Below are 65,738 nucleotides of genomic sequence, written 5' to 3'. Positions count from 1 at the left end.
CATGACCTGTCCACCTGATGACCCACTGCTGCTACTGATGTGTCCTCTGCACTTCGACAGTGACCGGGTAAGACGGGTGCCTTGTGGTTCGTTCACTAAGGCGTGGTATCATAGTCACTACTGCAAAGCAACAGGACCTTCGCATGCAGCCAGTGGAGGTGTTAGGTCTTGCTGGAAATGAACTGGTGGCATGTGTTTGCTTTGTTCAAAACAAACAAAGGTAGGGCCTTAGGAAAGCTTTAATGGCATGTTACGAGATCAGGTTAAAAGCTGCCCAGTCAACAAAGGCACGATTGGTGGGATCGTCACGCTTGTGTTTTTATCTTCAGACAGTTAGCATCATATTACCCACATCAATTAGTCCAGGCGTGAGGAGTGGGGTGCTACAAGCCTTTGGTCTTTCATTAAAGAGAACTAATATATTCATCAAGGAAGTGTGGGCAAGGCAACAGATAGACACAGTGGCCCCCCTTTTAAACAAGAAGAATTTACCTATTTGGTAATCATTATGACCCTGTTGATAACCAATATACAGATCTGTGTCAAATTACTCCATTCTTTGGAGTTAATATACTTTAGTTCTTGCCTCTCGGGTGTGGAAACAAAAAGTTCTGCACAGGCATTAACGTCAGCATTTCAGGTAAGCCCGAGAGCTGAGGCCTGACTTTGTGGTGTGTCTTTAAAGGGTTACCTTGGGCCATAATGAGTCTCAGCAAGCCAAGCGCCAGGCCTAATGAAAACACTGTGACATCTGAGGGCGAAAAGGCATTACGGGTCTAAACTACAGGGGTTGTTTTAACATGCAAATGACAGAAAATGATGGTTATCACAAACACCTTTCAGACACACTAAATGCAGGTCTGCTAGCCAGTGGGCCTCGAGTCGAGAGAAACAAGCAGAGCGTTAAACACTGATGGTGTGTTGGACATGCAACATATGAGAAAACATAAAAATACTTTTTCGTTTATTTTGCTCTGGACAAAGCAGAAGATAACACTTTAGCAGAAAAACACATGGTTCTATTTATACAGTAAGGTGCGGATTAAGAAGATGGCGCTATCATATCAGCTACGAAGGTGTTATCTTTCACAGCACATCACCTAGATCTTCTAGCATGGAACCCGCGCCGTATCGAGGAAAATTAAACCCGAGAGCAGCAAATGAGCTAAAAGCATACAAATTTTCATCATCTCGGTTGGAAATAAACAGTCACATGCGCGCTAATGAAAACTGTTGCACTCGAGGTTTTCATCTGTGCAGAAAACCTCTCCAGAGAATTGCATTTCCACTTTGATACAAAAATAATGAGAAATGAGAAGTTAAACATAGAAGACCGACAATAATTAAAGATGTAAAGGACGCTGTCGGAGTGAGTTAACATAAAAATAAATCTTGGCTACAACAGAAAGTTTGTTCTTAAAGAAAATATTTAAAGCCACCTGGCAGTTGTAAAATTGTTGAGTCATTACCCTCTTATCGTTTTGTTTTACTAAACTGATCATTACGTAAGTTTCATAACCAATTGCCAGTTATAACAACCTAATATTATATAAAAGGACTTAAACCATCTTTTATCATTTAAACAGGTAGTGGTTCACCAGAGTGACAGGTCTTTGCCTGTGGCAAGCTCAGTGATGTGTTTTACAGGAAGTTTTTGGCATGGTACACTTGGTCAACCTTTTTTTAATACCAACTCAATAACTGTGCTCGGGTGTGGTGAGTTGCAGCTGCGGTGTATTGTGAATGTATTTGTGATTGGAGTCTGCATGTATACACATGCAAGCACACGAAATGCAAGCTGGGTTTTGCTTGAAAGAGAGCCTGAATATGCACTAAATGTTGGTCTGTCTTTTCTGTTTAGAGGTTAATATGTGGAACTTTTTAAATACAATACTGTGCAAAAGTCTTGAGTCATCCCTCATTTTAACATTTTTCTATGTTTCCAAAGAGTCCAACGTTCTGGTCAATTTTTAAAAACTGGTCTTGAGTAATAGTTCTGCAAGCCACTTGTAAATCCTAATGAATTAAGCCTTAGCTTGACGTTCTTGACGGCTCCTCCTCAAATAAATCCGCACTTCCGAACAAACAGCCTCACCAGACTATTTGTTAAACTTCACAGAGGCTCTTTACTTTGACACCAAGCTATTTACGAACATCGTGGCAGTGCTATGTTTCACCCTGAATGCTTACAAAACGATTAATGATGCGAGGTGATGAGAGACAGACGGGTAAAAGGAAACTGTGAGGCTCTCTCAAATAAATGACATTTTATTATAATAATTATCCCACCTTGTTGAAAAATAACTAAGTTGTACATGAACACTAAATACTGCTCAGAATAATGAATTAGGAAATCAGTTTAACTCATTATGGTGTTCTTGTGAAATACAGAAAATGAAATTAACACAAACACACTATTAAATATGAAAAAATGCATTTAGGCTCCCATCAGTCATTTTAGCATAATTCAGCTGAAGGGATGAACCAGTGTTGCGTCTACTCAAAACAGACAAATTCACAAAGAACCAATTTTAAACTGCACCTTTTGGCACTTTGTTATCTGCAGCCTGTTAAAACACACACACACACACACACACAATTTGTTCCAATTCTTTAGCTGAATCTTTGAAAAGTGCTAAAGATAAAACAATTTGACAAGCGGAAAATAGTATTTTTGTACCAACAAGGTGATTCGCAAACAGCTAAGGACACATGCTGTGCAGTGTGTCCTCTAAAAAATTGAGGATACTGAACAAGTGGAGGATGAAAGAAGAAGTGTCAGGCCTAAAAATCTATCCACAGCAGATGAACAGCATTGGAAAGTGAGAGAAAAAACCCAGCAAAAGCCCGACACAGGACCTGAGAGATGAATCTGGCCTTTCATTTGATCAGTCTACTGTTCAATGAAGCCTTATCAAAAATGGTCTCAGTGAAAGGGTGACTGGGTGCAGGACAGAAAAACACAAAATGGAGCATTGTTAGTCATGGATTGGTTCCTCCAGAGAGCAAACCAAAAAGCAGCAAACATCCAGAGAAGAGCTTTGAATGTCTTTCAAGAAGCCTGGACTTCAAATCCTAAAGACGACTTAAAGAAATTACAAGAAAGCTGCCTAAGACAGCTCAGGCTGTGTTGAAGAATAAAGGTTTCAAATATTGCTTTCGCAAACTATGCAAAATATAAAGAAATGAAGGGTTGTAAACAGGATTGTATACCTCTAGAAATGGATAAAGCTGAACTGGAAATCATGGGTGAGGTGGTACTGCTGTACAACTGTACCTGTGTGATGCTGGTGTTTTAGGAGCAGATGTCACATTATAGGCCTGTAAACTGAAACATGAGGCCACTGTTACCCTCCCTCATTATATTTTCTTATTACTTGTGTGTGAAGGAGCAGTCCAGGTTCAAATGTGCAGTAGATGTTTAAAATGCAGGTTAGGAAAAGTTTCAGAGGGGCATGTGAAGTTTATGTGTGCAGCTTGTTATCAGCTTAGATATGAACAGGTCATAAATCAAAATTTTAACATTAACAGAGTGATCTGTTTTAGAGAATTTGAGCATTTTCCTACTCATTATTATGAGAGAGACTGCAGCTGTAACGCCACACTTGGATATTGTTGCAGGTGGGGCTGGTTCATCGTTTACACAAAGATTTATCCCAGCAGATCACTCACATACGCTCACCCACACAGACACAGAAGATTTTTGATATGAGACCAACACACGGAAACCAAGGCCTTGAGGCAGCCTTGGCATTTTATGGATCTGAAAGACAGATTGAGCTCAGATGGTTCAGGATTTATGATGCAAGGCGAGCAACCTGAGGGACAAGCCAACTCCTCCCTGTGCTGGCAGCCACTAGTGATAGAGAGATTTACAGTCGGGATATTACAGCTGATTGCTCATAAAGCATGGGAAAAGTAAAATGTACAGCGAGCAAACAAATTTCGTGTTCTTTTGCAGAGCCTGAAGCTGAGCTGAAGTGTTGGACGTTTGGAGTATATGTTTGACAAAACAGCTCAAAAACCTCGATCTAACAAAGATATTATAATAAAGATGTTTTTGGTGTTTGTCCACACTTCGTACTGTAGTATGTACAGTAAATCTGGAAGAGGTTGAATTTTCAACAGGCTGTCAAATCCCAATGAAATATACATACACTGCACAGATTTGTAGGGCACTGGTGTGTTTATTTAATGCTAATGAGCGCGGTTAGCCTCGCTGAGAGAGTTCATGATTGTTAATGCCGTATTTGTATTGGCCTCACACTACTCCTTCATGCTCTGTTAAGACGGGATCAGTATATTATTAAAATTAATGTTTTTGCAGACATATGGCTGAACAGAATCAAGGTTGCGTGTTTGTCTTTTTTCCCCGGGTTTGTTTTCAAAAGACTGAACCTAATGTAAAAACCAACCTCTTTGTCCTGCTGAGATTTCAGGAATGTAGAACGCATCATCCTTGGTGAAGAGCTTAGGTGACAGACCGACCTTATTTCTCTCAACCCTGAGCTGAACTCCATTAAGGGCTGCCTCAAGTCTGTAATTTTACCGACAGCCTCTTATCATGTTTGTCTTGTCTCTTCCTCAGGGGGTTGACTGCTTGCCCACAGACAAGCTTTACTTCATTTCAGCTGGCTCTCCACAGAGACATCCGTGACTGGATAAAAAGTTCAACTGGAAGATTCGATATTTACTTTGTACATCTCTAATCACAGCATTTCAGAGAAAAGTAGCATTTAATTCTTTCCCTGGGAATGTCTGTTACGTTTTCAATGGAGTGATTGCACGCACGCTAAACTTTACTTTATGAAACTAGACGGATCCAAGAGGGTATTTTAAAAAAATATATTTTAAGCAACATTTTTGACAGTGATTGATTTTCATTGATTGTGGGATATTATTTTACTTATGCACATTGCTTCAGTGGTTAAATCCGACATACTTGTATAATTTTCTTGCACAGCTATTATTTGAAATCCGATCAATTTTATGAGGGGAAGATGTTTTTGAATACCCCCAAAATGTATAGCTTAGTACTGCAAATGCTTAGCCCTGGAGCCACACAGCTTTGTCATCTTAGCCCAGATCAAAGCGAACCTGTCCAGTCTGACAGGAGCCAAGGCCCTCGATGAAGGCTCTGATGAGCTTGCAGTTGGAAACCAGAACTTAGTCAGCACCACGGGTGGCATGAGGCTGCAAGAGGAAATTTTGGATACAGTAGTTCTTAGAGATGCTCCACAAATGTGAAGTGAGATCCATATGAAGTCCTAATCGGAAAATGATGAGGGAGATAAAAGAAGATCTAAAGATGAAGTATGACTGGAATGTTGAAACAAAAGCACAGAGAAGGACATGTGGTGCTGAGCATAATGCGTCTTTAGAGAACCTCCACCCAGACGGAGCTTCAGTGAGAAATTTGTCTTGGCCCCAGCCTGAATTTCTTGTGACCTCAGAGCGCTGCTGACATGCCATGTTTCCTTATTGGAAAATAAACACTGGCTGAGAATAAAGATAAAAAAATGAAGTCACAGGAATAAAATAAACGACTTATGAAGCTGCGTGACAGTATGTTCAGTTTTATGGAATCTGTGCTTTGAAGTAAAATTTTAAAAAGTGCATATGATTTAGAGAGATTAATGAAAACTCAAGTATAACATATTATTTATCAATAAAATTTGGATGTTGAGTTAAAAAAGAATAAAATTGCACATTTTCCATTATCATATAAAGTTTATTCAGTACAGTAATAAACACAATTCTTCACAGAGCATAAATGGCAGAATCAACATAAGTTTTTGAGTATAACTCATAATGTCTGCATGCATAAACCTGAGATGTGCAGGTTAAGAAAACTCTCTGAACTTCCAGTTTAATTTACAGAAAGCCTCCCTTGTTTTTCCTCCTTTATTTATAACTGGCTTCACCACTTTGACTCACAACCCTGGCATCTGATCTGCTTTGCTTTCAAAAGGCCACATCGTAAATTCCTAGACCTTGATATTTTCCCTAATTTCCCACAGGACTGTAATGATGCAGGCTTCTTTGTTGAAAGCACCTGTTCTCTGCTCAGATAATGGGCTACATTTCCATCCAGGATATACTCCCTAAGGGACACTGCAAACCTTAGACTTGAGGGTATCTAGTTGCCACGATTGCCAATGAGCGTTCACTGCAACCTTTTGAACGCTACCAGTCAGTTGTGCTCTCTGGCTGGTAGGATCTGTTTATGGAAGTGGTCAAATAGCAAGGTCGTGTTATCTTTTGAAGTTTTTTTTATCTGTGTACATTATGATAAAGCAGTCATCAGGGTCAAATATACTCAGCATGAATGTCTCAGGGATTTACTTCAGAGCCATGTACATTCCACAGTCTCTCCTTGCCATGTGTCACTTTTTGTTTTCTTTAAAGTTATGCAAGTACAGTCACTCTGAAGCAGCAGGTGAAAATATGATAAGATTTCTGAAAGAAAGCATTCCTAAACAAGATAAATTACATTTTATTTAAACTCAGATATCAAAGGTAGTCAGCCGATAAGCCAGCTTGTTAACTAGTAAACATTCAGTTTATCATACGCCGTATCAGTCTCCTGCAAATAAGAGCTTTTGTTTAGAAGTCTAGTTTAGAAATCTTCTTCTAATGTTCGACATTAAAGCTCACACTTCTTACCCAAAATATTGTACCATGACATTAACTACGAAATGAAGACATGGATATATTTTTCTAAATATCTAAACATTTGATATATAACATTTCAATTCAATTCACCTGTATTTATATGGGGGTCATATGGTAAAAGCCTACAATAGTAGATTAAAAAAAATCCCCCAAGTTCAGACTTTTCTCCTTTAGCAATCACCTGGCAACAGTGCAAATGAAGAACTCCCTTTAAACAGGAAGAGGGAGGGGCAGCCATCTGCTGTTACGGTTGCGAGGTCGGAGACAACACACACAAACAAAAGAGAGAACATAGGAAAAGAGGATAAATCGCAAACTGTGAAAGAGAGGCAAAAATGACAAAAATGTAATGACATACTGGAGTGTTGCATAAACTCATGGGGAGTTAAAAGATGGGAGTGGGGAAGAAGTGCTTCATGGGAAGTCCCCCAGCATACCTAAGAGATGGCTCAGGGTCACCTGATTCAGTCCTCACTGGAACATCAATTACTGTCAAAAAATTTGTGTTTTTGTTTTTAATCAAACCTGTTTTGCTCACGAAGATGGAAAAATAATACAGGCAACTGAGCAGACTATAACATAACAGCTGAAAAGTTGTTTTCGCTGCTGTCCTAAGCCTTGACACTATGAAGCTGCAAATGTTAACCTCAGTTCCAGTCACTTTGGACATTAAATGATTGAGCATATTATGCTTACGTACATAAAGGTAAACGTGACAAACACTGTACCGCTGTGCTGTCCCTACACCTTGTTTAAAATAATCAAATGAGAACCTTACTGTCTGGAACTGTCTGGGGTTTTGTTTAAAATGTGTTAATAAAAACAAAAATTAAAACAAGAAAATAAAGGTTTTAAAAAAAGAACTAAAAAGAAAATGCCAACCAAGACTGGTAGAATTCAGTCTGATGGATGAATCATGGGTGATCACAGCTAATGTGGCTCAAGTAGAAAACTGACAGTAAGAGATCATAACCTACAGCAAGCCTTTCACTTACTCAGGTGCTGTGAGCCCTATTTTGAAATTTACCTCTTTAGTTCCACTTAAAAGGCCTGTCAATAACACACTTTATATACCATTAAGAGACTTTGGAACACACTATCTGATGGATAGTTTGTGTGGGCTTTTCCAGGCTATGACAGTCATTTTCTCAGTGGCTGTTAAAACCCGAGCTCAGCTTAGATTTCTAACTTTTATGAACATGAAGCAAAGATATGTCGAGCTGGTAGGCGAAAGCAAATGTATCTGATATTATTTAAAATAAATCTGAAAGTGAGGTTCCAAAACTGTATCATAACAGATACTGCAAACTTGATAGTGAACTTGTAACCGTCTGGATATTGCCGAAAAATAAAAATTAAAGAAAAAAAAAAATCAAACAACACAGATGATGCCAGGAATTCACAGCCTTTTTTGATACATGCGAAACAGCTGCCAGAGGAACTCAAATATTCTCAGTACCCTTTTCTTTGTGAGTTCATTGTTGATGACTTGTTTCTTACACTGAATAATCTACCTTTTGTGCCACTGGGAGAAAGCAGTGAAACAAAAGGCTGTGGTCTATGTGCAGCAAGATACAAGAAGCATCCTTACAGAGTGAAAGGTAGGTCAGAACAAATACACCATGTATGTTTTAGTTTTTTATTTGTCTAAGAGGAGAAATTAGACAGCGACTGCATCCAGATACACCGCTAACTCTGTATATACTCTCCAAAAATTGCAAAAAGCATAAATGCATCTGCATCTTTTTGCTGTTATTATAGCCACACTGACCAATATTAAAAAAGCTAAAATTATAATGGGAATTTTAGCTTGTGCAGGACTTGGCAAGGCCAGAACATCTAAGCCTGCCTGAGCTTTCCAACCTGTCACAAGGTTTTGTTTCCATGTCCAGGAGGACATCAGTATGGGATAAGACGTTTTCTACAGGATCAAGTGAGGAAATCCGCTCAGGCTACGGTGGCTTTTCCTTAAGAGAAGATAAGATGGTCTTTAGCACGGCTCCAGAGAATTTATAGACATTTTAAATGGCCTTAGCTAGAGTCAAAGACCTTGAAGGAAGACTAATGGAGTCAGAGAAGTGTCTTGATCGGCCTCTCAGCTTACCTAATAACCCTGTCATTAGATTGAAGGCTTTGCGTGTGTAGGATCTCGGTCATCCCCGCTGTTATTTGCTTTTTCTAGGACAGAGTGCCGGATGAGATCATCCATCAGTAGACTTTACCCTCTAATTGGCTCAGATCTCTGACATCTGCAGGTTGCTGAGACTCTTGTGCTATGCCATGTGTTTATGTTTATGTTTGTATTTGTCTATATGTACACATTAGATATGACCATAGACGGCACACAGGATGCACAAGTGAACACGCACGCAAGAGCACAGATGGTTTACATTTCCACCTGCTTCCCTCTTTCTTCACACAACTGCGAGGATGGTGAAAAGAGGTTTCTGAAAAGACGTTGACAGGACAAGGTGATAAGTGAGCACAGGATAAAGCAGTGCCATTGAAGTTCTATTGTGCAGGCAGATGTTTAATAAGACTCAGCTTTAGGGTTCTTTTTTTACCTGGCAGTAAAGTAACAGCACTCTTCACTAATGCGAACAGTCACGATGTTAAACGGTTCTATATTTGAACTTTCTGCATTTCTTAATTGCATTATAATTGCAGACTGGCAACCCAAATACACAAAAGGAAGATAAGGTTGTATTTGTTTATAACAAGAGTACACATTTTAGTGGTTAACACACACACTGAATCCCATGATTGGAGTAGGAGTGTGTGCTGAGACACAGGTCTTTATTTGACTGTCTGGTTTTCATGTATGAGCTGGGTGCTGTTTATGTCATCTGTTTAGGCTGCAGAATAGAAGTCTGTTAACACAGTCCAGGATGTGTAGAGCAAGTCAAGCGCTCCCTTTAGTGTGTCCACTTTGCTTTTCATCGGCCCTTGTGAAGTGACACAGAGTGCAGAGTGCGTGTGTGTGTGTCTGCTGGATATTGTTTATTGTAAAGGATGACAGATGGAACAAATTAACACACACTTTTATAGAAATCTGAAAAAAACAACAACAAAAAAACGTGCTTGGGCACCTTCTGTGCTCGTGTGCGTGTGTGTATTTGTGTGCATCTGTGTGTATCCTCCCTCAGGTGTCTTTTGTTCTAACTCTAGGTTTCATCCTCCCAAAACTGTGCACCACTTTGAAGTTTGTCAATCCCCCAGCACGGAGACAAAAAGGAGGCCTTAGAAAAAGCTAACAATAGGGCTTATGCCCTCTTTGATAACTGCTCTACAGTGTTTCTCAATCACAAGCAAATAAATGATCAATGTGATAATAGTTTATCTTTATAGCTCTTTCAGTCAAATTACCAGCGAGCTGACTACACATCTATACAGATGCTGTAGTATTGATCATATTAAAACATATGAGTGTTCTTGAGCAGCTAGTGCCTTGATACATTATATATTAATGCTGATCTTTCTTTCCTTTTTTCTTTGGCTCTTTGGCACAAGCTTCAGTCTTGGCTTTTCTCCCACGGGTCCTTCACACTTATAAATACACGTACAGCCTACATTCATTTATACATAAACATCATAAAACAAAGTGGCTAGAGTTTGTAAAAGAGGACATAAGAGATCCTCTCTTAAGATCACATTAATATCAAATAAAATACTAAACAGGATATATACTAAATCTGTGGGCGTTTTCATTATTAGTTGCTAAGTATTTTTCCCAGTGGCTTGAAATGTGGCTCAAGTCTGATTCTTCTACTGTGTGTGAACTTTAAGCGGCTGCATTACACAAGGCGAAATTCTATGACTTCTGAAATTTCTGTTAATTTTTGGACTAATTCAAACTTTTGTCACCTGCATAAATAACAATACTCGATCTGGTATGGACTGCAGTGCCCCTATGATCCTAGCTTATAGATTGGAGGCTAATATAAAAGGTTCATGAGCTAAAGTAGCACACCTGGGTCTCCCAGCCTATTAAAGTCAACCCTTTGATTCACCTGGTTTGCATTCAAAACATTATTATTATTTTGTTTAACCAGAGTGGTGTGATTTATGTAGGCATTGCTGTGTGATAGGACAACTCTTCTTGCACACCCACCAAATGAGAGCGCACATGCTTCCAAGCCCACCGGTGACTCCACACATCCTTTCAAGGAAGCATTTCATTCATCCCCAAAAAATGGAACAAAACAAAACACTGTGCATCGTGTTCAGGTTTGAACGTGCCCCTGGCCTCTCTCTGCCATCCACCTGGCATCGGCCTTCTTGTGTGTTTGTACCTCCAACAGCACATACGACACACATCCACTGACATTTGATGTTTTGAAGTTTTGGTAAAGTTTTAATAAATTCCACTTTTTTATAAGTACATTTCATCTGTGAACTCCTGCTTCTCACTCTCCTTGAGCCAATTTGTGACAGGGAACATTACATAAGAAAACTAATATTTCCCCTTTTTATTCTGTTTATCTGACGCTCCTCCATATGAGTGTTCCAGTGTGTTTACACTTGGCAAAAACAGACTGAATTTGTCAGTAGAACCTTGGCTTCAGCCAAGTTAGATAAACACATTGTATCTCTTTCAAAACAGCAGTGTAGTAGTTTGTTCATTGTGATACTTACTTAGATAGTTTTCCCATTTTGTGAGCTCTGAATGTGGAAAATGTCTCAGTGACACATCCACATGAAAACGGCATTACTCATTTGCACGTCAAATGAACAAGCTTTTTGGACTTTAACTTTACTGCTGATGCTTCGATACTTGAACTCAACAGTTCAACTTCCACTCAGAGGTACAAGTACACAGAGCAAAGATAAACATGATCTGTACACAAAGTGGAAAGGGCAAACCACAAGTGCATAGCTCCAACCAAACCCCTTGGTGCACACAGTTTCCCAAACAGGTTATCTTGTGCCTGTGTCCTGTGGAAGTGCAACTATTAGGATTAGAAAACACACACACACTTAGCCGCACACCACACGCATATCATATATAGCAGTGTCTGAGAGATGAGATAAGGGGCTTAGATGAAGGGGGCAGGGTGGTCTCTGGCAAAACTCTGACTGACATGGCAGCTCTGGGGTAATCTTGCTAATCCTCTGCTAGCTCAGGGGTGCAGTGGGACTGGAGGCCTTTGACCCTGCACCAGAAGGAGGTGCTAACACAAACACACTGAAACAAACTTTTGTGCTTCCAAATTCACAATCACGCATCTTCATCGTTGTCGTGATTGCCGTGGCCCCACCCCCACAGCCTTAAGGGGTAAATGATTAACTTTTATGGTTCGTGATACCGTTTGTTTGTGTGGAACTACACGTTCACATTTTTGTGGCGTTAGCAAGGCCGTTCGGAATCATTATGAGGCAATTAAAGGTGACTCACGTGAACCGGTTATAGCACAGAAATGTGGGAGGCTGTCAACAAACAGCTGATCTTTGACACATGTGTTAGTTGGATGTATGTTTGTGTCCGTAAGTTATAAAGTTATAAAATCTGTGATGGCTTGATCTCCCTTGACAGAAACACGTATGTAGTAACGTGCTTCCATTTGATCAGTAGGTATTTAAAAATCACACGGGTCAAATGTGCAAATGAGATAATAGCGTAATTAGTATTCCTTTGTTTTTAAATAAATAAATAAACACATTTTTGATCTATTTCTATTTAGTTAAAATAAAAATTACCTACTGCTTTCCTTGGTGGTTCCCTGTGCTATAGTAAGCCACCTGTAAATTAAATTGTGCCTTACACCAAAGAGAGACCTCCTCTGTTATTATAATCATAAATACTTCAACTTCATTCTTTCATAACTAATTATTTTTATTTATGTATTTATTTATTTTTAAAAAGGCATATTTTGATTTTATTAAAGTTCCGCTCCAGGCTGAAGTTCGTGTGTGTTTTGGTGAGGTTTTTTTTTTTTTTTGCTTAGTCTACATTCAGCGCTTCACCTGCATCAAAGTAGACCAAGGCTGAAAGAAAAATCCCTGAACTTTCAAAATAAAAGTCAAGTGATATGATAGAGAAAAGAGGTTTCTGGCCGACTTCTAATGTGCACGGAGGGGAAAAAACAGGAAAAGAAAAAGAAAATGTCAAAAATCTTCCAAAATTTGAAATGTGTGTTTTTAAAAAAATAATATTATTGTGTGTAATATTTTTTTAAGCACAACCTGAATCGATGTTGTTCTAGTAATAAAAATGAACAAATCACAGTAAGTACCAAAGGGTGGCACATATTATCATATGAATGTAAATTTCAGCCTAAATTATGATCAGTGTGTGCTGTAATGTGAGTACATAGGTTTTTCTTCTTCTTCTTCTACTTATTATCATCATCATTATTATTATTTGTCTATGGATAATATCCTGCCATAGATTTAAAGTTATAATCTGATCCACTGTCTATAGATTGCAGTTGTATTAAAGTAGCGTATGCAAAAAATCTATATAAGGAAAAATGTATTAAATAAAGACAAATCATGGATAAAATGTGAATATGCGAGTGTATGTATAGATTTCTTTTACCACTTGACAACGCTTACTTTGAAAAGCTTATCGGAAGTGATAATTTCTCTGTTTGACGCTCTCGCCTGAAAATAACTTGGTGCCTCAGAGTGATCGCTCAGACGCTCAGAGGCAGTGATGGGAGGCAAGCTGGTTCCTGACGCGCATATCGCTCAACTGGTGATCTGTTCGAATTGCTTTTTGCCGCTCAGTTTTTTTGTTTTTATTTTAAATTAAAGTATTTTTACAGGTATTAAAGTGGAACTAGATGAGCATATGCAGTTCAGTTTTACTTCCCATGTTGGTTAAACGCTAATTTATGTTTTGGGAAATTGCGCAGCGGTTGTCCAGGAGCAGAACTATGGCAGAGGAGTGAGGCAGCTTTGTCAAAATGCAAAGTAACTGGAATACAACTTTGTCACGGCGGTCCTATGGAATATAGTCCGATTATACACAGTCTACATGTTGTGCCATCATCCCACGTGAAAAACAAACTCTTTGTATTTTGCATAATGCTGTCCCTTTGGGTGTATATGATATATTGCTGTGTTGGCTACTGCTCCACTGTTCCAAACCTGACGTACGGATCGGTGAACAGACGCGAAAACCACGCAGAAGTTGACAACCAGGGGTCCTCTTTAGGAGCGTCCAGGGACTTACTAAATAACGAGAACGAGTTGGACAGCAGAGGAGACGAGTGGGATGAAATTAGAGGCGAGGCGAAAGCGTTGGATGATAATGCCATGTCAGGTTCCCTCAATGAGTCGGAAAGTAAAAAGTTGCCCCAGGCAATCATCATCGGAGTGAAGAAAGGAGGCACCCGGGCGCTGCTGGAGTTTCTGCGCCTGCATCCGGACATCCGAGCGGTGGGAGCGGAGCCGCACTTCTTCGACCGCAACTACGATAAAGGACTGGAGTGGTACAGGTAGACTAGCTCACTCATCCTCACAGTGCAGTATTAAAAACCCACGAGTCACGCACACGAGCGCTACAAAAACACGCCATGCCTCATTTTCCAAAAAGCTGTTTGCTCATTGAAACGTGGGCTACTTATGTGGACATAAATCTCCAGTTGTCTGCAAATGTATCGCAATAATTGAGGTTTACATTGCTGTGATTGATCGTCATATTTTCAATCTTCATAAAACCCAACAACCACCTTCTCCCCTGGCTTATTAAAGACACAGTTATATTTACATTTCTACTAAAGCCTTTCATGTCCTGAAAGTCTAGCCTCACTTAACCAAAAGTTACGCCTGTAAATCATTTTGACAGGTAGCCTCATAACATCAGCTCTGATGATCGAGCTATGTGTGAAAGTTGATAAGAAGAAGAAACCAAGAGATTACATTAAAAAAAAGAAAAATAATTTTACGCGGTGTATTTGTCACAGCGAAAACCATGTAACACTCGATTTCTATTTTATGAATATTAACAATAATGAATTAAATAAATAAATAAATACAAACACTCATACTGAGATTATGTAGTGTAGAGTGTGTCATGTATTATGGGCTCTAGTTAAACAGATTCACAGTTTGTCATGCTGATTACCAATCATGAAGGAGGAATATATAATGTAAAATATCCATTGTGGAAAGGAGGAAACACCATGCAGGTTCATTGCCTCTAACTGAAGCTCAACCATGGGGTTTATCCACAAAATAAATACTGCTGGTGAGATGTTATTTGTTTCCTCCTGTCATAGAGATATCTGCAGCACTGTATAATCTCTATATCTACCAGCATGAAGAGCAGGTTCAGGCTTTTAGCATATAAATGACAAACTTTTACAGTTTTAACAACTGTCAGTGAAGTCAAACCTTTAATGCACTCTAAGCACTTGAATAAGTGACACAGTACGAATTCACATTTTAATAAAGGGAAATTGTTATCATTTGCGCAGTTTTGTTTGGCCGCTTTTCCAAGTTGTGTCGATTTACACAAAGGACAGTTATTTTGTGCGTGTTTGCTCGACCCTGACTGACAGTTCCCGGAATTTTTCTACATCTATCCTTGGATCTTGACTTTCGCTGGCTTTCCAAAAAGGAGAGCAGGCACCAGGGAGAAAATGATAATGCAGAGCTTCCATTTAGACTTGACCTGAATTCTGGATGCGGTTCAGAGTAATAGCCTTTGGTTTATAGCTAGGAGTCAGCAAGTTACATAAAACTGTCATCTAACTTCCTGAAGTGAGATTCAACTTTCTGTTGATTCATTTGGAGTAATTTGTTTCAGAAGCTCAGTCGATCAGAGGCTCTCATCACAGATCTTTGGTTGCTTAAACACTGAATAAGGCAACATTTTTACTGTATTCTCTGTCATGGCAACTGTTGTCCTTGTATGCAAGCTCTTTACTATCACCTCAGCTGCACAATAACAATGCACTACTCTTAGTGGAAAAAGAAAATACTGTAGATTGGAACTGAGTGCTTTACATCAGAGCAGCCACATTGTTAACAAGAGATAATAGGAGATACTGCTGCTTCAGGTGTCCATTTGACTGAGCCCAGGGATTAACAGGCAATGTCAAAGGATGTAGACACTGTTTCAAAGCTGGCTTCATAGAGCTACAATAGGGGAAGCGAAGCATTGTTCAAAGGACTTCTTGCCTAAGCTCCTTTGAGAATTTCCGGACAGGTTTAGGGCATTTTTGGATGATCAGTCTACGGAGAAATTCTTTTGTCCATCACTGTAGACTCAAAAATAACATGAAACCGTCCTGCGCTTGAACACTTATTAGTCTTCATGCTGTTTTAATCTACAAGTAACACATGTCTGGAATGAATGATGGCTTAAAGAAAAGGAAATACCATCATTAAAGATGGATAGAATTTAATGTTCATTAAGTAAAAGTCCAAGAAAAAAACCTTTTACAGATAAGTGAGGCATACTTACTTCTTGTTCACAGTGACACATGCACACTAAACACACAGTTAGTGGCTGTGAGAAGCAGTTTGATCTTGAGAATGTTTAATGCGTAATGAAGACTTCTTCTTTTTTCAGAGAGGTGATCCAGCTAATTAAAACAACTCGGCTTGAGTTGTCACAGTGAGATCGCTGTGCCACAAATTGACCCCCTTGCAGCACAGCCCTGTGACATCTAGTCAGCCCTTAATGATCATTTAGTGGTGCTCAGAAAACCGGCTGCCTTTAAGGAAGAGTGCATTGTTGCTGGATGATCTTTAAAAGTATACTCTGTAATACATTTGAGCTTTTGCTGAAAAAAAAAGTCATCAGACAATCCTGTGTCCACACTAACCAAGCCAGAAAGAGGCATCCACTGACTTGTTGGCCCATATCTTTCACTTCATTGCCCCCCGACTAATGGTGAGCAGTGGCTTGGGGAGAGGTGCGTTCTGCTGGGTGGGCTTATCAGCTCCTGGGGTGGCATTGAGTTGTGCCCGCACCATTTATCTGCTGTGATTGGTGTGTTCCATTCTGTTGGAGGTCTGTTGTGTCCATCCCTCTGGAGCCCCACATAGAGGAGGGGCCCTCGCCCAGCAGGAGGCCAACCACAATATAGCATGTTTTCACTCTAAGGCAAAAAAAGCGAAGCAGACATACAATACCACATGCTTACTCGAACAAAGCGCAGGAGGCAACTTCCAAAAGCCGTGGGAATGGCTTTTTTAGCACAATTCTAACTTCCTCCTCTATATCTTTTTGGACAGGTTATCTTCTGTTCAACGCTCTGATCAAGGTCTTTTGGGCTCTGTGCAGTAGATGTGACTTAATTGCTGTAATCATGTTTTTCCTCTTGAGGTTCCAAATATAGAACAATGAAGAGCTTTCTTACTAACTCATGGAGGGTGTCGGAGAACAGGGCCTAATCCTCCTTGGAGCCCCGGGGGAGCTTACTGCAGCCCAGCGGCAGATAGAGGGCAGTAAATTTAAAGTGAGTCCTTTCTTACTTTTGCGTGATGGAGCTCCATGAAAAGGGATGTTGGAGAACCCCTGAGGATTGCATTAACCCTGACAATAAAAGAGCAGACAATTAGTGTGAAACATGTTTTCTCTGCCTTCACTTTGTATGCAAATGTGCTCAAAAGGGTGAAAGTGCCCTTTGACGAAGCCCAGCAGGAGTTCATCAGGAAGAGCATTCACTGGAACCCGCCCAAGAAAAGACTCAAACACTACGCTTAAGCTTTTTTAGCCCGAAAGTTGACTTTCAGATTTTCTGTGCGAAAAGTTGCATTTCCCAGGAGCGGGTTTATTTAAATCCACTGGTATCTTTTTGCGCACTCAACACTTTTAGCTGCAAGGACACATGAGAACTGGTGTAAGTGAGACAGCTCTCGATGAAGGTATCACTCGGCTTAAACTAATGTGTCAGCACACTCACAAGAAAAGAAGTTTTGGGGGGTTTTTTTCCCAGCAAACCATGAAACCTTGCACTTTAAGAACTTCATTTCCTACAAAGACCTTTTTGTTTGCTAGCAATTCCTAGAATAAATCCTATAAATCGTCGATACTAGTAATGTGCGCATCCTCTCCCTATTCCAGAGATTGGAGGCTTAATTTGCTGCAACAACCCCCTGGGCTTTTGCTTGAGGCAATTTGTCAAACCACAGCACTTATTACAGCACTTTGGAAACACTGAAACAAAACAAGTTCACTCCATTATATCCCCATGAGTTGTTGACTTCCTCATCTCTCTCTTTTGTAGTTTCTTCAGGGAAAATGTGTTGTTTCCTGAAGCTGTCTTTCACTCTGCTGCAGAGACTCCCTGACAGAAAGTCAGGGCAACTTTAGAAACAACCAGTCTGCCTCAGCCATCTTTGTTTTTCTTCTTTGAAGTCTTGTTTTCGTTTTCTGATCCTCTCAAACCACCTTGCATCTGTGAGGAATAGTCTAATTGTTCCAAACATCACATATGCCAGAAACATAGATGTTGGATTTCTTTTCTATTTTATAATAACTCTAAAACACAATTTAAGCTTTTTAATGTACACTATTTCTATTCCATTACTGCTCAAAACCAGAGGTGTGGACTCGAGTCACATGACTTGGACTCGAGTCAGACTCGAGTCATTAATTTTATGACTTTAGACTTGACTTGAAAAAATGTTCTAAGACTTGTGACTTGACTTGGACTTTTACACCAATGACTTGGGACTTGAATTGGACTTGAACCGGTTTACTTGAAAAGACTTGATATTTTACCCCAAATATAAAATTTAACATGCATATTATATAGAGATTGAAAATGTGACGTCATTCATGGGTAGAACCGCAAAGGATTCTGGGAACTCGTGGCAAGCGGTACTAGCGCACGCAGGCTTTCAATTAAAATCAGTTATACAGCGATAAAAAGAAACACAAAAATGTCAAGAAGCTGTTGTATTATTAACTGCAATAGCCGGTCGCATGACAGCCACGGGAAGCCGACGGGTAAAGAGATCGGTTGTTATCGGATTACGTCGTTGAAGAGAAATTGTTCTAGCCATGTTTCCGAAGTAACAAAGACGGCCTGGATTGCAGCCATTCAAAGATCAAATATAACGTCCCAGAACCCTCCAGCTCACAGGTTAGTCTGCTCCAAGCATTTACACGAAGGTCAGTGTTTTTTAGTAGTTAATACGTCATTTTCATAACATAATTAGTGATATAGGTTACAAGCAAGTCTGGCGCTGAACAGAAATGGTCGCGCTATGCTCCTTTATTTATTGTGCATAAATAGTGAATTGTCCTGACACAATATTGCGTTTCGCTTCTGTTATTATGGTACATTAACAAAAACATATACTTTTATTCACAGGATAAAACAGGGTTTTTGTATCACTAATTGCCCAGTACGATTACAGCATACAGTATTGTTGTCACTGCTACATTTCTGTGATGGGTACCAGAAATTATTTCCACTACTAATTAATTACCCTTGAGCTCAAAGGTTATATTAATAAACTGTTAACGAATGTGTATTTATGACGACAATTTGTGAGACTGGTAAACTTATGATACGTACGATGGTCTTTCGTTCTACACGGTGCATTTCAAGGTCCTGCACCCATCCGTCGGTAAACTGTACCTGGGCTTGTTGCAGTGACCTGAAGTTACTAAACTTCATGAGTGTGTGCGCTCACTCCAAGAACTGTATGATTATAAATATGCATATAAATATGCTACAATGAGATAGCTGACTTCATCTAACTAGCAAATGTTGTCCAGGCTACGTTGGTGATACAGTTTTTTTTAATGTGTATGATATTTTTGTCATGCGATTTTAAAGCTGGTCCTACAACCGCATCCAAGAATAACATGCAGCTTATCTCAGAACTGTCGGTGAAAATTATTCTTGGAGCTAGGTTTAATTGAGCTGCATTTTAAAGAGGTGCAATTTCACAATTTGTGTATATTTTCTAAGTTCACTATTTTGTCATCTGTTGAGAAAAACACAGATTTTAAAATTACATGGTCTAATATTTACATTTAGCATATAACTGCAACATTATTTTTTTCGTTTTTTTTTTTTTAAAGACTCGAAAGGACTTGAAATTCAAAGTTTCAGACTTGTGACTTGACTCGGACTTTTACACCAGTGACTTGAGACTCAACTCTGACTTGCCTGACATTACTTGAGACTTGACTTGAGACTTGAGGATAAAGACTTGAGACTTACTTGAGACTTGCAAAACAATGACTTGGTCCCACCTCTGCTCAAAACAATACAAAGCTAAGCTGACGAGGCTCCGATATATTAATGCTATTAAGCTCTCGACAACTTTGTGCTTATTCAGTCAGCACACTAAAGCTTGATCATATTAGTTCGTTTTTCCTGGCCCTGTTATATCTGTGTCACAGTTTTTACATCCACAACTATGCAAGTGTTTGTCAGTGCTTTTTGCATTTGAGTGACTACTAGTTCACTTCAGCTTGGCTGCTGTTGCAGGACTGTTCACCCCTGAACTTTGATCCATAGATTCAGACACAAACACATTCCTGTGAACCCCCCTTAAATTTGATGGCTCACACTGTTGTCTCTTTTCATCTACTGTGTGTAAAGAAAGTAGCGAGTAACTCATACAGGCTTACTATGCACTGATAGCAACAAAGGTTTTTATAGCTGTTGTCATAATTACAAAAAAACAGTGCACGCTAAGCGATTAGCTGAATGTTATTGGATTGCATTTTTGAGCACCAAGACTTAGATTAAAAGCTCTGTAAAGAATGGATTGCCTGAATTCTTAGATGTTAAAGGAAGGCTGGCAGTTGTGTGAGAGAAACCAGAATGGCTGTTCCTCCTGTTTCTCCTCCTCCTCTCTTTAAAACAGGCCTGGTTCCACCAGGCAACCAGGTGGCCTTGAGTTCTGCATATACTGACAGTAATAATGAAGGACATGCAAAAGCTGTTATTTGTGGCTCCATAAGAAGGAAATTTAAAGTGTAATGACGATGTTTTTGATACTTAAAAGGAAGGCGCACAATGGCTAGAGAAATCCTTGCGTGTTAGTACACTAGTCTGATTATTCCGAGTGGCTGCATACCACACCTCTCATCCTGTCTTCGAGGAGAGGGATGTTTCCCACAGAAGCTCAACTGCTCTTGGAACTGCAGGGTAAGATTAGAACTCATCATGCCATTAGATAACGTTGAGGGTTTTTTTTCAAGCACTGTCCCTTGTCACTAGGATCTAAGAAAGCTGAAATATAGATGCCAATTAGAGTCAGTCAAGCAGAATAATGCAGAATACAAAAAAAAGCCTCCTCCTGGAGTTTTTTTGCACCTTACTTGCTCCTTACTGAACTCATTACTGAGGACATCACCCAGCAGCTGAGCACCAAGCTACATGCAGTGATGTTGTAAATTGCTACCTTTGAACCTGCTTCCTGATAGCAATGAATGTAAACAAGGCACCAGAAACAAGCCCTGTCTCCCCGGCAGCCAGTTAAATGGACACACCTGACTGCCCGGCAGACAAAACAGAGGCCCATTACACAACCCACCAATCCCAGATTAATGTCTGTCTGTAGGTTGTGCTATTGAGGCAAGAAAATGCAGACGCTGCATCTAAAAATGCCCGCCGACAACTTTGGCGTCAGAACAGAGGGGTGGGGGCATGCAGTCTCCATCCTCCGACAATGCACCTGATTCCATCTAATCCTTGTATTTACTCTCTTCCTCTCTCCTTATCTCCCCATTGCTATTGCTCTGAGTGAGGTTTGTCTGAAATGCAATTTAGTTTGTAACATGACAATTATAAGCGTTTTTTATTTTTTACTTCATGACTCAGAAAACACAATCCATTTTGTTTCACACATACAACCAGGGTCATAGGTAAGCTGGAAACTATGCCTGTTGCATAGGCCAGGAAGCAAGGCACACTTTGGAAAAGCCAACTCAGAGTAGAGACACATTCAATTTAGAATAACCAGTTAATCCCACTAACTTCCTGTCTTTGGACTGTGGGAGGAAGCTAGAATACCTGGAGAAAACCCACACAGCCACAGGTGCAAACTTAGCCAGTTGGTGGAATCAAACCCAGGATTCTAACTAAACACCGTGCCACCATGGTTATATATTTGGCTATTAGCTTTGTATAGCCAAATAAAACCATGAAAAATTCATGAAGGGGTCAAAGTCAGCACCTTATGGCTCAGTGTGCCTCAATGCTAAACGACAATGCATTTGCATAGCTGACTGATAGATGCACTGAAACCTATTGGTTCCAGGCAACATTGTTTATTAAGCAGAACAAATTGCGAAAGCTTGCTACATCTGCCCCCCCCCTAAGGCAACTCGCTCTCAGACCTCGTTCAGTTGGAGATGTTCTCCTGTTCTCTATCGGTGCTAAGATGAATAATGCATGCCCTCATCACGCAGGTTGTTTTTGTCCCGGCCGGGCGGATCGCACACAGTAATTCGGCGTGCCCGTGTGGCGTGCTGGCTAGACCCAAGCGCGGCGAAGGCTAGCGGTGGGTTTGGAGCAGACACGCAGTTATTCTAGTAATGACCTGAGCACGAAGCGTGGCTTCGGAACGGTCGTTACAGACAGAGAGCGAGCGGAGCCGGGAAGAGGAAAAGGATTGAAAGGGGTTGTAACTCACAGTTGCTGGATCAGGCGGAGACTGATGTCGCAGAGTTTCGGAGCTCGTGACACGAGGATACTGATGTCTGAGCGGCGAACAGGTGGGTGGCGTCTCTCTTTTAACCCCGGCCCCGTGATCAGCTGATCACAGCCGATCACCGGCTGACAGGACCCCCCCCCCGAGGACCGGCACCCGACGGGCCAGGACGGCGGCGACGGAAATCCGAGATGAGGGAAGGATCCAAGATGAAGCGGGACGGCACCCAGGAGCGCTCATCAGGGCCGTAGCCAGCCCAGTCCACCAAATACTGGACCCCCCGGCCCCGGGGACGGGAGTCCAAGATCCGACGGACAGTGTAGACAGGACCCCCATCGACGATCCTGGGCGGGGGCGGGGCCCGGGAGGGGGGCGCCAGTGGGGAAGCGACGTGCCGCTTAAGCTGCGAGACGTGGAAAACCGGATGGACCTTCATGGCGGGCGGAAGCCGGAGACGGTAAGCCACGGGGTTGAGCCGGGCGGTGACTTCGTACGGGCCGACGAACCGGGGAGCGAGCTTCTTGGACTCGCCGCGCAGCCGTAGGTGCTTAGTGGAGAGCCAGACGCGGTCCCCCGGCTGGAAGGGGTGACCCGGGCGGTGGCGGCGACGATGCTGCCGGGTGTACAGAGCGTTGGCCCGGGAAATGGCAGCCCGCGCCTTGATCCAGGCCTGGCGACAGCGGCGGACCATCCGTTCAGCAGCCGGCACGTCGACCTCCGCTTCCTGATGGCTGAAGATAGGAGGTTGAAATCCATAACAGACCTCAAAGGGCGAGAGACCGGTGGCGGAAGAGATGTGAAGGTTATGAGACAACTCAGCCCACACCAGGTAACGAGGCCATAGCGACGGTTGGGCGGAGACGAAGCACCGTAAGAAGCGCCCCAACTGTTGATTGGTCCGTTCAACCTGCCCGTTGGTCTGAGGGTGATAGCCGGACGAGAGGCTGGGAGACGCTCCAATCAGGCGGCAGAAGGCCTTCCAGAACCTGGCGGTGAACTGTGGCCCCCGATCGGAGACTATGTCCTTGGGGAATCCGTGAAGCCGGACGACATGGTCCAGGAGGAGCTCGGCCGTCCGTTTGGCGGAGGGGAGGCCGGCCAGGGCGACCAGGTGCACCGCCTTAGAAAACCGGTCCACAAAGGTGAGGATGGTGTCAAGACCGTCCACAGATGGAAGGCCGGTAACAAAGTCAAGGCCGACATGGGACCAGGGACGTCTCGGCACCGGGAGAGGGTGAAGGTCGCCAGCGGGTGGCTGGGTGGAGGACTTGGCCCGAGCACAGGTGTCACAGGCGGAAACGAAGTCCCGGGCGTCCCGAGTCATGGAGGGCCACCAGAAGGCACGACGGAGGAGCTGGAGGGTTCTGTCGGGCCCTGGGTGACCAGAGAGCGGGGAGGAGTGAGCCCAGAGCAAGGCCTCCTGACGGCACCGGGATGGCACATAGAGCCGCCCAGCTGGGGTCTCCGGCGGAGGCGGTTCGGCGGTCAGGGCGTCCCGGATAGAGTCCTCCAAGGGCCACCGAAGGGGGGCAGCGAAACAATGAGACGGTAGGATAGGTCCAGGGTCTGACGTGGAGTCGTCCTGGGTGAACTGCCGGGAGAGGGCGTCTGCCTTGGTGTTCTTGGAGCCAGGGCGGTAGGCGAGGTGGAAGTTGTACGGTTCGAAGAATAAGGCCCAACGGGCCTGCCTTGGGTTGAGCTGCTTGGCAGAACGAATATGGATCAGGTTCTGGTGATCAGTCCAGATCAGAAACGGTTCTTTCGCTCCCAGGAGCCAATGCCGCCATTCTTCCAAGGCCCACTTGATGGCCAGGAGTTCCCGGTCGCCGACACCATACCGTCGCTGCGTGTCAGAGAACTTCCTTGAAAAATAGCAGCACGGGTGAAGTTTTCCATCCGGGCCGTGTTGAGAGAGGACGGCGCCAGCGCCAACATCGGAGGCATCCACCTCCACCACAAAATCTCCGGCAGGATCAGGGTGGAGCAGGACGGGAGCTGTAGCAAACCGACGGATAAGGTCTCGGAAGGCCAGTTTCGCACCAGGGGGGAGGCAGAAGGGCCTGGGCAGGTTAGCTGGTTTAGTGAGGGATGTCAGTGGCGCGACAATGGTGCTGAAATTGCGGATAAAGCGCCGATAAAAATTGGCAAAGCCCAGGAAGCTCTGTAGCTGCTTAAGGCTGGAAGGCTGAGGCCACTGGGTCACGGCTTGGAGCTTTTGCGGGTCCATGGTCAGGCCATTGGAGGAGATGGTGAAGCCCAGGAAGGTAGTGGACCGTTGATGGAAGGCACACTTTTCCAGTTTGCAGAACAGCTGGTACTCGAGCAGCCTGCTTAGCACGGCCCGCACATGGCGAATATGGTCCACTTCGGTGCGGGAGTAGATCAGGATGTCATCCAGATAGGCAAACACCCATCGGCCCAGCATGTCCCGCAAGACATCGTTGATCAGGTGTTGGAAGACAGCAGGGCTGTTGCAGAGGCCGAAGGGCATCACCAGATACTCCCAGTGCCCGTTAGGGGTGATGAAGGCCGTCTTCCATTCGTCCCCTTCTCTAATCCGCACCAAATTGTAAGCGCTGCGTAGGTCTAGTTTGGTGAAGATGCAGGCCTGGGAGAGGGAATCGAGCGCGGTGGATAGCAGAGGAAGAGGATGGCGGTTCTTAACAGTGATTTTATTCAAGCCTCGGTAGTCTATACAGGGGCGAAGCCCGCCGTCTTTCTTCTTTACAAAGAAGAACCCCGCAGCTGCAGGGGAGGTAGAAGGGCGAATGAAGCCCTGTTGGAGAGCCTCAGCGACGTACTCCTCCATGGCTTTGTTCTCTGCGGTTGACAGCGAGAACAGGCGACCACGAGGAGGGACTGCTCCCGGGAGGAGCTCGATGGCCATGTCGTAGGAGCGATGAGGAGGGAGAGCGGAGGCTCGCCTCTTACTGAAGACCTCGGACAGGTCATGGTAAGCCGGAGGGATCCTATCCAGATCGACGGGCTCCGGGGGTGACGCCTCTTCTGACTTTGAGTCCTGTCCAGTCCGGAGGAGAAGGCAGCGGCGTGAACACTGGGGACCCCAGTCCAGGATCTGGCAGGAAGACCAGGAGACGTGGGGGTCATGTCGACGGAACCAGGGGTATCCGAGGATGAGAGGAGAGGAAGAGGCCGAGACTACTAGGAACCGGATCTCCTCCTGATGATCCCCGACAGACATGCGGACTGGCTGGGTCTGGAACTGGACCGGGTAGGGTTGGAGTGGTCGCCCGTCTACTGAGGTCACCGGGAGAAATCGGTCGACGGAAGTCAATGGGATGCGGAGCCGAGAGGCTAGTTTTTGGTCGATGAAGTTCTCGGCGGCTCCGGTGTCCAGGAGGGCTTCGGATGAGAGCTGTTGGTGTTTCAGGTGAAATGTGACCGGTAACAGAAAACGAGAGGGATCAGAGGAGTGGGAAGGGCCAGGTGGGACACCCCCGCAGTCTACCTGGCGTCGTCGTTTCCCGGCCGTAGCGGGCACTGGGGACGGCGGTGTCGAGCTGATCCACAGTAGGCGCAGAGGCCCTCACGCCAGCGTCTCTCTTTCTCCTCTTTGGGGAGTCCACCCAGCTGCATGGGCTCCTCGCTGGATGTGCTGCTTGGGCTAGCCGTGGCTCCATCAGAGGGGGGAGGAGGTCGCGACGACGTGGTCCGCTGAGGCTGGAAGGGTTTTAAGGCCCGAGGGGCATGGCGAGGCCGCGACATCACGCGTTGGTCGATCTTCAGGGCAAGGTCCACGGCCTCATCCAAGGTCTTTGGGGCCTCACGGCCGGCCATCTCGTCTCTGATGTAATCAGCCAGCCCCTCTAGAAAGATGGAGCGCAGAGAAGCATCTCCCCATTGAAGCTTAGCAGCCAGGGTGCGGAATCGGGAGGCGAAGTAACAGACTGGTCGGCCGCCCTGGCGTAGATGAAGCAGCTGTGACTCCACTTCCACTTCACTGCTGGGGGGAACGAAAGTCTTTTTTAACTCCTCCACAAACAGAGCATAGTCATTACACGCTGCAGACTTATTGTTGTAGAGAGCCGCGGCCCATTCCTGAGCCTGGCCAGACAAGAGAGAGGTGAGCATCGCCACTTTTGCACGGGCAGTGACGTATTTAGTGGGTTGACATTCAAACATCATGTCTAAGGTGGCGAGCAGTCCATCAGGCCGGCCGTCTACTCCGTTCCACTTGTCGGGTAGTCCGATCCGGGGTTCAGCGCTCACCGGCGCTGGCTGACGTTGCAGCGAGGTGACGGAAGAGGAAAGCTGGAGGACAGTTTCGGTGAGAGACTCCATCTTTGTGCTCATCCGATCCACCACACCGCGGAGATATAACACTTCGGCTTTCAGCCGTTCGAATTCCGCTGGGTCTACATGCGGCTCAGACATCCTGTCCCGGCCGGGCGGATCGCACACAGTAATTCGGCGTGCCCGTGTGGCGTGCTGGCTAGACCCAAGCGCGGCGAAGGCTAGCGGTGGGTTTGGAGCAGACACGCAGTTATTCTAGTAATGACCTGAGCACGAAGCGTGGCTTCGGAACGGTCGTTACAGACAGAGAGCGAGCGGAGCCGGGAAGAGGAAAAGGATTGAAAGGGGTTGTAACTCACAGTTGCTGGATCAGGCGGAGACTGATGTCGCAGAGTTTCGGAGCTCGTGACACGAGGATACTGATGTCTGAGCGGCGAACAGGTGGGTGGCGTCTCTCTTTTAACCCCGGCCCCGTGATCAGCTGATCACAGCCGATCACCGGCTGACAGTTTTTCTCATTGACTAAGTGGAAAGTTTGATAGGTAGTGAGGTTTTGTGCCTATTCGGGCCTCGACAAAGGGCCTACGGCACTGCACTTGTGTTTATTCAAGAGATGGAGAAGATAATTGCAGTGGGCTCCAGTATAGTTTTTTTGTATCTCTCTCCTCTGTTGTTTTCCATCACCTTCAACTGTAGCTAAGGTTCTCAGGGAGAGGAAAAACACTATAAATATGTAAGACCCACAGCTTCTATAGACAAAAGAAAGAGCAGGTGACATTAGGCGAAGAAATTGTATAAGGAAGAGAACCCCTCTTCTGTATAAATTGCACTAATACAGTGGGGCAAAAAAGTATTTAGTCAGCCACCGATTGTGCAAGTTCCCCCACCTAAAATGATGACAGAGGTCAGTAATTTGCACCAGAGGTACACTTCAACTGTGAGAGACAGAATGTGAAAAAAAAATCCATGAATCCACATGGTAGGATTTGTAAAGAATTTATTCGTAAATCAGGGTGGAAAATAAGTATTTGGTCAATAATAAAAATACAACTCAATACTTTGTAACATAACCTTTGTTGGCAATAACAGAGGTCAAACGTTTACTATAGGTCTTTACCAGGTTTGCACACACAGTAGCTGGTATTTTGGCCCATTCCTCCATGCAGATCTTCTCGAGAGCAGTGATGTTTTGGGGCTGTCGCCGAGCAACACGGACTTTCAACTCCCGCCACAGATTTTCTATGGGGTTGAGGTCTGGAGACTGGCTAGGCCACTCCAGGACTTTCAAATGCTTCTTACGGAGCCACTCCTTTGTTGCCCGGGCGGTGTGTTTTGGATCATTGTCATGTTGGAAGACCCAGCCTCGTTTCATCTTCAAAGTTCTCACTGATGGAAGGAGGTTTTGGCTCAAAATCTCACGATACATGGCCCCATTCATTCTGTCCTTAACACGGATCAGTCGTCCTGTCCCCTTGGCAGAAAAACAGCCCCATAGCATGATGTTTCCACCCCCATGCTTCACAGTAGGTATGGTGTTCTTGGGATGCAACTCAGTATTCTTCTTCCTCCAAACACGACGAGTTGAGTTTATACCAAAAAGTTCTACTTTGGTTTCATCTGACCACATGACATTCTCCCAATCCTCTGCTGTATCATCCATGTGCTCTCTGGCAAACTTCAGACGGGCCTGGACATGCACTGGCTTCAGCAGCGGAACACGTCTGGCACTGCGGGATTTGATTCCCTGCCGTTGTAGTGTGTTACTGATGGTGACCTTTGTTACTTTGGTCCCAGCTCTCTGCAGGTCATTCACCAGGTCCCCCCGTGTGGTTCTGGGATCTTTGCTCACCGTTCTCATGATCATTTTGACCCCACGGGATGAGATCTTGCGTGGAGCCCCAGATCGAGGGAGATTATCAGTGGTCTTGTATGTCTTCCATTTTCTGATGATTGCTCCCACAGTTGATTTTTTCACACCAAGCTGCTTGCCTATTGTAGATTCACTCTTCCCAGTCTGGTGCAGGTCTACAATACTTTTCCTGGTGTCCTTCGAAAGCTCTTTGGTCTTGGCCATGGCGGAGTTTGGAGTCTGACTGTTTGAGGCTGTATACAGGTGTCTTTTATACAGATGATGAGTTCAAACAGGTGCCATTCATACAGGAAACGAGTGGGGGACAGAAAAGCTTCTTACAGAAGACGTTACAGGTCTGTGAGAGCCAGAGATCTTCCTTGTTTGAGGTGACCAAATACTTATTTTCCACCCTAATTTACGAATAAATTCTTTACAAATCCTACCATGTGAATTCATGGATTTTTTTTCACATTCTGTCTCTCACAGTTGAAGTGTACCTCTGGTGCAAATTACTGACCTCTGTCATCATTTTAAGTGGGGGAACTTGCACAATCGGTGGCTGACTAAATACTTTTTTGCCCCATTGTAGCGTTTGGGTGATGTTTGTAGCTAAAGTCTTCTCTTCTCGCAGTGCTGTGAAGAGCAAAATCTTGCCATATTCTGTTGGTTTGCTGATGCAGAATTGCACGAAGAAAGCTGTTGTTAAACCAACAGATGGTTGGAAATTGTGGTAATTGTTTTAATGACATGACTCCCTGCTTTCCTGTTGTTTGATTTAGATCAGCCGTTCACTATCAAAACCTAAGAATATTACCATGCAGTGTAGCAACTGAAGATTTACATTGTGACTAATGCAAACCCACATGAGGTTTGATTGAAAGGGATGCTTGTTAACGCAAGGCAATATACCATGGCTTAACATTTCTTTGTCAGAAGAAGAGATATGTGCACACTGCTCTTGATTCAAGTCATTTGTCACATCAGCGTGAGATCTCAGACTCTGATTAAGAGCTGCGGGGCACCAAAACGTTAGTTCAACATGCAATGCAATTTCTAAAAAAAGAAAAAAAAATGAGATGCTGTGTAAAGTAAAACTGGAATGCTATAATTTCTAAATCATTGCATTCTGTTTTTATTTACATGTTTTTGATGATGGATGAGGACCAGATGAGGAAAAGAGTCGAATCAGCAACTCCCTGACTCGATCCCAGCATGAAAATTGCATTCCCTACTTGCACTCAGCTGTATAGGAATATGTGGTGTTGTATCCAAACTTTGTGTAACTGTTTGTTTTTTCATGGATTTAAAATGCTCACCAGTGATTCTCATCATAATAGCCACATATCTCTCTCCCCCTCTCTCTAGAGACAAGCCAACCACCCAGTTCGCCAACAGGCAGCCAACCAGCCTCTAATGTTGTTTGGCTTAGTCCTAATCCCCCTTGGCTCACTTGAGCCATTATCCAGTGAGGGCTGCAGTTAACAGGCTATATTATGATCAACCCGAGCCATCCAGGGTTAAGAAGAATATGCAGTAATGGGAACAGACAGGTTCCAAGCATATTTCCAAAGGAATGCAAAGCTTCATCAAATTGTCACATTTCTCACAAAAATACTGATATTAGGAGAAAGGTGCATGACATTAAAGTGCATAAAGCTGCCTATTCATAGCTAAACCAGCATTTTTAAGTATAACGTAATGAGTCTGAGGAATATTTCAGTGTGATGATTGTGAGATGATTTAGGTCATTAGATGTTTAATGCAGGTACAAGAGGGACACGAGGGTGGATGTCTTCCTTTACAGCTTGTACTCGGAATGTGGAACTGTGTATTTTTTTCCCCCACACATTTACTGAAGATTGATAGGACTTCTGCTTTACCTGCCAGCCCTTGTCACGTCATGCACTGTCACAGGCTTTGTTAATGCAGCTCAAGATTTCTACTACTGTCTTCTTGGTGATGACTGACTAGCTTCTCTTTGACAGTGTTTATAAAGCTGCCATGAAGTGATATTATGTCATCGCTAATCTCATCGTCCTTGATTGGCACTTTTGTAAGCTGTTAACTCTACAAAGGAAAACAGAGTATACAGCGGAAATGGTAGAGTAGGTTTTTGCAAAATATGTCATCTGCAGTGCAAATGTAATTCTTTGTGTTTGTTCTTTACAGGGAATTAATGCCTAAGTCATCAGAAGGCCAGCTGACCATGGAAAAGACCCCCAGCTACTACGTTACTAAGGAGGTCCCTGCTCGAATCTACGCCATGTCTAAAGACACAAAGCTAATTGTAGTTGTCCGGGATCCTGTCACGCGAGCCATCTCAGACTACACTCAGACCCGCTCCAAGAAGCCAGACATCCCTTCTTTTGAGAGCCTGACCCTGAAGAACACCTCGGCAGGTCTGATTGACACCACATGGAGCGCTGTACAAATTGGCATGTACGCCAAGCACCTTGAGCGCTGGCTCCAGTACTTTCCCATGGAGCAGCTGCTGTTCGTTAGCGGAGAGCGTCTCATTACCGACCCTGCAGGTGAGATGGCTCGTGTCCAGGACTTTCTTGGGCTGAGGAGGGTGGTCACAGAGAAGCATTTCCACTTTAACCCAGCAAAAGGCTTCCCCTGCCTTAAGAGACCTGAGGGGAACAGTAGGCCACATTGCTTGGGTAAAACCAAAGGCAGGACCCATCCTAATATTGACCCAGAGGTGGTTCAGAGGCTAAGAGACTTTTATAAACCCTTTAATTTCAAGTTTTACCAGATGACTGGTCATGACTTTGGTTGGGACTAAGAAAAAAAAATGATGACAGGCTCACGCTGGTTATCTGGAATTTCTTTTTGTTATAATTATATCACTCTGGAGTTATTGTTTTACAGTCTATGTACAGTATTTGGTGGTGTGTAAAAAGATCAGAAGTCTATTTTATGATAATTTATTGTTATGATATTAACTCACTAAGCTGCCTAACTAGGTTTATTCATGTTTTTATTTGTCGCGAGCTACAAAATCTCTCTTTTTTTTGACCTAAAAGCACACAGTTTTACAGGTATTACAATCAGGGTCACTATGTTTTCTTTTTCTTTCTTTTTCTTTCTTTTTACCCAATTCAGACCCAGCTGACAACAAAACTGGTAATATCCCCTTAACATTTGCCTGACCCTCAGAGGTCTGTGGACCCACTTAGTCAGGTCGATACAGGCCTCAGCTGATCCAGCGCAACTTGCCAGGTAGATCAATAAAGTAATAGCTCCTCATCATGTCAATTAGACCTGAGTGATGGCATTGTCTTGATCTCTCAAGCGTCTCAATAAAACATTGATCCATTAATGGTAGCAAGTTTATGGTCAACCTTTGAGCCAAATTCAAGTTAATATGAGAATATAAATTTCCACTGCAATATTCTGACTTAACCACTATTTATTTTGTCTCTACAGAAGAATGTTGATCGGGTTCCAATAGAGTCGTGTCAAATCTGTTTTGTATGTTTTTATCCATTTTCCAAAGAGCTGCCTCCCAGATTTCATAACGCCTATAGAAAATGATTTATATGAAAAGTCATATGAGCCATTCACATTTATTGATCTGTACTGAAATTGCTCTCATTGATCACTCTGTGCAGCTTCTTACTGCATCTGATAGTGGATGTGTTAATTATGCCCTTTCCCACAGTACATCAGCTGCTGGAGTGAAAAGGAGGACTTATTTTCTTTACTTTCAGAAGAAACTAAACCAATATAGCCTTTTAGAATTCCTCATCTAAGTTTCATTTGTGGTTGAGTTTTATTCAGCCTCTACAATTCAGCAGTTCCGACATCATCCAGGGTCATTCTAAAATGATTTGCTACAACGTTGTTGTTGTAGAGGCACTATTTCACTGTATGCTTTGCTTTAAAAACATTGAAATTAGTTGGGTTTAAATGAGATGTTGATTAAAAGGTGCAGTCTTGTCATCTTTAATAAAGAAATAAAGAAAGTGTGTTTTATCAAAGTCAAACAATGCAGTCTCTGGCATCCTTGGATTTTCGGTATGGTTAGAAAAAAAATAGGATAGTGCTATAAATGTGTTTTATTTGTTGGGTAGCAGCGTGGGTTATCAATGCTTCAGGTTTATGCAGGCAAAAGTGTAATCTTGTGTCTAATCACCATTTTACACATTGTTGTGCTAACAGGCTAATTAGCACGTTAGCTGTCTTGGCTTCCCACTGCCACCACTAAGAGGATTTCGTTGCCATGACCCCCACAAACACATTAAGTGTCAGGTTTCTCATCAGGCCAGAAGTGACTTATTAGGAAATACACCGGATTGTTTTTTTTGTTCCTGGATGAGCCTTCAGGAGTCCCCCTCATGCACGTTGTAGTGTTCATAAAGATGATACTGCTGTCGATTGCATAGCATTCAGTCTGTTTTTCACATTTCTTTTTATTCCAGAAAATATTTAGAGCCTTCTGTTAATATGCTTTATCGTACTTAGATATCCTGTTGAGGCATTGTGTGTTGTCCTTGAACTAGTCTCAAACAATGTGACCCATCCATCAAGCAGAACAACTAATCGCTGAGCTAAGGTTCAAGAGAGGTATGAATCACCTCCCTCTATTAACAAACAACCTTTATTTAACTCTCCAGCAAAACACCCTCATTTACCTGAGGCTGCCAGCAGTGATGAAGCCAGTCTCCCTGGTGGCAGGCTAGGAGTCTGATCGCCCAGGAAGCAGCTCCCTTTGCAATTAAAGGAATAGATGAGGGGTGCTGTAATTGCTAGGCTCCCAGCTGGGGAATTGCTGTTAGCATACATCCCTACAGGCTGTTGTAAGGAAGGCTGATGTTGTTTGAAGGTTAGGATGAAGGAAAATAGACACCTGGCATCCATGAGAATTAAGTGACTTCAAATATCAACTTGGCAGCTTCCACTGGGGAATAGAATCAGAGAAGCTGAACAAAAGCGAATGGAAATAAAAGTGTTACACAACACCAGAAGGTTTGGTTTAGAGGACATATGAACAGACATTTGTAATTTGGGTGGAGGCGGTAGGATGAACTGTACCCTCATTAGGATGTCAATGAGACGTCTTCGTATTGTGCCAAGATGTTAATCATGCAGGAGTCGATTAACATGTTTAACATACACATGCAGAAATCATTGCAGATGATTAATTCAGTCAACATCTGACTTGTTGGCTGAGTCTTTCAGTTCTGCACCTGCGAGATTCTAAATTGTGCATTTAAGTGGCCTTAGAAACAACATCTGACAGAAGGAACTGAGAGAAAAAGGCATGTACAGAGAAACCAGGCTGACTTTGAACTAAAAATAATTCAGGTACTTGGTGGATGCCTCAATCTACAGAGACAGCTGCCTCTATAGACTGGAGTAAGCTACCTGTTTACTCTTTTAGAGGTCCTTGAGGAGACTGGGGTGTATTCCAGTTGACATGAGGTAAAACAACACGGCACACCCTGGTAGGTCCACAAGTCAGACAACTATTTACGCTCATATTCACTTCTCTTGTAGACAGCTGGAGCACCTGGAGACAATCCATACAGGGATCATGATAAAACATGCAAGCTGAGCACAGAAAAGTCCCGGGTGGTTTAAAGAGAAGTGACAGTAATAACTACAGCACCGCTGCACCAAGTTAGCCAAGTATTAAAGTCTAATATCATATCTTCTATTTTAACAGGACGTGTTCTCTCTATTTCGCTCTTTTTTTCTTTTTTTTTTGCTAACAAAAGGTTCAAACAGGGTGAGTGGAAACTGAAAAGTATTCATAAATCAGTAAATGTTGCAGTAATCATTTTAGTTTCACGTTGTACTGAATAGTTACTATTTGGATTGCTGACATCTTCACTATCTGATGAAATATCCTTGCACCATCAAGCAGCATTTACAAACAGGATATAAGGTCATTATAAAAAACTTACTCTGCCCCTTTATGTTTTAATTTTTGTTCTGAATATTATTTTCACAAAGTTTAGCATATGATCACATAATTTTGTTTGTAGTTGTTTTTTTATCTTAAGACATGATTTATAACTGGGAGAAAGTGAAAGACAAAAAAACAAGCTCCCAAATCACAACAATTTCTAGAGCAACAATCTGAACTTTGTTTTAGAGCTTAATAAAACAGTTGCCTTCCTCTCTTGCCCTTAATCATTTATTATACATTGTCCAAACCCTAATCCTAATCCGATAGGAAGGGCAAGCATTAATCTCAGACAGTGGACTTGGAGTTGGCATGTATGTGCTGACATAGCTAATCCAGCTCTAATCCCTTTTCCAAAAGGGCTTTTTTAGCTTTGAGTTGGACCAACTTGATTTACATAAATTCAACGGATCGTTTATATTTGACGATGAAGCAGATGCTCCTCTAAAGTACTGATTTGTGCCTCACACTCACACCTCGGAGTTGTCGGGTCAAGTCTAATTACTGCATTCACTGCTGTCAGATTCTGATGTGTTGCTACTGCTCGCGATCTCCTCGGTGGCAGGATCTAGACTTGTGAACACAGTTTTTCATAACATCCGGCAAAGCTAAACATCTCTCAGCATGTTATTCTGAAAATAATAATGCAGATTACTTATTTGTTCAAATGCAGCAGAGCTATTCACATCCAAATTAGTTTACTGCAACATAAAAAAAGCCCATTATTAGCTGCTTTAGCTTAAACTCATTTGTTTAACATCTGTGAAAGTGAACAGCATAGTTAGTGTTAGTAAAAATGATATTTTTCTTAAGAAATTTATTTTCAAACAGTAAACAGTTACATCAAACAACTTAAAACCCTGTCCTTTAACCTTACAGCTGTGGCTGTAATCAGCTCACTAACACTTTTTCAGTGCTGTTCATGTTGACAGTGTTCTCAATCTTTGACTTATATTTAGCTTCATCAGTAGCTGAAACAGATGTGCAAAGAGTCCTCGGGCCTCGTTTTAATCACATTTTTAGCTTAGCAATTGATTTGACTTTAATTAGCCCTCATGCACTAGCATAGCTGTACTTCAGGTGCTTGTTTCAAACTGTAGCACTTGAAAATATTCTCATCTAATCCCCATAAAATTTTTGTTTGCACATAATTCTTCTGCAAACAACTGAACAACTGAAAACAATTTTTTCAGTTGTTCCGAAAATATTTTACTCTTTCCCTTAAACGCTGTCAGTCGTTTGTGTCATTATCGGTACTCGTGAAAAGCTCAAGCTGCAGGGTGTGTCCAGTGCTATTACTAAATTCACAATGTGCAAGCCCATTAGGTTTTATTTAAAAGATACCCAAGGTTTTATCATCATCCTAATCATTATAAATAGATATTTTCTTATGAGCTTAACGTTGATCAGATTTTGTGGCGTTATTGTAAAAGACTTCTCAGAGGACAATAACAGATACTCTGATGTTCTGAATACAGGGAGTTGCGTCACCGTCAGTGAAATCCACTTGTTGTAACCAGAGATTCCCTCGAGGAAAGGTATGAAGGGAGAAGTGCCCTCTAACCAGTGCAGGCACTTCTAGCGTTAATGCTCATTCTGTGGTCTCCCAGCACTATTTGTTGCAGTCGCCCGCCTGCCTGGTACCACTTTGGACTCTCCATTAGGCCAGACCTACCAAATCCCAGTTGTATGCCACTGTAATGACTTTATCACTCTACACTCTCAGAAAATAAAATACCTCATTAAACCTTTGGAGGTACAACAGAGTGTCACAACAGATTATGTCTTAATGTAACAGAACGTTATAATTAGGTACAGGGAAACTATGAATTTATTTAAAATTCGCAAAACCTTTTTCTCGATGACATCTGCACCTGTGAAAACAAAAGTAGGTTTAAACCCAGGACCTCTTTGTTGTGCTGACCATGGTGCAGTACAGAGTAAAACCTTAAAATCTAAGATTAAAAATCTATATTGAACCTCATTTCTCTTTTTTTTTATCCTCCCAATACCGTTTATTAATTATATTATTATATTAATTAAATATAACGGAAATAATGCAGATACAGTTTTTAGTGCATGGGAATGTGTTTACCTTGTAAAAGTCTCAAAAATCTACACATAGTTACCTTTATGTTCAGCATTTAAACCTGGGGGTACATTTGTGTCTTCACGGATGGCTCTGGACTTTTACCGTACCCTTTTTTCTGAGAGTGTATCTCAGCAAAACCAGTCCTGACTGGAATACCATTTTGATATTGGAATTGTACCCTAAATTTTCTGAAAGGCAATGTACTATACAATGTACAGCAATGTACTAGAACAACCCTTAGCATGCTTGGCTAATCTAATTCAACCCCACGTCTTTAAAGAAAGAGCTTTTTCCCCCCTCGCTTGTTCAGACTTCACCACCTGTGACCTCGCCCAGCTCAGACATGTCTATGTTTTTTCAGTCTTATCCTGCTTTCTCTGTAATGAGGTGTGTATAGCTCCACTCTCCATGCACCAATGTCACCTTCATAATCCAAGATTTGGACCCAGAGGGATATATAGGACCCTCAGTGGGATTACAAACTGGACTGTCTGTTGCATGGTCTGTTGTCTGTCTGAAATTTGAAGAAAGAGCAGGAGGATATTTATCTTATTGCTAATCTGGAGTGAGAGGCATTGTCTGAGAATTGGCTGGATGTATTTATCTGTACATAAGTGTGTAATGGATAGGAATAATTTTTAAAACAGAGCTCTTAAATATAGAAATGTTCCTTCTGGCAGCAGCAGAGACAAGTCCATGAGGCACTATATTCAATAAAGTTATATTGCAAAACATATTTCACTATCGTCCTGGACAAGGATAAGCAGTGGGAATTCATGATTTAAAGACTTGTTGGCTTCTACCAGAGAAGCCACAATAAAAATTGCCTAGGGACAATAATATGTCTGCCTTGAGCATCTGAGAAGCACTTCACACAGAGATAATTTTAAGGCTTTTAGGGATTTAATCTGATTTTGCAATTAACTGGTTTGTTAAACTCCTGCTCCTGGGATTAAACAGAAATTAAAGTAATTCGGGAATAGAACAGGGAATTTCCCAAGACGGTCTCTCCAACGCACTCTGGTAATCTTCCATCCACACAATTGCAATCAGTCAATAAGTGTTTTTGGTGCTTAGTTTCAGCAGGCCATGTGTTTCTTCTTGGTAAGTCCCTGAAGCAGGCTAAGCACTGCGAATCTGAAATCTCGATTGTTTTTTTTATTTCTCATATTCTGATCACATTGAATGCCTAATTAAATGAAAACAATACTTTAGTCGTTGGATCATATTTTTTGATCATTTATACCTCTGGTGGATCCAAGAACGTGAGAGAGAAGTATCAACAGTTTGAACAGAGGGTAACACATCACAAACTCAACATAGTCATTATGAGGCAATACAAACTAAATGGTCATTTTCTGTATTTACAGAAATAATATACAACACCCACGCCATGTGTATAATAACTTTTCTTGATGTACTTTTTTAGATGTTCATAATTCATGATACTGAGCATTTAATTGATTCCCAGTGAGGAGGAAATCCACTCCGGCGATCATATTTCATTGCCTCTATAAAGCTGGTGACCTATTCCTGATCTGAATGAGTTCTGCCCTTGATCTCCCTCCCCCTGTTGTCCTCACTTGGTAAGCAGTGAACATCAAGGTCCTGATTCGTCATGGGTTCTATTGAGCAGAACTGCTTATGTTGCCATGGTATCAGGGGAGCGCTGTCGGTCATTGTCAATAAGATGACAAGCTCTCATTTCTTTTTCCTGTTGCCACATTTGCCCTTTTGAGACATTGGTGCTTCAACTTCAAGCAAAAATGCAAACTATAACATGAGAGGAGCACAGATTTCTGCTACCAATCAAATGGTAATCATTAATTAGCCAAATGTGGCTATCAAACTTGTTTGTAAACAGATCTACCAAACTTCCCCGTACCCTCTGGATCCCATTCTTTCTTTTCATATGGTTGTGATTGTAAGCGTAGGAGAATTACACAACATCAGCATCTTTGCAGCAATTAGCACATTCTAGGTGTCAAACACCTTAATGCTGAATCTGTCCCCTGAGACAGCTGCTCGCCTTGGATTGTGCGTCGCTTATTGCCTTCATGGAGATGCAAGACCTGTGCATCATGTATTTGCCACATTGATACCAAATACTCTCCTTACTTATTACTCAACACAGGTCCAATGTAGCCAACTGCATGACTGAGAAAAAATATGTAAATTGCGGAGGAGTCATTCATAACTCCAGTTTTCTAACACCAAACTATTCCTAGTGTGGTGTAGATGGTCTAAAAAAAAACAAAACAACCCTGTTATTTATTTTTAGGACCAAATTATTCCTGATGTCAGGGTTTGCACCTTTAAAGATTTTGTATTCAGCCATGGTTTTACTGCCCCTCCCACTTGAGATGTAGCCTGTGAAATAGTCTACAATGGTAGACGGATGAAGCTAAATGTCTGACCTACAAATGAACTTTTGTCACATATATAATATTGAAATAATTTCAGCAAGTCCCAGGAAACCTTAAACAGACAGCAAAGACTAATGTGGGAATGGAAAGCACCAACTCACAGAAAACAGGCATTTTTCTGAACATAATTGTCATTACAATCATAACAATTGTATCACAGCAGAAATAATTAAATTAGTCTGCCTTGTCTCTCCTAATACAGAGCGTGTCCTAGTCCTCTGAGCTATGGGTCACTGGCTGGTGGAAAGGCTTTACTGAAAAGGAATGCAAAGTGTTTAATGGCGTGAACTTAATAATTTCATGTTGCAGGGTTAATATCTCTGTACTGTAAATTTTACGTGACATTAGCTAGACAGTCTTGCGTGTCAGTATTTAAGCAGTCACGAAGATGAGCCATTCACCCACCCACATCATCATCACCTAGATTTTTTTTTCTTTCTTCCGTGTGCTATAGAAGGTTGAAGCGGTGGCTAAGTCAGGAGAGAAAGAGCTGAACAGAGAGAAGCATTGAGTGGGTGGTCGCCTGCAAGCTCACATAAAACTCTCTGTACTTGAGGTTAGGAAATGTTTTTTGGCCTTCTGTTGAAGGTTTCCATTAAATGTAATATTTCTCAAACATATCCGACTACTCTGTTTGTTTGTTTTAAATCCTGATTGTTGTTTTATGATGCTTTTAATATGCCCACTTTAACCATGCAGCACACTTTAGTTCTTCTCATAAACCAGCAGCATTAGCGGCCCTTTGTTTTGTTTATTCAACTTTTTTTTTCCACGTCCTTTCAAATGAATTATTTCACAATACCAAACTCCAGGTTAAATAGAAATGCATGTCAAGCAGAAACAGGGTACAAATAAAGTCACATATTCAGATCAAGCGGCAAATTCAGTGAATAAAAAAGAAAGCTAGGAAGACTCCACAACTCTCATGTGAAATAAGCAGACCAACAGCTTGATATGAAAAAAGAAATTCGGTCTCTACGTCTAATATTTGCATTTATAACAAAATGGTAGTGGTGAAGCTTTTTTTCTTTTTCTTTCTTTAAAGAAATCACCTCTTCATCTTACCCGGCTGCTTTTAATGACGGGTAGGTTTCCCCAGTTGCCTGCTAAACTTGATCTGCACCAATCTGAGTCACTGAACCTAAATCTGTTAATTGTGTGTGTAGTGTTGACTATATAGAATTAATTAATACACTCATTTCTGACAATTAATATAGCTTGCTGTGTGCCACAAACTATCCAAGAAACGTGCATTTTAATTTGAGTAAATAACATATTTTTTATTTATTTATATGTTATAATTAGTCAGGCAATCCATGTATGCAGGTTATAGCTGCATCCTCGCTTGGGTGGTTTGCCACCCTTTCATCCAAAATTGGGCACTTCTGATTCGTAGTCTTCTTATATTAACAGTCAGTGCTTCAGACACTGAAATATACTCTGTCTATAATGGATACTGACCACTTGCGATCCATACATGTGTGAACCCACGCACACATCTGATTGTCAGCTGCAACATTCATACTGAGCACTAAGATGTTTATGAATCACTTATGGGATTGTAATATCTCTGAATAAAAGAAATACCAGGCTGGGGGTATTTGACTTAAACAAATCTTGATGGGTCTGCAGGCTCACCTTCTAAGACTTGCACAGCAGCCTGGTGTAAATGTGCTCCAAAGACACTCACTAACCCGAAATCTAAATAGGAAGTGACACGTGAAGGAACACAACACAGGAAAAATAGATCGTCTCTATCCTTTACGTAAGATGGATGACCTAGATAAAGATTTGTCCTGCAACTAAAAGCTGAAATTAACACATTTAAATCCACACTGTGACAGGTCTTTTGCCCCATTTGTAAGGCATTGGCTGAAAGAGAGATGTGTTGTAGTCCAATGGCTGTAAAACTGTAGCAGAATTTCTTCTCTGTGCTGCATTGGAGGAAAAAGAAAGCAGATTTGAAGAGCTTCTATAATAGTTTCCCAACATAACTTGGACCAGCTGGTGCACACCCACAGAATGGAACAACTGGCCTTTGGGGTTCAGCCCGTTGTCTCACATAGTGATTTAATGAAAGTCATCAAAGAGAAACACAGGAGAGTAAGGTTTGGATGAATAACCGAATAATTGCTGAGGCTTTTCGATGTGGTGTGATACAGCCAGACTCCGGAAACATAAAGAAAAGAGGGAAGAGAAGAAGGTTTTCCTCAGCATGATTGCCCTCACTCTACATGATGGCGAATGGAGCTGAAAAATTTAAGGAAAACACCTTGACGTGTTTAGCCAGGACCTAATTTCCTTCACCATCATAGGCAAACATCTTTCCTTTGAGTACATTCAGCGCTTGCCTGGATTGATTTGAAGATGGAAAATCTGAACGTGGTATAATTCTCCTTTCAGATCACAGACCATATTTACATTTCTAGACTTTTTTTTCTCAGTTTTATTTCAAACAATCTGCTCATGTTCACTTATCAGTAACACCAGACCCAGGATTGAGGAAGCTCACCTTCCTATTATTATTTCAGTCACTGCTGGAAACACTGAAAAAGCACTGAAATGGCTCTTGTTAAAGGACTCACAACTTTTGAACAATGATTACACTAAACAGATGCTAAACTGGTGCTGCATTTTATTATTTAGACAATTTCCTCGCTCGTTCTTAATATATTTAGAAAGCTTCCACTCAGTCAGTGACAGTGCATATGTGACGTTCCAGGTGTTATACTGATCATGTTTCCAAAGGGTTTAAAAGGACGACCTTTAACTGCAGGTATCACAGTAGTGTAGCACTAAGGTAGATGTGGTGCACTGATTAGTGCTGTTACCGTGGCGCAAGAAAGTCCTGGATTCAAATCCAGTGGTCAGCTGAGACATTTTGATTTTGCATGTTTTCCCTATGCTTGTGTGGGTTCTCTACAGACACTCCAGCTTTCTCCGAAAGTCCAAAGACATATGTGCGCATGGATTAGGTTAATTGGAAAAAACAAGTTTATCCAGGCTATACTATGCCTGTTACTCCATGACAGCTGAAACAGGCTGGATAGATGGATGGACTTCAACTGCATCTCTCAACAACTTCAAGTCTGAAGAATTCCACATTTTCTGAGGTGTTTCATGGGAGTCATCCCTTTGTCCACTGTTATTCAGTCTTTTCGCTTTCTTGGAACCATCATACTGAAACACAATAAATCCCACTATCAATCTGACATACAGCTGCATGTGTTACTTTGCTTAGACAACCTGAAAAGCTTGAAAGATGCACTGATGATCTCAAGCACTCAATATTTCAAAACTTTCTCCAACTCCAAGAAATAAATAAATAAATAAAAAAACTCATGCCGAAAAAGTACAAAGGCAGAAACCTGAGTGTTTTTATTGATGTCCAACTGTACTCACAGCACTCCACCACTGCTATTATGGCAGGGCTCAGTAATCTTTAAAAAAAAAAAAAGAATCTAAACATAAGAGTTTCCTGACTCACAAAAAGTGATCCATGTATTCACCTCACAATTAGATTACTGTAATGCACTTTTTGCTCCCCTTGAAGATTATATTTAGGGTCCAATTCATCTTCAGCTGGATGGGTCGAGTATAATAAAGCATATTATAACTCTACTGAGCGCTTTGAGAGCTGCCAGTGCAGAATTTGCCTCAGTATGATAGTGTAGTAGTCAGGATAAGGACATGATATTTTTAAACTATATGTTTATGTGTGTGTGTGTGTGTTTCTGTGTGGGTGCTTTAGTGCCTTTCAAACCTGTATATGAATTGTGCTATAGCTATAAATTGACTTTACGATGTTTAGAGTGTATTGTTTTCTGTTTTTGCCATCATCAGCCTGGCTAGCACCAACAGTTGGATAATGGACGGATGCCACTTTCAGGTCAGGATTAGAAGTGCTGTCTTACAACATTTGTCGACTTCCTTCAAACTGAGACAAAGAGGGTATGAAGTTCAGCTGTCTGCTGCAGTTAAAGATACAGAGGGCGCTCACAAAAGTGTTGACAGTTTTATTTTCTTTGCCCTGCAGGCATGGATTTTATTTCTAAAAGCAAATAAAATTAAAGATAATGTTTCCCCATTTCACCTGGAACTTCCTCTGTTTACTGTGGCCTGGTTTGAACTGCAAGGTATTTTGTACACTGCAGTAAATTCTTATGGAAAACACTTCCCAGGAGTATGATAGTCACAAATCACTTATTTAACAAATTCTTTCCCTATTTCTTTATTTTATTTATTTTTAATCTCTAAAATTTTGCCTTCGGTGGTAATTTTTCTTTACTTGGTCTTCAAACACATGAAACTAGAGGAAAACAAGTCGTGTTCCCTACTGCACTGGGATGCTTTTTTTTTTCTTTTGGAATCGGCTGCATGTTGACGTCTCTCACATTTGGTCTGTCAGCGCTGTGTGACTGTGTAGAGGCAGAATACGAATTCAGGATCAGTGCACATGTATGCGTGTGCGCATCTGTGTGTTTGTGTGTGTGTGGGACGTATCCGCATGAATGAAGGACCAAATTCCACATTAATCAGAAACGAATCATGGCAAACCACAGGATCAAAGACCTGTCAGCTTTAAAGATGGCTTCATGCCCTACAAACTTTGAAAAATTGCTTTTAGCTCATCAGGAACTCCGCTTCCACCCAGAAACAGCATGCCTATGGCTCAGACCGTTCAGTACTTTACTCCTTTCAAAGAGCTTTCTCTCTTTTCACCCTATCTCCTCTTCTCCTCTTTCCTGCTCCATGTCTTTTATCCTCATACAAATAACGAACAAACTAAAATAAAGCCTGATATCTGACCTACATTATAAGAGCCTGGTGTGAAGCAATTCATCTTTTTTTTTTTTTTTTTTTTAAAGAAGCTTCTTTGGACAGAAAGAATGAAAAGAATGAAAAGCACTTTGTTTTCTAATGACACATTTTTATCTACAATTATTTTATTTGTGAATTCTTTATAATACTTTGATATAATAGCTCTAAAAAACATTGAATGTCATGTTTCTTACTAACTTTCCAACACTAAAATTCTCTCTACTCTACCCTCTACTTAATCTCAATCCTAAAACCTTAACTATAAGACACGATTCATTCCAGATATTTAAAAGCCTGACACGAAATCACTCCTACTTCATTGTGAGGTCCTTCCCCGGGTACACGCACTGGAGTTTCCACATTAAATGCTACTTGTTTCCAGAATGGATAAGGACAGTTTTAAGCTTTATAAACGCTAAAAACAGATTTAAGGTGGCCACAGAGAAATGTTCCTCATAAAAGTAAGTCAAACTCTTTGCAAGACAATAAAAAACTTTAGATATGTGCACATCATTTTGGCTGATGAACTCATTCCTTACCATTGGGATGAACTAAAGGGACTCAACTGGCACCTTCCAGGCGTGCAAACTTGATGAGAACATTTCCGATTTGCTAATTTACCATGTTTTAAATTGTCAACACTTATTTCACATCACCCACAAGAGACATGCTGCGACATCATGCCTTGCAGTGTTTTCAGCAGGCTGATCCCTGATCAAACAGAATTTGGTGAGCCACAGTTGTCAGGGTTAGTCAGCTCCACTCACGACTCAAGTTTAACAGTGTCTGAATGGGACCTGTGAACTCTCGCAAGCTTAAGATGAGGCTGCTATGATCTGGTTGCCTGGCTAGGAAATAGCCGCAAGCACTAGACGTGAGCGAAGCAGCTGACTTGGGAGTATTTCTGTTCACTTCACAAGTTATTGTACAGCTCCACGCTTGTTTTTAATTAGAAAGTTATGACGAACATTTATAAGCAGTTGTATGAGTCGTTTAATTTATAGTCATCTCAGCATGTCACGGTGGAACCGTACAAACAAATACAGATAAAATTGAAAAGGCAAACTAGTGCAAAGGGCTCAAAACTCCTTTCTCAGTTGAGGTGACGTTTTACAGCCAGATTAGATATATGACGCCTCTGTCCTGTGGGAAATAGGATCAGAGGTATGAGCATGTGACATACAGTCCCTTCCTTGCACAGGACTGTATCACACACTGAGGATTAAGAGACCTTTCTGATCGATATTGAAAGAGAAATGACTGCTAATCAATAACATCAACATGTTGTTCTACTTTTTGTCCTTTTTTTTTTAAAAAAACTCAATTGTTCAGTGTTTATACGTTTATACATAATGGTAGCATTACTGTGGCGATTATTCATGTCACGCTACAGTGACATGAATAATGGCAACGTGCACCTTTTGAACAAAATCAGAACTTTGATATGCGCCAAGCTCCTAGTGCTTGTAATAGCTCACTGTGATGATGTACAGCTTTGGGTTCCATGTCAAGGCAGTGCTGTGCTCCACCTCCAGCTTTGCATTGAACAAATCCTCATCTTACCCCTGGCTAACCCAGAACTTCTCCTCATGAATCCTGCGTTTTATGATCCAGAGGTTTAGTGTTGACGTTTGCTCTGCTGCTGGTCATATGTCGAGGGTGGGGGATAAACTTGACAAAATGAACATGGTGTGAACTTCAGCACTGTCAAAAGGCTTCTTGACACGCTGACAGGCCCAGACGGAAAAGTCTTGTTAGAGTGCATAAACACACTTGAGGTGTCAATGTAGCTGTAAAAAACACTTGTTACTTCTGTCGAAGACAATATGATATCTACTAGAATAGAGCCTTTTCTGACAGCAAGTTTAGCATATTTGTTTTTCTTTTCCCTTTGAGCTTTTCTATATAATCTTTTTTATTTAGAGCATGGATAAATGCATGGAGGTGTTGTATACTGATGGTTAATTGAAGACATTAATGCCATATAACGTGGCGCTGAGTCATACTGCATCTGCACTGCACAAAGAGCACAGAAAGGTAGCATTTTTCTTGGATAAATCAATAGAAGGTATGCAGACTATTCTTCCTTCAAATGCAGCTAGCGAAAAAGGTCAAGGCTCTGACAGCAATTATTTTCTGCTACTAGCTCAGAAAGAAACAATTACCAAGTTTACCACTGGACAGTTTTCCATACAACCACAGAGAGCTCAAGATGCGTAGTGTAGTAAAGGCTGAGAGGGAAGAATTTCAAAAGCTAGAGGTTTGTCTGTGGTCCAGCCATCAGAAAATCCAAAACAATACCTGAATAGTGCTTCAATAGCACTGCTATTGAAGAAATAACGCAGGTTTCTACGATATTGTGTAACGCCATGCACACTGAAAGTATACACATATTGTATTTGTGCTTCCTAAATGAATACTTAGTAACAGCATCAAAACAAATCACACATCTCTCCACACAGCTTTGGAAATCTGGTTTGATGGAGGCACCTCAAATTTTCACGCTTGACTTCCCCCGCTAAGCAGAGGACCTCTGTATACAGGCTGAAAGGTTACCGGGATCATTAGCTGATGCTCTTTATGATACAGCTAATGATCACCATTGTTTGCCTTTACCACTCGAGGCTTTGTGAGAGATCCAGGGAATGAACATTCAAGCTTAGCATGTTTTTGACTTTATGGATTTCATTTATAGAATTTAATTTTTTATGCCTTTTCTTTGATGGATTTATAAACAACGATGCAGATTTAACTTTAAGCCAGTGGTGAATCACAGCTGTGCAAAGTGTGCCCCTGTGTTTGTGAAAGCAACGTGTTGCTGGAAATTTTTTCCTTGCTTAAGCACAACTCACTCATCAGTTCAGACTTTTCCAAAACACATTTAAAGGGTTCACAGCCTTGTGTGTGCCTGGGGCACTTTTGTTTGCCTGACACCATAAATGAGGAATTAAATCAGGGGCACTTTCATAGACATTTCACTCAACCAGGCTTATCATAGATAACTGGTGCTTTCATACAAGAAAGACAACAGAAAGACACTTCTCCAGGGCAAAGAACATTTTTTATTCATTTATTGGAAGCCTTGAACCAGGGTGGATTATAAGCCTAAATAACTTTTGATTATTTTAATAACATATTCATTCTCAATTTTCAAACATACAACATTTATCTGAGATAAAGAGGGAAAATATCATAGACTAGCAGTCTGCATAAGACTGGCCTCTAACATGTTCTGTAAGACCAAAACATCAGTTTATTCAATAGAATTGATTTACATTATCGTCAGATAACATTACATGAGACACTGTATATATTTATCCTCCTGTGTATTCAAGGTCCAGTCTCCAGGTCACTTGTAGTCAGCATGTTGGGATGGACTTTGGATTCAAAATTGTCAAAATTAACAAAGCAACAGATATACAAATACTGTTACAGCTCAGTATGAGCTGCTAACAACAAAGAACCACCTTTCTTTGGAAGACCTGCCTTTCAGTTAGCTACACTGCAGTATACTTGACTGAACAGACTGAATAAACACTGAGAGGCCTGATTGTTTGATGCTGGTGTCTTGGGTTCATCTCCTCTGGATTAATGTGAATGCACCATTGAATAGCTGTGTGTATCTATATAGCTATATTACATATAAACTTCTCTCTACCTGCCTGTGGTGGAATCTGAAAGGGATAGTGAGCCAATACATCACTCCCTTACCAAATTATTTACAAGTGAAGCTTAAATATAAACAGGTTTAATTGCTACCTGAAATGTGAGCCTGATTGAGAGACATAACAGCATTTCACATCTTATATTTATTGTTCATTTGCTCACATGTTTATACCTGCTACCCAATTAGGCTGTGGTCAAACTGAGATTGCATTATTGAAATTATTTATAATATCCCTCCCTGGATGTAATTTCATTACCTTTCAAAGGGATTTAATAGGAGGGCATATTACTACACATATCAAATGATGCATGATAAATGATTATATCTTTACTTTTGCTATTGGGAGTGAACTACTGGCATGAGTCTGGAATACTGCTTAGGCTTATGTTTCAGCTGTGGGCAGCCTGGGTAATCATTAGTGATATGGCTCTTTGTACACTGAGACCTGGATTTTCTCATTGTCCAAGTAAGCAATCACAGAACAGCTGTTTGTACTCTGCGGCTGCAAGCAACAAGAAAAGAGGAGAGATCTTCCACGAAGCAGGTCATTACATGAGAACATGGAGTCACTGTCAATATTTGCACTACACAGACATTTAGGGGAACCTATTAACCCCATCTGAACCAGAGGTTCAGTTCGGGTTCTCTCTCTCACTGTTTAGGTATGTGAAGATTCTCACTGGCAGGGTTAACTGTGGGATGACAATATTTAGACTAATCTCTTACGACTGGGGTTCCTTCGTGTTTACAGACATCTTTAAAAAGGTTTTCTGGTCTCTCTGCTGCTTACATCGTCTGGTCTCCATCATATCAACACTCTTTACAACCCTAATTGGGCTTTCTTACTCATACATCCTTGTCTTGGATTTATAAATAAGGATAAATTCCTTCTACGACTGTGGATGTTAAAAATGTTAAACCAGCCAATCAGCCAATCATAATCAGTCATCAGACAGAGGCTATTGAAACAGAGTGTACAAAGCTGGTAGCTTATAGGCCTGATCATTAACATACTTGCAGCTGTAGCATAGCAACAAGAGACTTGACCCAAGCTTGTAAAAATACAGTTGTAACAAATGTAGGTGAATTCACACAAACATAACGTAACTTGAAGTTGAAGAACAAGAGGGAGATTATCTTACTTCTATTCAGAGCATGCCGACTATGACTGGGATTTTACTACTATCTGTATGAGCATCATCATTTCGGAACCAGCAACCTCTGAACTCACCTGAGTGAATAGGTCTGAGTATGTGGCGCTTTTATCTGGTGTAAGCGACCGTGCTATCCACCCTTCTATGAACTCTGAGAGGTGAAGTGTTTGCTAAAGGTGTAATTCAAGCTTTCCTTGCTCGAGACCTCAGCAGACATCGAGGCTCAGGTGATCAGTCACTATAGAGAAAAGCGTTCAGATTGGGGAGACAAACAAAGACGCCCACTCCAAACACCTCTAGCTGCTCTGGTCTCAACTCCTCATCCACTCTCAAATCCGCTGGGAAGGCTTAAGCCACTGGCCAGGGTCACTGAGGTTGAAATAACACAGCTACTTCAGTTTGACCCACCAGATCAGGCCATGACCGCCATCCTTCATTTGATCTGCCAGCAGATATCACATCTATGGGCTTATTTAGTCCACTGACCGATTAATGGTTGTAACTGGATCTACCTATGTATGCTTACTATCTGTGTCTGTCTGTCTATTAGTGGCTTTTGGGTATTTTCAAAAGGTGCAAGGTCAGTTGTGAAAATAACTATAACCTAAGTGGCAATACTACGGAAGACTGTTATGTGTAATTCATTGTTTGCTTCAGTAAGGCTTGATAATGAATGACTGGTGTACAACAGGTCACCAGCAGTGAAATACATGTAGGCATCAATTATGGGTTTTGTTTCTTTGTGTATAACCACCCTCTGACTGTCACAGCCAAACATTTCATGGGTGAAATGATCAAATGTGACAAATTCTGTCTTCATGATGAAGATCACCCATTTGTTTCTGTATGAAGAGATTTGAATCTCTTTGGTCTCAACTGTATCATGGTTTCAAATCAATTTTTGTGCCACTTTGTGCGTAATTATCTTCACATGTGCAAGCACTCACAAGCGCTCTCAAATTATCCACATATTTTCATCTACGACTCAAATGTGGGAAGCGCATTTGAAGCACATAAATGGATCAGCAGCCGTCTAACCGCTGTACCATGTTTCCCAACAGCGATGCATCTCGGCACTGTCACACCGCTCTTTAATTTGGAGGATCTCTGCTCAGGCCTGAAACACCAGAAAGCAGCAAACACTCTCCAACTTGCTGCCGTATAATTAAAGAAGACATGTTTGCCTCACTAGTCTTGTCACACCAGTATAGAAACCCTTGTTAGCCACCAGCACTGAATTACAAGGTCTTTGTAGCTGGCCATATAACATTTGAAACTGAATTAAGTGTATGAGTTGTATCTGTGAGAGAAGGACACACACGCAGAAATATGAAGGGAAATTTGACGTATAGGAACCAAATGTAACATCACCCCCCCAAATTCTATTTATGGAGACAATTCCAATGTGCATAAAAATAGCATTCGATAATTGATTTTTTTTCCCCCACCACATGTAATCACATCTCTTCTTACTCAATGATTATGAATCTTGCTTCTGGGACTAAGTTATTAACAAGATGCTGGTTTAATTAAGTCTCGAGTTGCAGAAGCAATGTTTTGAATCAAATACTATTCTATGTCACTTGAGATTGGTGAACGCACACTGTGACAATTTTTTGAGGCTTAAATACAAAACAGCACTTAAAATGGATTTTTTTTATTAAATTCATGATGTTATAGTGTTGCATTTAGTACCTCCAACCCTTTTGCTTCCACACAGCTGACTGCTATTGGAAACAAACCTATAAAGAGCTTGAATGATGGGCAATTTTGTGTTCAAGCTCACAGTTTAGATAGAATATGTTAATGTTTAATGTACTTTACGGATGTGTTTGTATGCTTCACTGTAAGTGTTTGTGTGGGCGTGTGCATCCACATAGTATTTGTAGCCATGAGCATTTGTGGCAATGAGCTTTTTACAGTGCATCTGGAAAATATTCACAGCACTTCACTTTTTCTACATTTTGTCATGTTACAGGCTTATTACAAAATTATACACACAATACACCATGCAGATCAAGTGAAAAAAAATTGTGTCTTTTAGATTTATTTATTTATACAAATAAAAAGCAAAAATATAATATACGTACGTATTCACAGCCTTTGTTTAATACTTGAAGTGCCTTTGGCAGCAATTACAGCGTACAGTGTATAGCACACCTTAAATTGGTGTTCCATCAGGTTGGATGGAGAGCATTGGAGTCCACTTGTAGTAAATTAAGTTAATAGGATATGATTTGGAAAGGGTCACACCTATAAAGGTCCCATACCTGACTATGCAGGTCAGAGCATAAACCAAGTCATGAAATCCAAGGAATTTGAGATAGGAGGTATTGAGGCACAGGTCGAGGGAAGAGTGCAGAAAATCTCTGCAGTACTGAAGGCCTGAATGCACACAGTGGGCTCCATCATCTGTAGATGGAAGACGTTTGGAAGTATCAGGACTCTTCCTTGAGCTATCAGGTTAGAAGGGCCTCAGCCAGGGAGGTAACCAAGAACCCAGCACTCCCTTTGACAGAGCTCTAGCATTGCTCTTTGGAAAGAAGAAGACTGTCCAACCATTTCTGTAACGCCCCACCAATCATGTACGGTAGAGTGGCCAGACAGAAACCAGTCCTCAGCAAAAGACACATGACAGCCCGCTTGTCCATGAAAACTATGAAAATATCACAGAAAACAAAATTCTCTGTTCTGATGAAACAAAGATTGAACTCTTTGGCCTGAATGCTAACCATACCTGGCCAATGTCATCCCTACAGTCAAGCAAGGTCGGGGCAGCATCATGCATTGTGAATATTTTTGGCAGCAGGAACTGTGAGACTGAAGTCAATTCAGCAATCTGCAGAGACATCCTTGATGATAACTTGTTTCAGAACACTCTCGACCTCAGACTGGAGCAAGGGCTCTGCACTGACACTCTCCACCCAACCTGATGGAGCGTGAGAGGTTTTGTAAAGAAGAATGAAAGAAACATCCCAAAATAGGTATGCCTAGCTTGTTGCATTATATTCATAAAGCAAACAAAACAAAACAAAACAAAAACTTGAGGCGGTAATTGCTGCTCAAGTTGTGCCAGCAAAATATTGAGCAATACTCAGTGAATACTTGTGTACATATTATATTTTTGTTTTTTATTTTTAATAAATTTGACAGAATTTCAAGCAAACTTCTTTCACTTTTTCATTAAAGGGATTGTATATAGAACTTTGATAGAACTTTGAGGGGGGAAATCTATTTTGGAATATGGCTGTAACATGGCACATGGCACAATGTGGAACAGTTAAAGCCCTGTGAATATTTTCTGGATGCACAGTGTAAAGAAATCAGAAAACTATTATTTTCATCTTTATTCATTGTATCTTCATGCATCCAAGGACAGACATGGCTGGGAGATTGCTGTGCATTTTGAGGGTCTTGTTGCAGGATGTAGCGTCAGAGGTCATGGGCCAAAGGGGAATTTCAGGTTCCACATCTACAACTTTGCCCAGACTGTCAGGGCCGCTGTCAAAGTGGGCAGCCAGCCGCGCTCTAATGTGAATTAGCAAGACAATGGGGGAGTTGAGGGGCGGGTTTAAGATGGGCTTTGATTTCTCAGAGATTTATAGGCGTGATGAAATCAGCTTTGAATAAACAGGGTTTGGCCATTTTCTCTATCGTTTAACTACATCTGAAGGCTCCAGGGTTTGTTACGGGGGACAAATACTTTGGATAAAATGGCAGAAAATCTAAAGAGAAAGAAGAAAGGCGGGCTGCAGCTTCTTCTGAAGTCCACACATGTCCCATTCGGGGACCCATCAGCTGGCTGAGGCCCATTGTATGTTCTGCTTCACGACTATTACTGCCTTTCCAGAGAAATTCCCAACTAAAGACTTAGGGAAATTATTCTGATGTGTTCCTGGGATACCAAGAAAACATTTGGCTGCCAACATGTAAAGGTCCTTGGCTGCTGTTAAACAGTTTAATGCTAAAAAGAGTGAAGAGTGAAGCATCCTGGTCTTTATCAACCAGTTAAACAATTTTGATGTATGTATACCTCAACCACATTACCCAGTGTATAGTGATAAGGGTTGCTTCCTCTCAATCCCCTCTCCTCTATCCTCCATGTCCTGCAGTAAATACTAAGTGCCCCCAGTGACCCTAACAGTGATAAATAACCCTTAAGGTTAACTACGTTTCAAATGGAGCAGTGAGGCCATTATAGGCCTCCAGAGTTTTCTTGACATCCTCAATATGTTATCTGTATGCCCAGGGACCTTTACCAGAGTAACATTAACTGAGCTCTCTTTTGTGTCCCGATGAAGTTGGAAGAGCTCTTTTAACCCAAAAACCTGAGAAGAAGTTTTCAATCTTCCGTCTAGATGTTTTTACACATTCTGTAAGCATAATAAGTCTTGGTATAAAACGCATGCATTGTGTGTTGAACGTGACACGTTTTGTGTGTTGTGAATTGACCTGCATTTATTACTGAAGGAGCACACGTGCATACAAGTGTCTGCAGAGATAGTGCTGGGTAATGAATTCATGATAACTGCAAATTGATGTCTTGAAAGCAGCTTTGCATTTATCTTTCTCGGTTACCGAAGTTATCTTTGAAAACGTCTGGAGACTGGAGATGTTGTGATTCATGTCAGAAGTAACATGACATAAAGTGTCACTTCTCCTGTAAATGCTGATGGAAAAAAAAAAGACAAATAGACAGCGACGATCAACCACATTAGTCGGGGGGAAAGTGGCTGTCAGGAAGTTCAGCAATCATTTTGTATAAACACCATCTGCACACTGTAGTTTTATGCAATTTAGAGCTTTCACCCATAAACTGATGTGAAGTGCAAGATATCTACAGACTCTTCTAGATCAAAGACAGGAGCCTGTCTCAATACACTGCGGTGGCAACTTCTGAGAGCAAGCACGAGAGAAGATTAGCGTCATATTACCCCAGTACATATGCTTTAAACAGGAAACAGAGTGTCTTCTTCATGATTCGAAAAGCCAGTAATATAACCTACGCCGTATGTATAAAACAATGTACGAACTTCCAGCTACAGCTTTGTTATTTTCTGAAAGCCGTAAAAATAAATCTGGATTATCCTACACCAGGGACATTAAACTCTTTGTAGTCCAACACCACCAAATTCATCGTCTGCCATTTGTTGGAAAATATATGTACTGAAAATGTTCCAAATGTGTGTATTGAACCGCTCATTTGCAAAGCAGACAATTAACACCCTGAGTTCTCTCAACACTTGCAATTTCAACAGTATGTCACAGTGAAGCTACAAAAGCACAAAAGCTCCATATGTTACAACTTTGAATAGAAAAAAAAGATTTGAATTTCCACATATTTACACTTACTGTGTCCTCACAGCAGAAATGGCTGTGAATCTTATTAGATGATGATGAAGAAGAAGCTATTTATGAGTTCACTGAGACACTTTTTACCCTCTGCACATTTAACACCCATGACCTAATGGACAACAAAAGTGTGTTGCAGTCACCACCTAGTGGCATGGCATCATTGTCTGCTGACAGCTTTCTCTTTTTTTGACCATGTTACATTTGTGACAGGTTCTGTCATACACAGCTCTATTGCTAACTATGGACAATGCATGTCTAAGTGCACTTTTGCATCATACGCTGATATGAAATAACTGAGTTCCACCAGCAAAAATCATTAAATATGTCAAGATTTATTTAGAAGTAGTGGTATTTTTTTAATCTGATCAATCTTACAAAACCTGGGAAAATTCTGACCACCCTTGAGACAGTCAACTTTTTTGTGTTATTTTACACAAAGCAGTTAAGCACCCAGACAATTAATGATCATGGAAAAAGAAAAATGTTCTGACCACTGCTTATGACTCCACTAGGTGGTGACTGCAACACACTTTGTTTGTTGGGTCCTTTATTTTTGCTCCTTCAGACTTGTTTTTATGGTAAAATGATTCATTAAGCTTTGGTACTCTTTAGTTTTGTGTTAGCATACAATTTAAAAACAAATGTTGAGACAAAATTAGAGAGGCAAGGCTGAGATGGTGGCTATATCGGACAAAGGATGCTAAAGATGGAGCTGTCAGACACCAGGAACAGAGGAAGACCACAGAAAAGATTTATAAAAAAGTGAGGGGAGAGATGCAGTGGATAGTAAAGACAAGGTGAGACAGAGGCAGGCAGTTAGTGTGGCGACCCCTTGAAGCAACCAGGTGAAAGAAGACGAAAAAAGCAATAAAAATGATGATCAATCACATAATTTGTTAATAATTGGCTTATCAATAAATGGCACTCAGACCGTTAAATTAATGTAGTAAGCAATGCTATTTGGTTAGGTTTAGGGAAAAAATGTGGGCTTGGGGGTAAAATACATCCATTCATGAGATTAACTCTGTATGTATTTAATAATCTACAACAGAATCACTGATCAGTAATAAAATCTTTATTACAATTGTTTATCATTAGCAAAAAATATATTGCTGTTTAATTGTTTTATGTGCCTCAGTATCATCAGAGTGTAATGTTATCTTATCAGCTCATAAGGACTACAATAAAATACTAATCATAAAGCAATGTGTTGCCCAAACAAACAAAAGTAAATAAAATCATAACTGATCATTTGACATGGTCAAATCATGTTAATAAGTAAAAAGAATCTTAAACTTATTCTTAGCCAAATTGAATTTTTAAAAAAAGATATAGCATATGTAAATCTACTAGTATGCTTTCAATATGTCACATTAAATAGAAATGATGCTGGGGAGAAACTGTCTAAGCAAATTCTAAACAGATCAATGTCTTTTTCTGAGGCACTTTGCACTATTACATTTTTCTTGTATTTTCCCCCTTTTTTTATTTTGGTTTATCCTCAGAGATGCTGTTGAGACATTCTTTCCTTAACCGCGTTTTAGTGGGATCTTTGATTTATGCTGTTTTGCTGAAATAATGTCTGCATATGGTGCCAAGTTTCCAGAATTTGATAAGCACGTCCTCGAAATGTAGCCAGGTGGAGCTATTTGCATTCATAAAATTGCTTGTTCTCATTTCACCCATACTTGACAATCAATGGAAATTAAATGAAAGCTACATGAAAAACTGCAGATCAGCAGTTTACCTCCATAGAGTTTACTTCCAACTCTATGAATGAACAAGAGAGAGACTCCTAACTTTTCAAAACCTTTGATTTACATGATCGTTTAATCTGCACCATTCTTGCCACACACCATGTAAATATAATGTAGCACCATGCTTACATAGTGAAAGTATTTATCACGGTAGTTTGTGGCTATGGTGAACACTCTTATTCGCAGGCATTTACGTGTTTTGTGTGTCATAGCGCCACCAAGAGGTACAAAAATATGGTGTAAAGACACAATAGTGCCATTTCCTAGTATTCCCTATACTACTAAAAGAGTGCAGATAGCCCATCCTACGGACTTCTGTGAAGCGTGCACATGATTAAACCTTTCAGCGACAAGCAGATTTATTTTCAAAAGGTTTATTTAGAATATTGACAAAAAAAATGGCAAACTCGAGTTTGTACAAAAGCAAATTAATCACAGGACATGACACACTTGCAACACAAAGTAGGCTATACAGTTCAAGCATAATAATAAAAAAAAGAAAAGAAAAAAAGCACCATTTTTAAAACTAGGTTACAAAATGCAAAACATTTTTATTTGGTATATCAAGTACAATGATAAGTCAGGAAACAAAACTTCATGAGTATTAACACTTATTTTCAATTTTGAGGGTTTTCTTACTTCCTTCAAGAATTTAACAGATTAAGTAAGGCACATGGATCAAAGCATCTGACAGTTAAGACATAAAAACAATGTTAAAAAAAATAAGAAGCTTGATATTCTGGCTTTTGAAGCGACATCTCTTTGGCACAGCTGCATGACTTGTGAAAGACACAAACTCTATCACATAATTGAGCATGACAATGTTAACTTGACAACATTATGTACACAATGTATGAAAAAATGTTATAAATATGTCTAAAAACCACAGACACTATGTACATCTTTGTACTGAAGCAATGCAATGTTATTCATCTCATCACCGATGATGGATTTGTTGAAATCAAGTGCCAGCATGCATCAAAAATCAATATGTCACCAATGCATTTCCAAACACACACTGATAACACAGCTGTGGTGTTGAAAGAAAAAAAAACCTGATGTGATGTTTTCAGAGAAATAATGGATACTGAAATACAGCAACAAAAACAAATTATTTTGTGTTGGTGACACATGCACTTTTGTTGGGATGTCAGTCTATGGTCTGTGGGTAGTAAGCACAGTGCGCTGTTGTAGTAAAGGGCCTCCTAACTACCCTTCCTTATTTCTCCTCCCCTGATTCTTTCATTCTTTCTTCCTCAGGACAATATAAATTAGGCCACTCATGAGACACATAGGGAAAGCCACCCAAGCCAGCACATACGCATACCCGAAGTTTGTATGGGTGCCATCATCTGGACGCATCACAGTGTAGATGATTGCCCCGCACATCACAAACACACCTAGGAAAGATGAGAAGAGAGTTGAGGGGAATCTGAAGGAAATTGGCATGAATGTAGATGATCTCACCACTCCACCCATTTCTTCTCAGGGTGTGACTGTCAGCATGTGATGAAGTCATACTCACTTGCTAAGATCTGGAAGATGGCAGTGAAGAAGAAGCGTCCGCCCTTAACTAGTCTGAACAGCTGATATAAAAACGCAATGAGGGAGAAGAAGCAGAAGAGCACTGACAGGATCATGAGAGCTTGCACTGCTTGGATCCAGTCTAGGAGGCAGACAGAAGAGATGAATAGCATGAAATTTAACTTGTGCATCACTTTTCAGTAACAAAGCACGCTGCATTTTGTTTGTTTTTCTATAAACATGAACAAACCTTCATTGCTGGATGGTTGGCAATGGTAACCTCCATTGTTTGTTGAGCATTTGTACCATAGATCTTTGCCACTGTTGTCAGCTACAGACCAGGCCTGATAAACACAACAACACGGAACCATTTAACCTGTTACTGCTGTACGTCCAGTAGCAATATTACAAAGTAATCAATCACTGAAACAACTCCTTGTCTATTCAGATCACATCCTCATGCTCCATTCTGTATTTTTCGCAATTTAAAAGTTGACAAAAGGTCTCACAGAACTTACACTGGCAGCTGTCGACACGATGAGGAGAATGAGAATGATTACGTGCAAGATAAGCACTCCAAGCAGGATGAGCAGCATTTTTTTTCAAGTAGGTCTGCAGAAAAGAGAAGACATTTCACGTGAATTTGCCATTACACCAACTCTCTTCTAGGTGTGTTCACTAGCCTATCTCCACGCCAGAGGGCGGCATTACCTCACTTATGCATCGACCGCAATGTTTACCTCAATGTGAAAGTATTCCCTTACATTCAAACACAGGGCGAAGAAGGGAGGACCATTGACTATTTCCCGAAGTTAATAATTAATGTCGAGTTTAACGTCGAGCTGCACAAATTAATCTATTTTTGTCAAAGTGAATCAAAGTATTGAACTTTCGATCTATTTAAATATCCAAACGACGTAACTAACTGATGAAAGCAATACGGGTTTACATAAAAAAAGTCGTTGGCTAAAAACCTGACCATGAATCAGCTGTCTGTGTGAGTAAGGGAGACGGTTTCTCGACTAATCGGGAGCAGGCTGCTGGAAAACAAACTCAACCCATCTCTATGAAAAACATTCCAGAAAAGTACCGCCATGCGCGAGCCACAACTTTCCCTGTTTGGTAATGTCAAGTACAAAGCACCTAACTTTAAAACTGGGAGAGACGAGCGAGACTCTCAGGCAAAGTCACAGCTTCAAACGGTTTAACGGGTTTTGCGTCATAAAAGTAAAATCCATGGTCGAGTCCTGCTGTATGAGGGTAAAACTCAATGGGGGAAAAATGAGATCACTGACTATAACAAGAGCATGGAAAAAGCAAATATATTAATCCCACTTACAAAAAAAAGGCCAATCAAAAGTTGTTGGAGTTTTTTCTCCGTTTAACGGATCGAGCTGAAGAGAAGAGCTGGGAAAGTATCACCTTGCTTCTGCTTCGCGACTCTCTCTAGATACTATTCCAGATGTAGCTCACACACCCCAGTCTGTGTCTTTCTCCGCCTGAACACCGCCCTGCAGGCCCTGCACGTCACCAGAGGCCTACTCCTTTCTTTTCCCCCTCTGTCTCTCTCTTTCTCTTTCCTCCCGTGGAGGCCCATCAACGAAAGTGAAATCTACAGGACTGTAGTATAACCTGTGGCACTGCTGAGCAAACCTAAAGACTTCCACAGACACACAAACAGAATTCCACACTTTCCAAAACATTAACATAACCTGCTGATATAAAACTATGTAGAGTTGGTTTATGATCTAATGAGTCATTCATTACATCCACAGTGCTCATTCATTTTCTTATTTGTGCAATGACAGTCATGATTCTTGACTTTGTTGCATTTGATTGCAAACAAAACTCATTGATCGTCATAAAACACACGTGTACACGTGTGTGTATGTGTGTGTTTGCACGTGAACCAGCGAGGTGCTCTGGGGGCCCAGAATGCCTGTGTGTGTGTGTTTGTGTGAACTGAGCCTCATGTGTTGTCTCTCCAAGTCTATGAAGAAACAGGGGGGTTTGTCCAGTGCCAAAGGGAATTAAAACAGTGCAGTGTTTTGGTCATGCTACACTGATGGAACGGCTTGACTCGAGGTCCATCGATGGGTTACTAAGATTGCAGATCAAAGCCCGTCAGAGTTCTGTATCGCTCATTACACTGCGGTCTCGTGCCATTTCCTCACAGTGACAGAGCTGTAAACCCAAATTAAGAATGGCAGTGAAAACAGCGATAAAAGAACAAGCGCACACTGCTGCTTTGAAACCATCACAGTCCAAACGTGATAGTCATCACCTGCTGCAGTCAGAGAACACAGCGCGTGCCTGCCCTCTTTCCTCTCCCTTGCTGTTCTTGGCCCATCAGGTGGATTCCTGTGGTCTGTGTTTGTAAACACGCAAAGGGATGAACTGTGGGCTGCTGTACAGCCTCCCTGTGGGATGCCCAGTGAGGCAGCACTGTGTGTCCTGGCAGAGCTGGAGAGGCAAAAAAGAAAAGAAAAAAAAAAGAGACAGCTCTTTGACAACCGCCCAGACCACTGGATGGACGTGCCACTGTTTATGAAGATGTAATTGGTGCAGTGGTCAGTGGGGGCAGGCTTTGCCAGCAGCAGGAGAAGCAGGAGGAAAAGATGAACCTGGCAGTGCAGCTGGAGCAGGTGTGAGAGAAGCTTACAAATCTCACTGGTGTAACACTAGTCTGTGGTCAGGGAGAATTCACAAGCAATGCAGTTTTGTTACTTATAAAGAGGATACAGAGCAGGAAGGATAACGCTGGATCTGACTAAAAATAGAGAAAACTTCAAACAATAATAGGACATGAATTATAAAGTTAGATTGTTGCTGCTGCTGTTGTGAAATCTCCTAATGCAGTATAGGTGATGCATTCCTTAGCAAATGAAGCATTATTGCAGTGAGCCTTAATGTGCCCCACCCTTTACTTTTGATTTAATAACCTCTAATAAGAATGCAATAAACATTTCATTAATGAAGCTGTCGGATTTTTAATCATATTTATAAAAACGGACAAAAATTGGTTTTCTAATGAAATTTTTATGTGGCTGTTTGATGTTTTAGTGATGAATATTTTAGTGTGAAACACACACTTGGACTACAACAGAAGAAGAAAAAATCCTCACATACTCTGGAATGCTGTAAAAGCTACTGCTGCTCGCTTTGACTGATTACTTGGTTCGCTCAGTGATGACTCAACTGTAACCCTGTTGAGTTGTGATCTCTGTTACATGGCTGATAGCAAACCCAAAGCCATCACCCCCCACCCCCCACCACCCCCACCCCAAAAAAGAACCAAAACAAAACACAAGGCTCGTCCTTTTGTAGAGAGTGATTACAAAGCAAACAGGCAGAAGCAGCTCAAAACCAGCGACAACAGTGCGAGGTTATTGCGGCTCGGCCGTAGCTGAGTTTAAAACTGGCACACCCTTTTAATTAAGACTTTCACTAAAAGTGAGATATGTTAGATGGCTGTTTAAAATGTCAAAATTGCAAGGTTTTTGGCCATTTACTGCGCATGCTCAGATTTATTCTCTTAAATAAACCTCACTTATTTGTGAGACCTACTCACTTCAGGCAAAACAGCTGACCTGAAACCAAACCACAAAGGCGTCACAATGACTCTACTGTTTGGTTTGTATTTAGTTTTAATACAAGATTAAAGTAACCTCACCACAACATGCAGCATCCCCAGTATGAATGACTTTATTTGCATTGCTGCTGACATCTTTATCTGCATGTATTTAACAATTTCCCCTACCTACCTACCTACTACCTACCTACCTACCTACCTACCTACCTACCATTTTCTGGATCCAGTGTTAATCTCAGAGCTAGGTGAGCACATTCTGCGTTTTCTTTCATGATGTTACTTTCATTTTCGTTCTTATATTCTCAAAGCAGACATATTGAGACTCAAGTTTAGACTTGTGATGAGCTGGATTAACTGGAACAGTTTGCTATTTTGTGATAAAAATGACTCAGCCTCAGCTCAAGCCCAACCCAGTTTTACAGCACTGGTCTCCACCTGCAGGAGTGGCCAGGGGGCTTTTGGGGCTGCTTCATCTCCAACAGGAAACATATGAGTGAAGGAACAGTGACACAACTGGGGATTAGGGTTTGGTTTTGGATGTGACCATGAATTGGCTGCCTTGAGGACACATTAGTGGGACAGCTAATAATTTTACATGTGGGAATATGAAGGAATGAAGGAAGCCTCTCCACCTACAGTGGGGCAAAAAAGTATTTAGTCAGCCACCGATTGTGCAAGTTCCCCCACCTAAAATGATGACAGAGGTCAGTAATTTGCACCAGAGGTACACTTCAACTGTGAGAGACAGAATGTGAAAAAAAAAAATCCATGAATTCACATGGTAGGATTTGTAAAGAATTTATTCGTAAATCAGGGTGGAAAATAAGTATTTGGTCAATAACAAAAATACAACTCAATACTTTGTAACATAACCTTTGTTGGCAATAACAGAGGTCAAACGTTTACTATAGGTCTTTACCAGGTTTGCACACACAGTAGCTGGTATTTTGGCCCATTCCTCCATGCAGATCTTCTCGAGAGCAGTGATGTTTTGGGGCTGTCGCCGAGCAACACGGACTTTCAACTCCCGCCACAGATTTTCTATGGGGTTGAGGTCTGGAGACTGGCTAGGCCACTCCAGGACTTTCAAATGCTTCTTACGGAGCCACTCCTTTGTTGCCCGGGCGGTGTGTTTTGGATCATTGTCATGTCGTTTCATCTTCAAAGTTCTCACTGATGGAAGGAGGTTTTGGCTCAAAATCTCACGATACATGGCCCCATTCATTCTGTCCTTAACACGGATCAGTCGTCCTGTCCCCTTGGCAGAAAAACAGCCCCATAGCATGATGTTTCCACCCCCATGCTTCACAGTAGGTATGGTGTTCTTGGGATGCAACTCAGTATTCTTCTTCCTCCAAACACGACGAGTTGAGTTTATACCAAAAAGTTCTACTTTGGTTTCATCTGACCACATGACATTCTCCCAATCCTCTGCTGTATCATCCATGTGCTCTCTGGCAAACTTCAGACGGGCCTGGACATGCACTGGCTTCAGCAGCGGAACACGTCTGGCACTGCGGGATTTGATTCCCTGCCGTTGTAGTGTGTTACTGATGGTGACCTTTGTTACTTTGGTCCCAGCTCTCTGCAGGTCATTCACCAGGTCCCCCCGTGTGGTTCTGGGATCTTTGCTCACCGTTCTCATGATCAGTTTGACCCCACGGGATGAAATCTTGCGTGGAGCCCCAGATCGAGGGAGATTATCAGTGGTCTTGTATGTCTTCCATTTTCTGATGATTGCTCCCACAGTTGATTTTTTCACACCAAGCTGCTTGCCTATTGTAGATTCACTCTTCCCAGTCTGGTGCAGGTCTACAATACTTTTCCTGGTGTCCTTCGAAAGCTCTTTGGTCTTGGCCATGGCGGAGTTTGGAGTCTGACTGTTTGAGGCTGTGGACAGGTGTCTTTTATACAGATGATGAGTTCAAACAGGTGCCATTCATACAGGTAACGAGTGGGGGACAGAAAAGCTTCTTACAGAAGACGTTACAGGTCTGTGAGAGCCAGAGATTTTCCTTGTTTGAGGTGACCAAATACTTATTTTCCACCCTAATTTACGAATAAATTCTTTACAAATCCTACCATGTGAATTCATGGATTTTTTTTTCACATTCTGTCTCTCACAGTTGAAGTGTACCTCTGGTGCAAATTACTGACCTCTGTCATCATTTTAAGTGGGGGAACTTGCACAATCGGTGGCTGACTAAATACTTTTTTGCCCCACTGTATGGGACGTTGAGGAAAAGAAAAAGGAAAAAAAAATCACATCTTTGGCTCATCACAGCTGGAAATCATTGGATGCTTTTCTGCACTATTCACAGAACGTTTTGTTCATTTTCACTGCTCGTTCTGTTGCCTGCTTTAATCGAGATTCATTTCCAAACATATGATACTATGTGAATCCGCTGACAGTGACATTCCTCTTACAGATGCTGTTTATGTTTTCCAGGATGTTCATGACACTTTCTTGTGTTTCTTAACCCTCAGGGCTGAACTGGTCTTACCCTGTGTTCGCTGTTTATGTTTTACACCGCTGAGTGACTATCAAATGACATCCCATAGACAGAAAGAGCTGAAACGGAACGACAAGTTGACCTGTGTTAAAGGTTTGCATGGTAATGTGTTGACACCCAGTGACACCAACAGCAGAATGCATGTTGACAATGATCCTAAATACGCACGTTGAAAATATGGCCAGGCTCTATAATACACACCCCTTGTCGTCTCTTTTGTTTTAAATTTCAAAACTCCAGGAAGACCCATAACTGAGCTGAAGAGATCCATTGGCCGGGTGTTAAATCAGATAAAACAGGCCATGTTTAAAAGTGATTAGGGCTGTTGTTTCCTTCCCTTTAGAAAAGGCTCTGTCCTTCCCTATCAAGAATCAACAACCAAATAAATGAGAGACATACGGCATGACAAAATCCAGATTGTGGCACCCTAGTGATCCTAAACATGTGGTAATCATTAGCCCCTGGCTTCCTGTTGGAGTCGATGTCATCAGGACACACATCCCAACAGGCAAGACTGTAACACAGACTGTTGCTTGGAATCAGAGTGCGACTGGCCTCCAGGGGTTTAGAATGAAGCAATAAAAACTATGAAAGAATTCAATTTGAATTGCTTTGCTCTCCTTTCTACTCGGTTCTCACAGCTCTGATATCTGTGGATAAGAATTTAAGTTGCGTCAGACATGCTCTATTGCTATTTTTTTTAATTACAATCAAATATGTTGCAATAAGCAGCCGTGATCATATGATCCAACTGCTCTGAGATCTGCAGATCTGTAGCTAGAATCCACTACAACTCTCAGAGAAGAAACTAATTCCTGTGTACTTGCTATCAGAAGTTTACTCATTCCAGTTGCTGTGTTATCTTTTCGAAACTGTAGCTGTCCTTCTTTGACAGCTAACATTGCAGCATTTCTTTCACAAGCTGCCAACTGAGATTTTATGAGAATAAAGGTGCTTAGAAGGAAATATTTTCTTTCCTGAAATGCTGCCAGCACTTTTGAAGCTTTTGTAAATCGGGTTTTCCTGGAAGAAGTTGCATCTAACTGGCTATTATCTCACTATTTGTTGCAGCTTTGTAGGAATTATCCGCAGAACTGCTTCTGAGGTCAAATGCCGTGATATACCAGTGTAGAAACTAGAGTTCATTTACTTCTGAAGGAAGATGTGTTTACATAGTTCATCAGACAGGTTTCACACACCCTTACTCTTGGCCGTGACTTTTAATGAATTCTTTACACAAAACAGCAGAGCTCTTTATAGGACAGTTAACAAAGGCCAAGCTATCAACTTGTGTGGAAGAAATGAGGAAAAAGAAAAAAAATTCAAGAATACAATCCTCAGCATGCTGTTAAACAGGTATCTCTCCAGATCAGGTTCACTGCCTAAGCTATGAGTCATGCCTGCTGAAACATGAAACCAAACTTGATAGTGGAATCCACAATGCACATGGTGCTCAGTTCAGTCTCGGTTTAGAGAGTAGTCTGTCTGATCGAATGTTAGCGAATGCGGTGATACCCATACATATGTGTTGGGTAGCCTAGAGACTGTGGCCTGGCCAAAGGAAACTGTGGCCTTGCTGTAAAGCCTGGCTTGAAGCGGAGATGGTGTATGTGTGTGTTCATCTGTCTGCATCAGTCTGGGCGGCAGCCCAGAGCAGCCACTCATAGAATATCTGCGCCAAACCCACTGACAGCTCCTCTCAGTGGTTGAGTGAATGAGGAGGTGAGGATGGCCTGATAAACTCTGGCAGACACCTCAGTGCATCAGCATGTTCTACAAACATACAATCCACATACTTAAAAACATCAACAAACCCACAGCCAGTCTAGCATTTTTTTCACTTCTTCCCTGACCCCAATATGCCTCACTTTGAACTTGCTACCAGGATAACGCTCAGTCTGCTGGTCAGTTCATCTGTCATTTTATGTAAACGTATTTTAGTCATTTTTCTCTGAATTAAAGTCCCGGATGGACAAATCCTATCATTTTAACCAGAAGGCTCACATTTGTAGCTTTGAGTGAATTGTGCCAATAATAATAAATTGTTTTATAATAGTACATCAAGAAGGCGTTTATGTCGTTTACTGATTATTGTATCTTTCTAACATCAAATAAAACTGCTATATTGGTTTATGCGTGGGAAAATTATTACTTTGGGGCCACAAGTTGGAAGAAATGAAATTGTGACCAAATCTTAACAGGGTACAAGATATTGAATTTGACTTTGGTGAGTATTGGGAACTTACAATAATCTCAAAGCAGCCCTGAGCCTATGCTGCCACATAGGCTCCCTGTAGGATCGATATTTTCAGTGCTGTTTTTCCACAACCAATTCAATCTATGCTGGAAATTGAAAGTATAGTTTTACTAGTGGTGAGTAGTTTAGACCATAACATAATATTGAATTAATATGTGACATGAAAAGCTTACAGGCTATCCACGGGATAGCCCCTGTGTTGTTCTCCAGGACTATTTTGATGGCCAACACACAGATTCACAATATGCCAAACCTTTAATGAGGTTTTAATGAAACCACAAGATTACTTTAAAGAAAAAT

General features: G+C 41.5%; 2 protein-coding genes across 2 annotated transcripts; one reads left to right on the top strand and one right to left on the bottom strand.

The window, feature by feature from the left end:
• The first annotated feature begins 13,301 nt into the window (after positions 1-13,301).
• On the top strand, positions 13,302-32,352 carry hs3st3b1a (heparan sulfate (glucosamine) 3-O-sulfotransferase 3B1a). The gene is made up of 2 exons (XM_086289395.1): positions 13,302-14,117; positions 30,533-32,352. Exons 1-2 carry the CDS (start codon positions 13,624-13,626, stop codon positions 31,149-31,151), a joined length of 1,113 nt encoding a protein of 370 aa, XP_086145521.1. The 5' UTR covers positions 13,302-13,623; the 3' UTR covers positions 31,152-32,352.
• Positions 32,353-55,910: 23,558 nt separating this feature from the next.
• pmp22a (peripheral myelin protein 22a) lies at positions 55,911-58,574 on the bottom strand. Its single transcript, XM_086289394.1, has 5 exons — positions 58,417-58,574; positions 57,595-57,688; positions 57,327-57,420; positions 57,078-57,218; positions 55,911-56,952 (listed from the first exon to the last, which is right to left on the bottom strand). The coding sequence occupies exons 2-5, from the start codon at positions 57,670-57,672 to the stop codon at positions 56,795-56,797; spliced, it is 471 nt and encodes a 156-aa protein (XP_086145520.1). The 5' UTR covers positions 57,673-57,688; positions 58,417-58,574; the 3' UTR covers positions 55,911-56,794.
• Positions 58,575-65,738: the final 7,164 nt, after the last annotated feature.

This window comes from Aulonocara sp. 'chitande type north' Nkhata Bay, linkage group LG4, assembly GCF_057382095.1.
Source record: "Aulonocara sp. 'chitande type north' Nkhata Bay isolate Kocher_YH1m ecotype deep benthic linkage group LG4, A_spYH_male_GT1.1, whole genome shotgun sequence".
NCBI classification, from domain to species: domain Eukaryota; kingdom Metazoa; phylum Chordata; class Actinopteri; order Cichliformes; family Cichlidae; genus Aulonocara; species Aulonocara sp. 'chitande type north' Nkhata Bay.
The sequence above is the reverse complement of the archived record's forward strand: the minus strand, read 5'-3'. Positions and strand labels throughout refer to the sequence as shown.

Bases quoted from the DNA above. Each gene is read 5' to 3' on its own strand.
- hs3st3b1a (XM_086289395.1), top strand. From the start codon at position 13,624: ATGGAATATAGTCCGATTATACACAGTCTACATGTTGTGCCATCATCC. The intron at 14,118-30,532 runs GTAGACTAGCTC...TGTTCTTTACAG, and splicing joins AAAGGACTGGAGTGGTACAG to GGAATTAATGCCTAAGTCAT.
- pmp22a (XM_086289394.1), bottom strand. From the start codon at position 57,672: ATGCTGCTCATCCTGCTTGGAGTGCTTATCTTGCACGTAATCATTCTC. The intron at 57,421-57,594 runs GTAAGTTCTGTG...TGTGTTTATCAG, and splicing joins TCGTGTCGACAGCTGCCAGT to GCCTGGTCTGTAGCTGACAA. The intron at 57,219-57,326 runs GTTTGTTCATGT...TCTGCCTCCTAG, and splicing joins CCAACCATCCAGCAATGAAG to ACTGGATCCAAGCAGTGCAA.